Source organism: Diabrotica undecimpunctata, chromosome 3 (genome assembly GCF_040954645.1).
Source record: "Diabrotica undecimpunctata isolate CICGRU chromosome 3, icDiaUnde3, whole genome shotgun sequence".
NCBI lineage: Eukaryota > Metazoa > Arthropoda > Insecta > Coleoptera > Chrysomelidae > Diabrotica > Diabrotica undecimpunctata.
This window is the reverse complement of record NC_092805.1, coordinates 2,630,023-2,695,953: the sequence shown is the minus strand read 5'-3', so window position 1 is coordinate 2,695,953 and position 65,931 is coordinate 2,630,023. Positions and strand designations below refer to the sequence as shown.

The 65,931-nt window shown below is 32.3% G+C and overlaps 2 protein-coding genes across 2 annotated transcripts; one reads left to right on the top strand and one right to left on the bottom strand.

Moving 5' to 3' along the window:
* Nucleotides 1-28,685: 28,685 nt before the first annotated feature.
* Nucleotides 28,686-44,178, bottom strand: LOC140435450 (odorant receptor 49b-like). The gene is made up of 6 exons (XM_072524182.1): nt 44,000-44,178; nt 38,598-39,091; nt 37,230-37,331; nt 34,476-34,578; nt 29,149-29,307; nt 28,686-28,980 (listed from the first exon to the last, which is right to left on the bottom strand). The coding sequence occupies exons 1-6, from the start codon at nt 44,111-44,113 to the stop codon at nt 28,921-28,923; spliced, it is 1,032 nt and encodes a 343-aa protein (XP_072380283.1). The 5' UTR covers nt 44,114-44,178; the 3' UTR covers nt 28,686-28,920.
* Nucleotides 44,179-46,614: 2,436 nt separating this feature from the next.
* Nucleotides 46,615-56,528, top strand: LOC140436352 (tetratricopeptide repeat protein 39B-like). Its single transcript, XM_072525081.1, has one exon. It carries the CDS (start codon nt 46,907-46,909, stop codon nt 48,647-48,649), a length of 1,743 nt encoding a protein of 580 aa, XP_072381182.1. The 5' UTR covers nt 46,615-46,906; the 3' UTR covers nt 48,650-56,528.
* The last annotated feature ends 9,403 nt before the right edge of the window (nt 56,529-65,931 follow it).

Sequence of the window (65,931 nt, the reverse complement as noted above, 5' to 3'; positions counted from 1 at the left end):
ATCTCAATTTCTTCGGTTAACTCATTATCAACTTTGATTTTTGCTGTTTGTCCCCAGTACAACCTGGATATGATGTTAATGTCGCGACTGTCGATGTTTTTGCTTCTTAGGATTTCATACAGCTTTTGGTGTCTGACTTTATCAAAGGCCTTCTCAAAATCTATGAAACCTACGTAGAGGTCTTGGTTTACATCCAAACATCTTTGTATTAACACACTCAGACCAAACAAAGCTTCCCGTGTTCCCAGTCCACCTCTGAATCCAAACTGTGTGGCGCTTATGTCCTCTTCTAATTTATTAAATATTCTTTTGTGAATTATTTTTAAAATACTTTTAGTGTGTGGCTCATCAATGCTATAGTTCTGTGGTCTGAACACTCTCTGGCGTTTTTCGTCTTCGGGATTGTGACAAAAGTAGAGGAGAGCCATTTCTTTGGTATGATGCCTGTTCTATAAATTGTGTTAAAGAGGTTCACCATTATTTCAAGGGCGTCGTCGTCTATTAGTTTCAACAATTCTACAGGAATTTCATCTGGTCCTGCAGCTTTAACCCCTTTTGTGTTCCTTATAGCATATTCTACCTCGCTTTTTAGGATTTCAGGCCCTGTTGTATCGTCTGTAGGTTCTGCCACTGCTATTTCTGGTCTTTCGTCTGCAAAAAGTTCTTCAATGTATTCTGTCCATCTTGCCAGTTTTTCATTTAAATCTGTAATTATTTTACCTTTTTTGTCCTTTACTATGGATGCTTGTTTCACTTTTTTACCTGTTATTTCCTTGATCCTTTTATGCACGTTAAAGCTATCGTACTTTCTATCATATTCTTCTATTTCCTTGCAGTTGTCCAGAACCAAGTTCTCTTTGGCTTCTCTAATTTTTCTCTTAATTTCACGGTTCACTTCTTTGTATTTTGTCTTGTTAGTTTTATTTCTTCGCCTTTCCTCCATGAGATGCAAAATTTCGTTTATCATCCATTCCTTTTTCTTAAATTTGCTTGGAGCTAAGGAGCCTTCACCAGCTGTCATAAGGGTCTTTTCTATCTCCATCCATTTATTCTCTACATTGCCTGTGTTCCTATTTTTTGCAGCGATGTTTCTAAGATTGTTGTTTCCCTCCGTCGTCTTAATGCCACCAAAAATTTTCCGCAACACCTTCCTTTCCCAGATCTCAATTTTTATTTCATCTTTCTTATTCATCGTCCAGGTCTCACAGGCATACACGGCCACTGGCCGAATGACTGTTTCATATATTCGAATTTTCGCTGCCCTACATACATTTTTTGCTTTTAGAAGATTGTTTAATGAGCCCATTGCTCTACTTCCTTTTAATAATCTCTTCTCTATTTCTTTTTCTTCTTCCCCTTTATTTGTTATTGTTACACCCCCATATTTGAACTGGCTGACATCTTCAATTTTGTGATCCTTTCATCTCGTTTTAAGTTTGACGAATTTATTGTGTTCTGTTAACTAACCACGCATTTCCATATACTATGTTTTCGCTTCATTTATATACAATCCAAATTTTCTTGCTTCATCTTCAAAGTTCTTAAACATGTGTTCAAGTTATTTTTTTATACTTGTTAAAAGGACTACATCATCTGCGTACGCTATACATTGCTGTTTATAGCAGAAAATGGTACCCGTAGTTTGGATTTTACTTTCTCTCATTATTGCCTCCAATACAAAGTTAAACAGATCAGTAGAAAGGGGATCCCCTTGTTTTAATCCTCTTGTAAGCGAAAACAGATTTGACATACTTCCTTCTATGACCACTCTTATGTTTGTACTCGTTAGCGGCATTTTCAATAATTTTATCAACTTTTTTGATATTTCTAAATTTTGAGCTTTATACAACTTTTCCCGATCGATAGAGTCATACGCCTGTTTAAAATCAATGAAGGGAATGTGGAGTACAAGGTTTTGTTCGTAACTGTTATTTTGTATCAATTTTAAGGTAAATATTTGATCCACTGTCGATCTTCCTGCTCTAAACCCTCCTTGGTATTCACCTACTATACCATTCTTGTATTTTTTCAATCCATTACGTATGATCTTTGCTAATATTTTGTACAAAACATCCAGTAGCGCAAATGGGCTACTGGACAAATTACGACATTACTCCATCTTTCTGGCATTTTCTTCTCTCTCCACACTCTTAGTATCAAATTACATAGCTTTCTTTGCAGTGTGACCCCTCCCTCCTTTAAAATTTTTGCTGGGATTCCATTCTCCCCTGCGTTTTTACCGTTTTTAAGCCATTTTATTGTTTCCTTTATTTCCTGTTCTGCTGGTTCCTCTACGTACTCCTCATCATTATCCACTGATTGGCCCATTGCCGAATCTGTTTGCATCTGTTCACGCGTGACGTACTAGTATCTTGTTCTCCAGAAATATGAGAACCGTCAAACGGCACTGAGGTCTCAATCTGTCTACTTCTCAGTGTCGAGTGACGTCAGTGACGACCGGTCTTACCCTGTGTAGTTGGTTTTATATCATCAGTATGCGCGGGAACGGTATGCGCGGAAATGGTCAGCGCGGGATCGGTTGGCCAGAGAGTCGCTGAAGCAGCTGTTAGGATCATCGCTTCGTGTTTAAGCTGCTAGGGCGTTTTTCAATTTCGATGACTTCACGAATAATTCTCAATTTTAAGGAGCAGATAGGAGCGATGGTTTTTGCTTTTTCGAAATCTATTTTGTGACCTGTCTGAATATGATGTTGGGATAGGCCTGAAGTAGTATCGGAATGTTTTACAGATATAGAATGTTCGAAAAAAAGGTTATGGATTCTTTGGTTTGTCTGTCCTATGTATGGTCGTGGCTAACTGGAACAAGGTATCTCGTAGACACCATGGTATTCATTGGGATTCAGTCTTTTACCTGACGACGTACAACTGTACGTCTTCACGGATTTTTCATCAGCTTCCCTTCATTTACCTTTTAGAACTTTCAAATATCTGTATAAGATTTTTACGTGAAATCAATGATTTTTCCTAGATAGACTGGTGTAACACCCACACAAGGATAGCAACGATATATTCAACAAAAACACAATACAAGAATCAGTTGATCTGATTTTAGTAAGGTTAGTAAATAACAAAAAATTTAAGCAATTTTTATATTAATTTTCAATAATTTTATAACAATTTTCTCTACAAACATTACATTTTAAAACTTATTATTTGTTATTAACAAACATGTTATTAACCAACAGTCAATATTTTAGACAGTATTCCACATACTTTGAAAGGTCCTACGATGATGTATATCTCCGTCCCATTATAGACCAGGTCCAAAAAATTGTTGTTAGATCTACTATTTTCTAATATTGTTCTGAAGCTATTTTCTTGTGGCATGTTAAAGTAATTACTATTTAAATGTGAATAAGCCACAATTAAAGGTTAAAGCACGTTTATTGACGTTTCAAAATCGTCGATTTCCGAAGTGGAAATTGAAACGTCAATAAACGTACTTTAACCTTTAATTGTGGCTTATTCCCATTTAAATAGTAATTACTATTTTCTACTTTTTGTACTCTTTGTGCTGATGATGTTTAAAAACGTGAGTTTCGTGTCCACACTTTCAAACGTGTCCGATTTTCGTATTACGAAGTTTATGTTTCTTCATTCATTGTATTCAAAAACATATAGTAGGAAAATATCTTTTTATATATCTAAAAAATTAGACAATATAAAATATATTAAATAAATTCAATAAATAAATAAATTAACTTCTTAGTAATACGAAAGTTTAATTTTAATAAACATGTATTCAAATAAATAACAAAAATTAAATTTACTTCTATACCGTATGTACAATTAAACTAAAAAGACTAATCGATGTAAATAAAATAAACAAGATGTGATTGACGTTGATGCTGATGAAAAATAAATATTTGCGGTGTTCGGATAGGTGAGACAAAGGATAATTTTTGGTGAATGCCCAAAATCTGTGGGCTCGGCTGATCAATACTCAGCCTAGGCGAAAGGTGGGACTTAACTTAGACGAAGAACGAAAACGATCAATTAATGCTCGATTGCGATCTATGGGAAAGGTTCTAATCAGTACTCAGAATTCCAGAATAGAAACTATCACCAGATCAGTACTATGGATTGGACTCGGTTCTCCGTCGTGGTTCGCAAATTATTCGCAATTCACACACAAAAGAAAAAATAATTAAATGAATGGAGAACAATATTAATAAATTTTACTTAATGTTAAATAGTTCTTATATCTATCTATCTATACAGCCCTTGCTGTCAAATTTTGGACATAGGACTCCTCTTCCTTCTTCCACGGCTCTCTATTGTAGGCAGTTTATATCCACTTCGGGCCTGCGTGTTTCTTCAAGTCATCTGACCCTCTCATTTGTGGCCTTCCTCTTTTTCGTTTGTAACTATATGGTCTCCAGTGTATCATCTTATCATCTTATTCCATCTGTCGTCTTTCTGTCTTATGGTATATCCAGCGAACTTCCACTTAAGTTCTCCACTTAAGGATCCAAGTAATTCTTTTCTTGTCTGATAGCCTGATGTTCAGCATTTGCCTTTCCATGGCTCTTTGGGTCTTTGCTATTTTTTCCATGTTTTCATTTGTAAAAAACGTTTGTTCTTAAACGTCCAAGTTTGAGAATCGTAGGTGAGAACAGGAAGTATACATTGGTTGAAGACTCTTGTTTTTAAATATTGTGGGTATTTTCTATTTTTTTAAATAAAAGTGAAACTGGAACAAACCATGAAGTGGAAATATCCAGGAGTGGCTAGTATACCTGTTGAATACAAAGCACGTGGCGTTCGTGTGTATTAAGGTATAAAAAATGCTTATTAAAAGCTTAAAATTTTTATTGTAAAGAAGATCTTTTCGGAATTAAATCATTCCATCATCAGTTTACTAAAAGAGAGAGTAAAAATACCAATATTAAAAAACAAGTAAGTTAAAATTAACAAATATATTTTAATTTTAACTTACTTGTTTTTTAATATTGGTATTTTTACTCTCTCTTTTAGTGAACTGATGATGGAATGATTTAATTCCGAAAAGATTTTATTTACAATAAAAATTTTAAGCTTTTAATAAGCATTTTTTATATCTTAATACACACTAACACCACGTGCTTTCTATTTTTTAGTATATAGGAAAGTTTTCCGAAGGATACCCAAGCCAACCGTATTTTTCTCTTTATTTCTCCGGTCTGATTTTCTTTATTTAATTTAACTAGTTGTCCCAAATATACATATTCTTTTACTTGTTCTATAGTTGTTTGTGCTAATGACTTAAAAAAATATGTGTAATACTTACTTCATGGGCAGTTTTAAAATTGAAATCAAGAAAATTGCCAGCGTTTAAAGTTACTGGTCTGTTACTGATGCAGGTGACCATATTTATGAATGGTTTTTTGATATCAACGGAATGTTCATACCAGTTGCTCATATATGCAGAATCTTTCATCTTCTCTGCCTAAAATTTAAAATATTACTACTATAAGACAGAGAAAATTGGAAAAAAAAGGTCGTGTAACCTTCTGGCTAAGGCCTAGTGTTAGGGTTTTCTTAACTTAACTAACATGACTTAACTTTCGTAGCCGGGACTGACGGCTTTACGTGCCCTCCGAAGAACGGTGGCAGCTCAGTTAAATTAGATATTGAAAATTTTGTCGGTGCCGGGATACGAACCTGGGCCCTCCAGCTTGTTAAGCCAGTAACATAGCCACTGAGCTACGGCTGCCACTGGTAACAAAAGAAATGTTACCGGTGGTTAAAAGAAAAATACAGTACGATAAAGCGAGAAGTGGCTTGTGACCTGTGCATAGATAAAAAAGTTTCATGAGAGAGATTAAATAGGCTTGTATTCTTGTATTTACTTATGATCTCCTTATTCCGAGGCTCTGGAGAGGACAAGAACAAGAATCAGTAAAATTCCTCTACAAACTTAGACTAGCTTCAAAACTAGCTCACTTAACTCGAAGAGAAACAACCGAAAAAGAATATCAAGATATAAAAAATTGCATTCACCAGGCGGCCAAAGAGGCATTGGGGTATGAAGAAGCTGACAAAAGAAAAAATCCTGAGTGGTGGAACGAAGAAGTAGGAAAATTAATTAAAGACAAAAAAAAAGCTTATCAAACATGGCTATCCACGAAAGACTCAGAAGACCGCAGAATTTACAGCAGACTCAACAGGGAAGCAAAGAAGGAAGTCACTAAAAGAAAAAACGAAATGTGGGAAGAGAAATGCGAAGAGATGGACCGATGCTTAGGAGGAATCAAAGTGACACAAGCTTGGAAATTCATAAAAAGTATTAGAAAAGAAAGAAAAGATGAGGGAAATATAAACCTGATTCAAAATAAAAAGTGGGAAAAATATTACGAAACGCTATTAACAGAAAGTAGGCACGAATTTATGGAAAGACCTGACCATATCTTAATGACAGAAAACTCAGAGGTGCATAAGATAAACAAAGAAGAAATGAAAAAAGAATTGAAACAAATGAAAAATGGAAAAACACCCGGGCCTGGAGACATTCCCATCGAGTTGGTGAAACATGGACCGGATGCTCTTTTGGAAAGCTTAGTGAATATTTTTAATAAATGCTTAATTGAAGGCCAAACGATTCCAGACGATTGGAATTTGGCCCACATTAGTCCCATTTATAAAAAGGGAGACAGAAAAGAATGCGGAAATTATAGAGGCATTAGCGTAACTAGCTCGCTGGGAAGGTTATATGGTATATTGAAAAGAAGAATAGAAGAGGAGTATAAAGAAATTGAAGAACAAAGCGGCTTCAGAGCAGGAAGATCGTGCGTGGACAACACATTTACCCTTCAACAAGTAATTGAAAAACGAACAGCTCGAAACCTCCCTACGCATCTGGTATTTATAGATCTGGAGAAGGCTTATGATACAGTTCCTTTGAAACCCTTATTTAGTGTCTTGACGAAAACGGACCTTAGTAAAACATATCTAAAAGCAATACTGAACATCTATAAATGTCCTCAAAGCACTGTAAAAACAGGAAATACTTTCTCAAGGGTATTTACAGTAACGAAAGGCTTGAGACAAGGATGTTGTCTTTCCCCCACCCTATTTAAAATATATATCCAAGAAGCACTGCACCAGTGGAGACAAAAATGTGCGGGAATGGGATTGAAGCTTAACAACCATTATCTGACAACGCAGTTCTTTGCAGATGATCAAGTACTAATTGCAAGCTGTGAAGAAGATGCAGATTATATGCTTAGAAAGCTCAAAGATGAATACGAAAAATGGGGGATGAGTATGAATATGTCTAAAACAGAATATATGCGAATAGGCAGTGAAGACGAAGACCCGGATTTGGAAATTAGACAAATGAAAAGGTGCTACGAATACAAATATTTGGGAAGTATTATCTGCAGTAAAGGAACAACGGAACGAGATATAGACTATAGAGTGCAACAAGGCAGGAAGAGTGTTCAAATTCTGAATTCGATACTTTGGTCCAACAAAGCTACTATGAGAACTAAAATGACTATCTACAAAGTAATTGTAGAGCCCATTCTTACATATGGAGCAGAATGTTAGCAAATGACAGTAAAAGGAAAGAAAAAAGTTGACACGGTTAAAATGGACTACCTAAGAAGAGCTTGCCGTATATCAAGAGTAGAACGTATACCTAATTCTGAAATTAGAAGAAAAACAGATAGAGTACATACAACTTCTGAAAGAATAGAAACTAGACAGTTAATATGGTATGGACACGTACAGAGGATGGACGACAACAGATGGCCAAAAAGAGCTATGGAATACAATTCAAGTAATAGAAGGAAACGAGTAAGACCAGCCAAGTCTTGGATACAAGGTGTTATGGAAACCATGAAAGACAGAGCCATTGATGAAGACACCTGGAGTGATAGAACAAGATGGCGATCGAAATGCGGGAAGCGGCAGAAGCTGTAGGATCCCCGCTTATATATATATATATATATATATATATATATATATATATACTTATGATCTAAATATTACGAACATCGAACACAAAAACCGTAAGGGTCAACTTATTCCTGCTAGACAGATGAAGAATCCATGCAACGAAGCCTGTAGGAATAAATGTCGAGAGAAGATAAGTGAGAAAAATAGGAAGGTATTGTGTAAAGAATTTTGGAAAATTGGTGATCACAATAGACAATGGGATTACATAGCAAGATACGTTAAGAAAGAGGATAAAAAGCAAGTGAGAAAAACAGACGGCAAATCAAGACGAAATTTCTCTAGAAAATATTTGCTCGCTCTTAACAACAACGACATATCGGTTTATAAAGCTATGTTCCTCAATACCTATGGAATATCTGAACAGTGGATAACAACCGCTTTAAGTAAAATTGCAAACAGTGGATCTCTTGTGGCAGGTAGAAGAGGGAAACACGCTACAAGACCAAATAAAATTGATGAAAGCATCTTAAACTCGATACGACATCACATTCAACTTTTTCCTGTGGTGTCTTCCCACTACACCAGACAAAAGTCAACAAAAATGTACTTAGAGTAGGGTCATAACGTTGGAATAATGCATCGATTGTACTTAGGATACATGCAAGAGAGAAATGTTGTAGAAGTAGGTACTTTAAGACAATACAGGGAAATTATTAATGCCGAGTTCAATCTTGCATTTTTTAAACCAAAAAAGGACCAATGCAGCCTCTGTACAACCTATCCACTAGCAAGTCCAGAAAATAAACTTAAAATAAAAGATAGGTTTGATAAACACATTTCTAATAAAATGGCTGCCAGAGATTTAAAGGATGCAGATAAGGAGGCGGCGATCAATGATAAGTCAGTTTGTGCCGCTTGAGTAAAGAGTAAACTCGCCACATATAATTTTACAATTTATGATATGGGAAATAACAAAGGCTATTGTTATGTGTGGCATGAGGTTCTTGAAAAAAAGAGGGCCAAACGAAATAAGCAGTTGCATTTTGCATTTTTAAAATCATCAAAAAGAAACTGGAGTAAAAAAGGTTATTCTTTACTCTGATAACTGTGGCGGACTACACCACAACCGTTTTATTTTCTCAGTTTTCTTATGCTTTTATCAATCTCAAATATTCAAATAGTTCATCGATTCCTAGAAGCAGGGCGTACATAGAACGAAAGAGACAGCATGCATGCTGTTATTGAAAATGCCAAAAAACGGCAATCAGCAATATACACCCCTGATCAATGGGTTATATTGATTCACATGGCAAAAGTGTCTAGAAAGCCATACATTGTAAAAAAAATGGCACAAAGCGACATTTTTAGTTTAAAACAAAAGGTGAAATTAGAAAATTGGGATAAAGGTAATGATGGAGAAAAGCTAAAGATAAGCAAGATTAAAGAAGTGCACTTTTTATCAGATATGCCTCATAAAATGAAGTTCAAATATGACTATGCTAATGAGCTGAAAATAATAACTTTAAAAAAGACTAAAAGAAATATAATAAAAAACGATAATTCTAAAGAATTCATCATCCAGCCACAAGAGTCCACTGCTGAACATAGGCCTCTTCCTCATGTTTCCAACCCCGTCTATCTTGCGCCGCTCTCATCCAGTTTTTATTGAGTCTTCTTAAATCGTCAGTCCATCTTGTAGGTGGTCGACCGACGCTTCTCTTGTCTTCCCTTGGCCTCCATTCCAATAATCTCTTTATCCATCGCCCATCTGTCATTCTGGCTATGTGTCCTGCCCATCTCCATTTTAGTCTGGCTATCTTCTCGATGATGTCAGTCACTCCGGTTCTTCTCCTGATGTCTTCGTTGGTTATTCTGTCTCGCAGAGTTATTCCTAACATGGACCACTCCATACTTCTCTGCGTGACTCTCAGTTTGGTAGCTGCTGCTTTTGTTAAGGTAAGTGTTTCTGCTCCGTACGTCAAGACTGGGAGGACGCACTGATCAAATACCTTTCTCTTTAGGCATGTGGGCAGCTCACTTTTAAAAGTTTCTCTCAGTTTTCCAAATGCTGCCCACCCAAGGCCGATTCTTCTCTTCAGTTCATGAGTCTGGTTATCCCTGCCAATCATAATTTCATGTCCCAGGTATTTATATCTATCTACGAGTTCTATTTCTTTTCCACCAATACTGATGTTCTGGTTGGGTACCAAATTGGTCATGATTTTTGTTTTCGAGATATTTATATTTAAACCTACACTTTCTGTAGCCACAACGAGTTCCTGTACCATCTCTCTTGCCATACCTAGATCTTCTTGCTATAATAAGTATATCATCGGCGAAACGTAAGTTGTTTAGATATTCTCCATCTATTTTTATTCCCTTTGTCATCCAATCCAAATTCTTAAAAGCATGTTCTAGCACCGTATTAAAAAGTTTAGGTGACATTGGGTCTCCTTGTCTAACCCCCCGTTCTATTTTTATGCGATTACTGTTAGTATGTAATCTGACAGTGGTTGTTGCCTGCAGGTATATTTTGTATAATAATTTAGTATATCTATAATCTAGCCTGCATTCTTTAAGCGCCTGTAATATTTTGCTTAGCTCAACTGTGTCAAAGGCTTTGTGAAAATCGATATATATATATATATATATATATATATATATATATATATATATATATATATATATATATATATATATATATATATATATAATCGTATACAAGCTTGCTTCCAATAAATGAGAAAAAATTGAATGGTTTACTTGATTTATGTAAACCCAGATAAAACAGTCTTCCTAGCATTCCTGAGGTTTACCATGAGTTTTATTTTTCCCTTAAAGCCGAGAATAGGACGAAAATACAAAAGGGACAGAATATTAAAACTAGTGAAAATATGGAAGCAGAAAGTGACAACAATGAAGAATTTGAACAAGATTCTAATTTTAGTTATTTCGATTAGTTCTAGGTTCTCTTATTAAAACTATAGTAAGTCTTCAAAATTTAGCAGAAAAACAAGTTTTTTTGTGATGTTTAATTTGTGAAATCCCCTAAAACCCTGCATATAATAATATATCAGAAATTTAGGTGTGTAAGACTCATTTCTTCCAAAAATAACGCCATTTCTTAGAGCGAAATCTTTGCGAAAATTTTTCAAACGCGATTATCTCAGTTCAACCAAAAGTGAGTTACAATAGTTGTCGTTGCATGGGTCGATTGTTAATACATAATCTTATTTTCTGTCTAGGATAATAAAGTTACCTCTTTTCCATAACTATTTTTTTTTTGATTCTCAAATAAAAAACTTGTTAAAATCTCTTACTTGACAAACGACTTAAAGATGCAAAGTTCAATCATTAAAAACTAAATAATTATCCCTACTTCGTGCCAAATCTACACAGGTTGGTTACATTGAATTTACGTCTAACAAATGAGAAAAATAGAGCATGTTCTATTTCGCGAATTTCTTTACGAATTTCTTCATGAATTTATTCACGGCAAAATTGGATGTCAAATTATGCTTTGCACACGTCAAATTTGACCTTGAGGCGACATCATAAATTTCTTCGTGAATTTATTGTTGCCGTAAAGCGGCTATTAGATTTCATTGTCTAACCTATTAACATAATCCATTAACCCTTACGAATTCTTGCCTACCTCGCCTTCGATACTGTTATTTTTTTATATACTCACCTCGTTTGTCAATAATTGACCCGGTATAATATAAAACAAAAAAAATTCATATGTAGCTTCCAATAAATACATAAGTCTTGTCATAAAATCGCCTTCAGTAGGACTAAAAAATAAATAGTAGTTATATATTTGTTTTGGTAAATTAAACAAATGATCTAGATAAAGCTGTTAAGCTTCAAAAATCGTAAAACTAAGAACTTTAAAGATCAGAACTTTGTTGAAGGATAATTCATTTGGTTAAATGAAATTAACTTTAACCATTTACACACGCATCTAATGGATTCCTTATTTTGTTATAACATATCTTATAAATGCTTCCTTTGACTGAGATACGAACCAGAGATATGTAAGGTGACAGAAATCATAATAATACTAACATTAGGAAATCTCCAGAATACACTTCTTCATTCAGGCCTCTTTCACTATTGCCTGACGAAATAATATAAAAAAAATCTCTCGAAGGTATTAAAATCGATTATACAGGAACAAAATTTTTGATTATAAGTTTGGGATTAGAGAAAGCCACTCAACGATAGATCAAGTGAATAAATTAACAAATATAGCAGGAAAAGATCTAGACGGGGCTAGACCGTCTCATCCGTCTGTGTTATAGTAGTCCCGTGTCTATCCAGAAGTGCATCAGTGAGATTTTGTTTTCTTAGTCCTGCCAGTTATTTAACTTTCTTGTGTAGATTAAACAGATCATATTTATTATGAAGGTCTTCGATATCTTTGCATTTCTCTTTAAAGTATTTTTCGTTGTCTTTGTTTTTAAATTGTCTCCATTGTTCCATCATATTGAATATCTCGTCAATCATCCATTCTTCTTTTCTCCTTGCGGAAATTTTTAGTATTTCTTTACAGGGTTTCAGTAGACAATGTTTTAGTCGATCCCAGTACTCATCAATATCATTGGTATTTGTGTTCAATTTGCTACAGTTCATGTTGGAGGCATTGTTTTACGTTAGGTTCTTTAAGTTTTCTTGTGTCTATTGTAGGAATTCTTTGATGTCTTTTAATATTCTTGAGGGTGAGTGTAGTCTTGGCGATAAGTGGATTGTGATCTGAGGCCACGTCTGATCCAGGATATGCTTTCACGACTTTAACAGCATTACGGCATCTTTCATTGATCATATCTGGTTCGTGACTACTTTCTCCGATGTATCTATGGGCGATCGACATGTATATAGTCGTCTGTTTGGTAACTTGAAAAATGTGTTTGTAATAATCAAGTTCTGCTCTGAACAGAATTGTAACAAGCGGTCTCCTCTCTGGTTTCGATTTCCCAGACCATAGTTTCCTATACACTTTCCGCTTTGTCCCTTTCCAATCTTTGCATTGAGATTACCTAGGACTATCGTGATTTCTCTTGTTTTCGTTATTCTCAGTGCCTCTTCGATATCTCGGTAAAATCATTCCGAGACGAATAATTTCCGATTATGAAATAGCATTCCACCGCTCTATTAAACTTTTTATTAACTATTACTGCCACGCAGTGTCTGTGTTGGTTATTCCCGCTACCGAAATAATATACTGTGGCTTCGTATTATGTTGAAAAACAACCTGAGTAAGGCCACCTGGCTTCACTGATACCCAGTACATCAATATTCTACCTGTTCATTTCTTGAATAACATTGTGCATTTTACCAGACTAAAACATGCTCTGAACGTTCCAAGTTCCTATTATAGGGTTGGACAGTGTTATTTTCTCATCTACGTTCTTTTGACAAGGAATTCGTTGATTAGCGATCTGAGAATCCTTGTCTTCTTCTCTTCTGCCGGATCTTGGCTTCCGAGGGCCATGATCAGAGACTGAATACCAGACAGAATAAAAAGCAAGAGAACACAACATACCAATGCTGTTTTGTGTCGTAGATTACACAAAGGCTATGGAAAATATGGGAGTATCTAACCATCTAGTTAACGTAATAAGAAATCTGTATGATAAAAACTCAGCCAAAGTTAGAAATATATTCAGATGTGTTGAGAAATATGTAATGAGAAAAGTACTAGACGAATAGGATGGAGGAATCACTATAAGAGGCAGAAAAATCAGCAACCTTAGATATGCCATTAGATTCAAAGCTACGCTGGAAAGCACATATTGGGAAAAACAGGAAAAATTAGGAATTAAATTTAGAAAAATGTACTGGGTTATGGAAAAAAATGTTCAACTTTCTCTAATTAGAACATTCAAATTATAAAACTTTATCAGTGTAAAGTAACATCGTCAAGTCTCCTTGGAAATTCAGAAACTGTGATCGTCATCAAGACCTACAAATAGTTTATCCAGACAATAAGTAAGGTTTTTAAGAGCCATAAAAAACGGCTCCTCAACTATCTGATCATCGAGACCATTAAATGTCTAGACAATGCATAACATATGAGAAGATTTAAGAATATTAAGTGTTCGAGTTCAGAGCCACAGAACATTCATGAAAATTGAGGTAAATAGACAAAGAGATGGAAGGTTTAGATCGAAGTATTGTGTAAATAATATATGCAATCTAAATAATACACGTTACTTACCGATTTACTATTACAAATATTTCAACACAGAGTGCTGTAACACTCAAAAACACTATTAATATGTTTGGATACCAAACTGTTTCATTAAGACGTTTTATATAGCTGCAAAATAATATTTATTACTTTTTGAAATAGATAAAAAAGTTTCAAGTTTTTTAAAATTATTTACTATCTTTAATAATGAAGCACAACGTGGGTCCCCAATATGTAACAAAATAGCTTTATTGTTACAACGTACTTTAACCTGAAATTGTAGTAAACGTAGATCAGTCTATTACATGAATAACATTTATATTAATTAAAATTCTTAACGGGTCTTTACAAAATAGCTATTTGAAGTAGTGCTTAATCCCAAGAGGATTTAGCTACTATTACTAAAACAAACAAAGAAGAAAAAGAATATTTTTAGTTCGAAGTTCACTCACTTTATAATATTTGAATATTTAATTCAACGCTCTTTTGCTTAAAATTTGTTACAAAGATGTAAACACGTCTCTAATCGCTATTAACCCTTAACTATGCTGGTGAAATAATGTTGCACATAAACTACATTCATTTTGCATATTCCCAACTGTCAACAAACGCACGTGAAAGCCAAATAGGGTCGTACTGAGGTCTATCATATGATTTTTAAAAATATTTACTTTTGAAACTATTAGTGTAAGAATTTTTTGAAATTTAATCATTGTGAGCAAAATTTAATGTTCCATTAAAGAAAAATGTGCTAAAATAAAATATTCATTAACTGAGAGATACATAACAAAGTGAACATTTTGAATAAAGTAGCATTGTCATAAATTTATCAAAGCATAAAAACATACCATTTAAATTACTCAGAGTCTGAGGAGCTACATGTGCTGCTGACTTCTACTACGTAGTTGAACTAATATTATTTATTGCATCATAAAAGATATTTTTCATTTTTGCAAATTTAAAAGTAGTGTTTTTGGCTGCTACATAATTTTTTACTTCTGCCCAGATGAGCTCAATCGGATTGAGCTCACAATGGTTTGGAGGCAGCCTTAACACTACTTTGTTTTACACAAAGCAGTTACACTTTTCACATGGAGTCCTCAATCCCAATATTTTTTTATTTCAGCCATGCTTTGATGTCAGCTTTTTTAGAAGCAGAGTTGGAATTTTTTCCAATTTTCTGGAATGATAAGACGCGTTGTCTAATACGATGATCGAGTTGTCATCTAATCGGGGCAGTATATTTTTGAACCAATTTTCGAAAGATTTCTCGTCCGTCTCTTTATGGTAGTCTCCACTTTTTTTTATTCAAACACCAACAGCCCTTCTGGAACAAACCCATATTCACTGCCAATGTGACAGATTATTAGTCTTTTTCTTTTTCCTAAAAATGTTATTATTTTAAAAATTACTTGAAGCGAAAAAGCACATAAACATTTACCTGCAGGATTTTTTTAACCCTGTAGAAAGTCCATCTAAAAACGCTTGTTTATAAGACGTTACCGAATTGTCGACCCATACTGTAGATTTGGTGTGTCCAGCGTTTAGCCAAGTCTCCTCTAAGTAGTAAATTTTGTGCATTTCATTTCTCATCATCATCATCATTTGGCTCTACAACTCTATGTGAGTCTTGACCGCGTTTACTATTTCGCTCCATTGTTGTCAGTCCTGAGCAGCTGTTTCCATCTCTTTCTTGCGCGACCAACTGACCTTCTACCATCGGGCCTTTCCCAGAATGTGGCGTTCAGGAGTCTTTCGTCACTCTATCTTAGTACGTGGTCCGGCAATCTGTTACGTGAGTTTCGTGATCGTCGAATAGTTTCATTATGTATTCTTGCTAAAATCTTAGTTTATCTATGATATCTGCAATAAGTTTGCCATTGTCATCTTTGTGTATCCCATAGTATGCTCGCTTTTTGGCGTTTGTTAGTTCTTTTATTTTTTGTGCACATTGAAGCTGTCGTATTTTCTGTCATACTCTTCTATTTCTATGCATTGACCTGTTAACCACTTTTCCTTGGCCTTTTTTATCTCTACTTTAATTCGACTTTGTAGTTCTTGATATTTTGGCTTATTCCTCAATTTGGCTTTTCTCCTCTCATAGATTAATTCTAGAATTTCTGAAGTCATCCACTTCTGTTTTTATTTGTCTTTTCAGGTTTTTCAGGCTTTCCATTCCATTATTATGGTCAAATAATGATGATCCTACTTTCGGTTGTTTATTTGGTTTAAATTCAAGAGGTAATCGCAGCTGATTATTTCTCATAGTTCCAAGAAGAGTAAATCTTTGTTCCGTCAGGAATTAGAAATGTTTGGAAAGTTTTGTGAGCGTGAACCCCACAAACGTAGTTAAGGGTTAACATTCAGATTGGAAAATATCGAAAGTAACCAGCTACATAAATATGTGAAACCTACGATGAGGGTGGAAAGATTAAAAATGAAAGACATTACCAAATCCTGAATCCTGAAATCTTGAATTTAATAAGAAATTAAGTACTTACTTAATTAGAAAGTTGTGATAATTTACACACTTCCCAACATCGTTTTTTAATAGATATCGTTCCTCCTCTTTTTCTGCTGCTCTTCCCAGTATTGAACTTACTTCTCTATTTAACATTTTCCATTGAATAACGACCATAATTACTATTGTAAACAGCCACACATCGTAAAAAACAAGCACAACAAAGCTGATAATAAACGAATAAACTTCGACCAAATATAAAAACCAATATGGTGGATATGGTGGTACATAGGTAGAGAGAGGCAGCACATTTTCACCGCTTAATATCGGACCAAATATTACCAAAAATGCTGTGATGAGACCTATCCCCGGAGAACAAATGGCAACGAATTTTGCACTTTTGAGAATAAATTTCCCGGCTTTTTTTTCCTTTTGGAATGGACAACTTTGTAAGTTCCAAAATTTAAACGTATCCGTTATTAAATTGGTTAATTGTTTGTGGTTGAAAAACAAAGTTGATATTGTGACTATTCCCTAAAAATTATAAGAATAAGATATACACTTTAAAATTAAAAAAAAAATATTAACTTCTCTTTGTATTTTGCATATATATATATATATATATATATATATATATATATATATATATATATATATATATATATATAGACCAAGAATAACAATATTTCGAATTAAACTAAGGCTTTAGCATTCTATTCCATTTCCAGTTTCTACAATTGTTTATTTAAATTCAACCTCAATATTTGAGTATATATTGTCTAAAATTTTGTTACCCCTTGAGTAGGTACTAAACGTGCAAAAGATTTGATTAAACTTACATCAATATATATAAATAAAGAATCTAGCCTTAATAAAATGGTTTCCAAATCCGAATTGTCTTCATAAACAAATGGAAGCAAACACAGATACATAGAACAGCCCATAGTCAACATATTAAAATAATAGAGCAGTTTCTGAATAATCGACGAATGTAATAAAGGATTCACCCCAATAAATCTGAAAGCTGTGATACATAGTTTTATATTAAAAAACATTTTAAAAGTGCTCCAAAATTGATTTTGCTCGATATTTTATACACTTCTGATGCAGCGGCGTAGCGGGTTTTAAAAAAAGTAGATATAAGAATAATTTGGGAAGCGACAAAACGAAGTAATAATAAAAACCGGTGATCTCAGTAGCAAAGTTGGCAAAGGACAAAGTGGAACTTTTGTAAGACCCTTGGGTTAGGTGAACGTAACGAAGAAGTGTAGAGTTATGTTATAGAGGTAACACCTTTTATCCGAACGAGCGTCATAAACGGGAGATGATTCTTGATAACTGGTCCTCAAGACAATTAACTCTCACTTATGGCTCCACGTACCACACCCCAGGCAACTGCATTGGTGTGCAGGCTAAACTAAGTGAGGGTAGACAGATATGGCGAAAATTTCACCGAGCGATTGCCGGTATAAGCAATCCCCCGTTTAGTGGCCAACAGATTCGGGTGGAGGAGCTAGTTAATGATAGGGCACCCTTTTGTCCTGGAGTTAGGAAACTGGCTTCAAAGGTGGAAGAACCGTGGAAGCGGTCAACGGCATAGAGATGAGGAAGAAAGATTGGGATAAGACACCTCATTAAAGATCTGGATTGGATAAGTCCTAGTAGCATCAAATGGCTACGCTTGCAGCAAAATTCAATTCAGGAGTAAGCTCCTCAATCGGATCTCCGGAAGGAGCAGTTACAAGTATAGCAAAAAGATTAAGATGCAAAGAAGACATCAGAATAGGCATATGAGACGTGAAAACCATGGTACAGGAAGGTAAAATCCATAATACAATACAAGAAATGGCACACATGAAATTAAATATTATGGGAATAAGCAAAATGCGTTGGCCAGGTTCAAGAACCGCAAATGTCGAGACACCCGCGTCTACTATTCTAGAATAGATAACGGAAAACATGAATTGGGTATCGGCATTATATTGACAAAAGAAGTGACAAAATCTGTTGACAACTTCATCCCAATCTCAGCAAAAGTGATGCTCATACAACTAAAAGTAAGACCAATCAATACAATTCAAATGTATGCACCTACAACAGAAGGAACAGAAGAGATAGAAGAACTATATCATAGCATTAATTGTGAAAAGGTTAAAAAAGCAAGACCTAATAATTGTCATGGGTGACTTCAACATCAAAGTTGGCACCAGCAAAATATCATCTGCAGTTGGACCATTTGGTGTAGAAAACGAGAACGATCGGGGAGATACATTGGGAATTTTTGCGAAAGAAAATCAAAAAGTTATAATGAACACCTGGTTTAAGTTACACTCAAAGAAGCTATACACTTGGAAATCTCCACAGGACTCTGTGGGAAGGATTGTAAGAAATCAGATTGATTACATGCTAGTAAATAAGAGATATAGGAACAGCTGTACATCTGCCAAAACACACCCGGGGTAGACATAAATACTGATCATATATCAGTTGTAGGTAATTTCAAAGTCAGAATGAAGAAGGTTACAAGTAAGTCGATGAAGAAGTATGATGTTAGAAAACTAAAAGATTCCAATGTTCGACTGAAGGTGAGTGAAAACCTCAATACAAAGGTGCTAAAATGCAAAAATGCAGGAACTTTAAAGGAAAGTCTGACCATCATACAAGAAACAGTGAGAGAAATAAAAGAACAACACCTGAATAAAGATACAGATAAAGGGAAATCGTGGATGACCGATGAAATACTTGAACATATGCATCAGAGAAAGAAAAAACAAAGAAAATCTCCAAGAATATAAGAGAAATACATACCATCGTCAGAAGAAAAATAAGAGAAGCCAAAGAGAAACGAAAAACAGAACAATGTCAAGAAATAGGAGAGTATCAGAGTCGATATAATACCTTCAATGTTCATCGAAAGGTGAAGGAAATAGCTGGAAAATGCTTCTTCTTCTTCTCGTGCCACTCCTAGCGGAGATTGGAAATCATCATGGCCACTGCGACTTTGTTAGCAGCGCGCCTAAAAAGTTCAATCGAACTACACCCGAACCATTCACGTAGATTACGAAGCCACGATATTTTTCTTCTTCCCACACTTCTTTTGCCCTTAATTTTGCCCTGCATGATATTTCTTAAAAGTTCGTACTTTTCACCTCTCACAATGTGCCCCATTGTATTAGTGTGAAGTATTCTATCTTTCTAGTTTTTATCTCATTTAGAATTTCGCATCTTTTGTCTAAAGTTTGGAGTACTTGCGTGTTAGTGACGCGGTCCATCCATGATATTCTGAGAATGCACCTATAGCACCACATCTCGAAAGCTTCGATGTTTTTTGTGGTCAACTGTTTTAGTGTCCAAGCCTCTACTCCATACAACAGGGTAGAAAAGACATAACACCGCAGCATTCGTATTCGTAACTTTATATTGATATCACGATTGCAAAAGAGTTTGCGCATTCTATTAAAGACTGATCTAGCGATTTCTATTCTACATCTAATCTCTTTTGTTTGATCAGTATCGTCTGTGATCCAAGCACCTAGATATTTCTAACAGGACACACGCTCAATCGTTGTATTGTCTATTACAAGATTAGCTCTGATGTTCTTTGATTTCGTGATTACCATAAATTTAGTTTTTTTCAAATTAATTTTCAAGCCGTAACTGTTACAGTATATATTGAGACTTTGAACGAGATGTTGTAGTTCTACTAGCGTTCCCGTTAGGAGAACCGTATCGTCAGCATACCTTATATTGTTGATCGTCTCACCATTTATTATCAGACCAAGATCTTCTTCCTCGAGTGCTTGTTCACAAATAGCTTCACTATACAGATTAAATAAAAGTGGCGACAAGATGCATCCCTGCCGGACTCCTTGACGGATTTGAATTTCTTCTGTTAGCCTACCCTCAACCTTCACATTTGCTGTTTGATTCCAATATAGGTTGCATATAATTCGAATATCTCGGCTGTCTATATTTTTCTTTATTAGAATTTGTCTTAGTGGTTCATGTTGTACTTTGTCAAAGGCCTTTTCGAAATCAATAAAGCAGGTGTAAATTTCTTGGTTCATGTCTAAGGATCTCTGTGAGAGAACGTTCATTGCAAACAGAGCCTCCCTTGTACCCAGCCCTTTTCTGAATCCCATCTGAGTGTTACTGATGTCTACGTCTAATTTCCTATAGATCCTATTATGGATTATTTTCAGGAACAGTTTTAGAGCATGACTCATCAAAGCTATCGTACGATATTGGCTGCATTCCCTTGTATTTGCCTTTTTTGGCAGTAGTATAAAGGTCGAACGGAGCCATTCCCTAGGTATTATTCCAGTTCTATATATTGTGTTAAATAGATCTAGGAGTATTTTAATAGATTCATCGTCCATAAGTTTGAGCAGTTCTACGGGAATTTCATCAAGACCGGGGGCCTTACCACTTTTCGCTTGTTTGATTGCATAATCTATTTCTTCTCTGATTATATCAGGCCCTGTATCATCTGTATATTCGTTTGAGATTTCTTGTCTATCTTTGTCATCAAAAAGTTGTGATATGTATTCTGTCCATCGATTTATTTTTTGTTGTAAATCTGTTATGAGTAAACCATATGTATCTTTGATCTGTCCTGTCTGTGTTGTTCTTCTCCTTCCTGTCATTTCTTTAATCTTTTTGTGTACATTAAAAAAGTCATATTTTCGCTCCAGTTGTTCCAACTCCTGGCATTGCTCACTTAGCCATCTTTCTCTAGCTTCTCTTATTTTCTTTTTTATCAGTTTATCTGTTTCTTTGTATCTTATCGGATTATTTGTTTTGTGTACCCTTCTTTCACACATCAACTGTAGTATTTCCTCATTCATCCATTCTTTATGTATCCTTTCTTTCGGTGTTAAATTTTCTCTCCCTGCCAGCATTACGGCATGTTTAATATTCTCCCATTTTTGGTCTATGTTATCAGTATTTCTATTCAGTTTCTCTATATTTTGTAAATTTTCTTTGATGTTCACTATTGTTTTCTCTTTTATATGTTGTTCACTCAATCTTCTCACGTCAATTTGTTTCTGTATGTGTTTTTGAATGATCTTTAGTTTTATTCTTAATGTGACTACTACAGGATTGTGATCCGAGCCTATATCTACTCCTGGGTAGGTTTGACAGCTAGTTTTATAGCTGGAAAATTACAAAAACGCAACAACGGAAAAATAACAGATGGAAGTGGAAATAGCTGGAAAGTTCCGAAAACGCAACAACGAAAAAATAACAGATGATGAAGGCAATCTTGCCATAACCAAAGGAGATAAAAAGAAAGTATGGGGAGAATACTTGGAGAAACTTTTCCATGACCTTAGAACAATACAAGAGCCCACCATTGGAGAAAATTCAGGTCCCAAAATCCTACCAGAAGAAATAACGACAGCCGTCAGACAAATGAAGGATGGAAAGGCACCGGGACTTAATGAAATTCCTGCAGAACTGCTAAAGCTGTAATATGCAGAACAAATAAAAATAATAACTGAAATATTTAAAGAAATATACAAGGCAGGAAAAATACCAGTAGAGTGGCTCAAATCGGAGTTCGTTTCATTGCCCTAAAAATCAGGAGCAAAAGTTTGTGAAGATTATAGGACCATAAGCCTAAGGAGCCATCTGCTAAAGCTGTTATTGAAAGACATCCACAAAAGAATTTACCGGAAATGCGAGGAACAAATTGCGCCTAATCAGTTTGGATTTGTGAACGCCGTTGGTACGAGGAAAGCTTTATTTAGCGTGCAGGTATTGCTTCATAAATGTAGAGATGTCAGTTGTGATGTTTTTGCATGCCTTAGTGACTACAAGAAGGCTTTCGATAGAGTCAGGCATGAACAAATGATGGAAGTGCTGAAGAGGACAGGGATTAACGGAAAAGACTTAAAAATAATAGCTAACCTGTATTGGAATCAATCAGAGGTGCTTCAAATATATGGAGAATATAGAGATCAGGTCAAAATCTTAAGGAAAGTAAGACAGGGGTGCATAATTTCACCACTGATATTCAATCTGTACTCGGAGCACATTTTTGAAGAGGTTCTAAAAGATATTGATGAAGGCATCTCTATAAATGGAGTCAAGCTCAACCTGCGGTATGCAGATGATACGATAGTGTTTTCCAATACCATAGAAGGGCTGCATTACTTAATTAACAAAATAACGGAAACAAGTAGAATATATGGACTGGATATAAACACCAGCAAAACCAAGCTAATGATCATCAGCAAGGAAAACATAACTGGTGCAAATCTGTATATGAACCAAATGAGAATTGAACTTGTCTCACAATACAATTACTTGGAAACTATAACCAATGAGCCGTGGGACAACACCTAAGAGATTAAATGTCGCATCAGAAAGGCAAAACTGCATTCTTGACTATAAGATCTGTGTTCAAGAGCCATGACCTCACCCTAGAAACAAAAATAAGACTCCTTAAATGTTACGTGTACTCAGTGCTTCTGTACAGAGTAGAAACGTGGACATTGAAGGCGAAAACTTCAGGCTTTTGAGCTATGGTTAGACAAAAGGATCCTGAAGATACCATGGACAGACAAAGTCACTAATGAAGAAGTATTGCGGAGGATGAACACAACCGCGGATCTGGTAAACATCGTGAAGGTATGTAAACTGCAGTACTTGGGACATATAATGAGAAATCAAGGCAGATACGAGCTATTTCATTGCATTTTGCAAGGTATAATTGAGGAAAAAAGGGCCCCAGGACGAAGAAGAATATCCTGGCTGGCTAACCTGAGAGCATGGTATAGAAAAACCTCAACACAGCTATTCCGTATAGCAACCAATAAAGTCATCATGAACAGAATGATCGCCAACGATCGGAACGGACAGGCACCCTAAGAAGAAGAACGAAGAAGTCTGTTCAATTTAATTCGCAACTAAAAGCCAATTTCTAGTGAAAAATACGTTTTTGATATTCCTGCAAGACGATTTTATATACCTACTTGTTAATTACCTCTATGCTTTTCAGATTAGATAAAAAGAAACTAAATAGGTAAACCCCTACAAAGATTTAGGGGTTTGCTTCACTGATACTAATGACCAGAGAAGAGAAATCAAGAGGCGAATAGAGATAGCGAGACAATCGTTTGTCAAAATGAAAAAGTTCATATGCAGCCGGGACATAAATATAAACTTAAGAACGAGAATGTTAAGGTGTTATGTTTTCTCCGTTCTGCTGTACGGCATGGAAGCCTGGACACTGAAAAAGATAAACATCAACAACATTGAGGCATTCGAGATGTGGTGTTACAGGAGAATGTGGAAAATACCATGGACAGAAAGAGTAACAAATCAAAATGTTCTGCTGAGGATGGGGAAGGAATGCGAAGTCATAAAAACCATATAAACGAAAAAACTGGAATATCTGGGCCACATAATGAGAGGAGAAAAGTACTCTCTGCTTAGACTCATAATCCAAGAAAAAATCTCGGGAAAGAGAAATGTGGGACGTAGGAGGATTTCCTACGTCCTTTAAGGGAGAATTTAAGGGAGTGGTATGGATGCAGTTCAATACAGTTGTTCAGAGCTGCAGCCAACAAGGTAAGGATTGCTATGATGGTGGCCAACCTCCGATAGGAGACGGTACTGCAAGAAGAAGAAAACTAAATAGACTACATCCTCATCAACAGAAGATTTAAGAACTCGGTAACATTTGTTAAAGCGTGCCCAATATTACACATAAAATCAAACCACAATCTGTTTACCGGCTTAATTAAACTCAATTTAAAAATAATTAGTGATCCAAAAATCAAGATATATGATATTAAGTCATTGATTCGACCGTTACTTGATGGAAATACACATGGAAAACAATAAAACACTGAAAACTTTTATAAGTTAAATATTTTTAAGAATATTTAAAAGAAATTAAACAAAAGATAGAAGACCCACAAAAGGTTAAGGTTTAAATCAAAAGTTGTCCAGAGATATAACTACTAGAATGCTATGATTAATAATACTAAAAAAGGTAATATCAAGTCACCAATAGATCACTTGACTGGTAGAGTATTTACTACTCTCTGCACTACTGCTGCTTGTTCCTACTATTCAATGTTCCATTAAGTATTTAAGGAGTAGCAACATTATTAATAGCAGGGTTACAACGATTTTTGGTTACCTTCTTCAGAGATTGTACTTTTTGATTTTACTTTTGTTATGTAGAAAGTTCATCCTAGAAGTTTTAAGTTGACTGGATTTTCTGAGTTTGAGAAGAGAGAAGCTGACTGTTTAGCAAATTGTGCAAAAGGGTTGCTTTTGCACAATCTCCGTCATCTCTTTTATTGGGACAATTTGGCATCTTTTGACATGGACAAGAGATGAACGTTTTTGTTGGGGGTAAATATTGTCTTTATACCTCTTGATTTAAGAACGCAATTCCTCGTGAAAAGTCTTCCAGAACACCTCGAACACATGGCCTACCAAAAATTCACAAACCCGACATTCCTCTACGTCCCATTGTCAGTGCATACAACTGCTTATATTTTGTTGTTGAGTACAACACATCTGATTAGAATACGCCACTGTTCACTATTTGTCTAATAATATGTCCTGCAAAAAACTAAATCTCTTCCCTCTTTACATTGTTGTATTTTAAAATAAGGGAACAATGGATCGGCCTTTTTAGAAATTATTTATTTAGACAACTTAAATTTTTTATCGTATTATTGCGTCCTATATGTATATAGTTATTTATTTTAAAATTCTTACATTATAATAGTACTAAAATTCATAATACGTGGATAATACAGTAGTTTTAATGGCGTTATTACAGGGCGTCCTAGAATTTTTCTTCCTATATATATATATATATATATATATATATATATATATATATATATATATATATATACTGTTATGATGTATTATTTGTGAATGATGAGCAATGAGTGTTTTTAATAATATATATAGGGTTTTTATCGCGGTTCTCAAAGAATTAGTTGGTAAGCACTTTTTTAAATTATCTTTATTATATCTATTATCAAACACACATATATATCTAACATAACCTATGCAAAATTTAAAATGAACTATCTTTAAATTGAAATTCTTATGAAACTAATTAAATTATATAGACAATGTAAAATTTAAACAAACTATCTTTAAAATTGAAATAATTATAACACTAACTAAATTATATTAACAAAATTTTGTACCTTTCTGTCACTGAATGCCTAAATGAATTGTTTTCCACTATATAGATTTTAATCACCACTCAATGTCTTCGTTCTCAGCCTCGATTATCCTTGTTTTTGTAAAATTCCTTTTTCCTATTATCAGCTTCCACCAATTTAAAATATTTTTCTTCTTAACAGCATATATACTTATTCTTCTTTTTAATACACCAATATCCAATCACCAAATATTATATAATTTTAATTTTCAATTGATACTTTCTTTCATTATCCAATTACCATTTTTACATAACATAATTTTTAATCTTCAATAATATTATCTTTATACTGTTTCTTAATCTTCATTGAACTTATTATATTGAACATCTGGACCTTCTGACTGACTTACTGAACAATGGACTTCACTAACTAAATGTGTCTGTCTTCTAACTAACTTTCTTACTAACTGACTGGCTTCATAGTAACTGTAACTGAACTGGTAACTGATAACTCATGCCTTGAATCCAAATCACCGGGTATTTATATCTTTTTCCATGTTCCAGAATTATCTGGCAAGAAATCATGTTCGATTTGTTCCATCTCCTACATGTCTGAATTTTCTGGAACAGTCCATTTCGCAAACAAAGCCATCTCCGGTGATCTAGAGAATTCCTTACTTTTCTATCGAGAATTTTATCGACATTTAGGCTTTTCAGATTAGAATATAAACTTAAATCATTAACTTAAACACTCCAATTTAAAAAACTACACATTTTAAACTAACATATTATTATAACCCCACTTTATATTCCTAAATTCTTATTCAAATGTCATTTAAATGTATAGTTGGTTGTCTATGCACATAGCTCACTTAAATATATTTACAATATTATAATTATAAAAAAAATACTTTTTACACTTATTATATGCTAATTTCTTAAAAATGCCCTCACATAAATAATTTTTATAAAATTCTCTAGTATATAACTTATAAATTAATTTTTTAAACACTATTTTTCCTCCTCCTACGTTCAATATCATTTCAATACATATATGTATATATATACATATATATATATATATATATATATATATATATATATATATATATATATATATATATATATATATATATATATATATATATATAATGTTCCGAAAGGATTCCGCTGTTGAACCGCGTTCATTTTCATTGCGCCGAGCTTTCGACATCATCTTCGATGTCTTCTTCAGGGCTTCCGAGGTCTTAATCTCCCTAGCCCCCAGACACTACTACACTGATAACTAACCAACGCATTACTGGTGCTAGTGTGTCAACAGCAATAATTGAGCAGCAATCAGAATGTAGTTCAGATAAAGAAAGCCACATATCACAGTCAGATGAATCCGAGTCCGAAAATGAATCAGACTTGTTAGAAAATGAAGAAAACTACGAAGTGCAGTCTGAAGTAGATAAGGTTCAAGCAGGTAGATATATTTTAGCAAAATTCTTATCTCAGAGAGGAAAAAAAACTTATATCTATGTCTGTAAAATTTTGGAGGTAGAGCCGGAAGTAATAGTCATAGGCTATAAATCCATAAAACCCAGCAAGACAGAATTTAAGATGATTGATGCCGACATATCCCAAATTAGTAAGGAGGATATAGTTGAATTTTTACCAAATCCCCCATCTATAGAGTGTTTAGATGGAAGCACCAAATGCATTTTTAAAAAAGACATTAAAGTAGTTGAAGTTTAGTTTAATGTGAAACACGTTAACATACATTATTTTTCTGTAAAATTCGTAGTTTTTAAGTTGTTGAAGTGCAGTTTCATTTCATTATCATCAAATACATTATTTTCTGTAAGTTTCATAATTTTTTTTACCCTAAAAAGTCATAATAAAATAAGATTTGTCAAAATATGTTTTCAAAGTGAATAACATTGGGGATACTTTCATATTAAACTAAAATTACATGTGTGATCAAAATATCCCCATCTACAGTATATCTTTAATCAGATCCTTTAAATTTTTTTTCTTGAAAAGTATCAAACATTTAGTGTTAATATTTATTGTGTATCTTGATAAATGAAATCCGATTATTACTGATTTTTTTAGTCGATTTTAACTCTTAGATAAAAGTTTTGTTTAACATTAAAATTTAAAAATGATCAATGTATCCCCATTCTACGGTACAAGGATGTAGATGTGAAGACACATTACTAAATAAGCAATAAAATTAAAAGACCAATTATCTTCCAATTATTTTATTACAGTTTTCACTATAAATAATACAATTTTATACTCTAATAAAAACCAATTTTTTAGCAATTTAAGCTGTTATATTTCATACACAATTTTTAAAAGATGCTTTGATAAATTTCTTGTAATCCACAAGGAAACTAAGTTCCTGTAGCTGGCTGTATACCATGTATCACAAAAAAATTATTAAAATCCTTTATAAAAGGTATATAATTAAAAACCCAATCGGGCTATATCATAAAGACAAAACCTTTTCGGAATCCCTATTCCATCATCAGTGTCTAGGTGTAGATGTTTTGAGCCACTAAATATCTGGGTAAAAACCCGTTAAAAGTTATAGGTTAAAATTTAGTTTACATTATTCGATCTTATATATAAGATGTTAAAGTTACTAGTAGATTTGATAACATGGCAACATACGACTCTACATGAAGTTGCTGGTCTTGCGACAAAATATCTACGAGAACTTAAAGTTGCTATCATCAAGTCCTCGTAGAGACTGGTGATGAAGTTGCTGGTCCTGAGACAAAGTGTCTACGAGGACTTGAAGTTGCTATCATCAAGTCCTCGTAGACACTTTGTCTCAGGACCAGCAACTTCATGTAGAGTCGTACGTTGCCATGTTATTAAATCCACTGGTAACTTTAACATCTTAATATAGAAGATCGAATAATGTAAACTAAATTTTAACCTATAATTTTTAACGGGTTTTTACCCAGATATTTAGTGGCTCAAAACATGTACACCTAGACACCGATGATGGAATATGGATTCCGAAACGTTTTGTCTTTATGATTTTGGTTTTTAATTATATACCTTTTATAAAGAATTTTAATTTTTTTTTAAATTTCTTGTAGTCTTTTAGTAAGGGAATAACGGCATCTCAAGATGAGACGAAACATTATCGTTACAAGCTGTGCAAGATAAAAGCAATTGTTCTCATTTAACAGGAGTGTGGATTTTAGCTGGTCATTTATGTTCGTTTGTTCATGGTATTTAGAAACATATAGTAAGAAAATGCCGTCTTATACACCTAAAAATGATACGAATTAGCATTTAATAAGAACACTAAGTTAAGACAAATGAATATTAACAAATTTCGGACGATTAGATTTTCAAAAAACAAAATTTTACTTTACTTGAAAATACTACTACTAATATGGAAGACGAAAAACTAGGAAAAAAGCTACAGATAACTTACCGTTTGTGCACATCTAAAATTAAAATCAATCAAATTACCAGCGTGTATAGATACTGGTCTACGACTGATATATGTAACCATCTTTATGAAATGCTCTTTGATATCAACGGAATGTTCATACCAATTGCTAGAGTACGCAAATTCTTCTGTCTGTTCTGCCTAAAAATTTAAAGTATTTACTATCTAATATATATATATATATATATATATATATATATATAAAGTAGTCCAAAGTTTTTTGACTAGTTTGGAAAAAATATATGTAAATACTTTTTTCTTTTTGGGTGTGGTAGTCAATAAAAAATAGAGCTTTGCTAAGGCGTACTATTTATTCTGAATCCAAGCTTTCGGTGGTTTTTTGCCACCTTTATCAAGGTCTACAAAGAAAATTACTATGTTGTAACAATTTGAATGGTGCCAAAAAAGGCTATAAAAAACTTACCCGAATGTAAGATTCGTGGCATAAACAACAACGTTAAATAACATGATAATACTGAAGTTGCAACTAAACTTAAAAATGTTACTGTTAAAAAAACACTTTAAAAATTAATAAATACGTTAAAAGTTAAAAACAAAATGAAGGACGACATGTTAAAACAGTCGTCGTTGCAAGCTTGATTTCAGTCACATTTCACGAGCAAAAAGAGAAAGTGGGTGGACAATTATTGTTTAAATAGTTTGGAGAAAATACAAAAAACAACTTTGAAACTAACGTCTCACAAAATACTGTTTATGAATTTTGAGTACTACCAACTGTATTACCAACTTAAAATTAAGCGGGAAATTAAAAATGTTATTTGTAACATAAGCAATCGAAAGAAAATAGTATTTAGTAAATAGGTTTAGAAAAAATAATAACTCAAACAAAACAAAACTGAATTAGTAACTGAAGTTTGATCAAAAATATTCAATTATTCAGCTGTATAGCAAACGAAAACAACCCCTAACCACCCTAGAGGCCACAGATGTTGTTTATTGCATTCAATGTACTGAATGTCCATCCACGTACATTGGTGAAACTGGAAAGAATCTGTCTAGCCGTATCATTTCTCATAAGAGTGATTGTAGATTAAACAAACCTACTTGTGCTTTGGCACAGCATACTATCGATCTAGACCATAAGATAGATTTCAACAATGTAAAAATATTAGCCAGAGAGAAAAATAAATTTAAGAGAACTTTCTTAGACATGGTACATATCAGCAAGAGTGATAATAACAATCTGAATAAGAGATCTGAGATCCAGAATCTTAGCAAAATTTACAATTTTATATTGACTTTTGACTGAGCTATTTTGCATCTCAGAGTTTTCTTTTTTTCTTTTTTTCTTTTCTTTTTTTAAAATTTCATTATTAATTGAATATTTTTGATCAAACTTCAGTTACTAATTCAGTTTTGTTTTGTTTGAGTTATTATTTTTTCTAAACCTATTTACTAAATACTATTTTCTTTCGATTGTTTATGTTATAAATAACATTTTTAATTTCCCGCTTAATTTCAAGTTGGTAATACAGTTGGTAGTACTCAAAATTCATAAACAGTATTTTGTGAGACGTTAGTTTCAAAGTTGTTTTTTGTATTTTCTCCAAACTATTTAAACAATAATTCCACCCACTTTCTCTTTCTACTCGTGAAATGTGACTGAAATCAAGCTTGCAACGACGACTGTTTTAATATGTCGTCCTTCATTTTGTTTTTAACTTTTAACGTATTTATTTATTTTTAAAGTGTTTTTTTAACAGCAACATTTTTAAGTTTAGTTGCAACTTCAGTATTATCATGTTATTTAACGTTGTTATTTATGCCACGAATCTTACATTCGGGTAAGTTTTTTATAGTTTTTTATAGCCTTTTTTTGGCACCATTCAAATTGTTACAACATAGTAATTTTCTTTGTAGACCTTGATAAAGGTGGCAAAAAACCACCGAAAGCTTAGATTCAGAATAAATAGTACGCCTTAGCAAAGCTCTATTTTTTATTGACTACCACACCCAAAAAAAAAAAGTATTTACATTATATATATATATATATATATATATATATATATATATATATATATATATATATATATATATATTTTTGGTTTCAGTTGTTTTCCGGGTTTGACTCCGCGTTAAATATTTTTGGTTTTTAGAAAAACCATTGTTTTGACGACGTTTCGGCAAGGTCACACTTGCCATTGTCAAGTCAGATTCTGCTTCGTCTTGATGTTACAGGCGAACTGATTTCTTGATACAGGTTAGACGCGAAGAACATCGAAACGCCATCGAAAGAAAAGAAAAAACTTCATCCCTAGCACAACATGTCATAAACACAGGACATAAAATAGACTTAAATGGAACAACAATGCTAGCCAACATCGAAAATAAGGCCAAACGTGTAATCAGAGAAGCCATAGAGATCGAAAAACATCCGAAAAATTTAAACACCAGAGATGATGCCCAAAGACTCCCAAATACGTGGAAAACAATTCTGCAGAAAAACGTAAAAATTAAAATAGCGAAGAAGACCACGCCCACTCTGCGCACAGGACCAATGACAAGAAGCGCAACAAGATATTTAAACTCAGCGTGCAGCGACCGAGAAATCAGTTCGCCTGTAACATCAAGACGAAGCAGAATCTGACTTGACAATGGCAAGTGTGACCTTGCCGAAACGTCGTCAAAACAATGGTTTTTCTAAAAACCAAAAATATTTAACGCGGAGTCAAACCCGGAAAACAACTGAAACCACATATAGCTCCCGCGGAAATTTCAAATTCAATATATATATTTTTATATATATATACAGTAAAATTTCTCCATAACGGACACCATTCTCTCGAACTCTCGGGAGAACATATACATGAAAGAAACATGCCAAATTCACCATTTTTGGGAAGGAGTATTATGACTGAACAAGGATTATAAAAAAAATTGTTTTGGATAATGTCACACATGTGTGACACTGGTTTATAGTAATAAAAATTTTGAACATAACCCAAGTGTCACAAATTATGTGACAAAAAAATTTTTGGCTACTAGTTATTAAAAATCATTTATTTCTTTAACATTGCCAAAAATAAAAATTACTTCCAATAAAAATGAAACATAAGTTTAATTGTCTTTTCTGTGCCACTCAGCAAAACAATGTGTAGCACATAACCCAATGGGCTGTCCATCACTCCCCTTGCATTCCTGACATGTGAACCAGGTGACAACCCTTTTTTTTTCTTGTACTGTACTGTCGACATCTTTCCGCTTATTTTCTTTTTTCAAGTTGTGCTTTTTTTCTGCTTGGCCGTTCTGTTTATCGCAATAAATGTTTGATCACTTCCTCTCTAAACTGAAGGTACGACATTCTTATTTTCTTTGACTTGTTTTTATTTTTATTCAACAACCAGTTACTATCTACTATATCTACTAAGCGAAAGAAAACTTTCATGTACCATCTTAAAGTTTTTCATGGTGTGCCAGAATATGAAGTCATCTGGTCAATTCTGTCAATTCCTGACTTAAAGGAATTGTAGTCACGTATCATTATTGGGTTCAATTTTTTCTGGCCTCTACGATTTTGAACTTCAACTATTTCGGAACCATGCTTGGATGAAATCATTATTACATTTCTCTTATCTTTCCATTTTAATACTCTGATTGGACCTCTTCTTTGCCATACGACTTCTCCTTTCTTTAATTTTTTGTAATAACATATTTGGGTTACTTTTTCTTTTTATTTTTTAATGTTCCACAAACGTAGGTCTTCTTTTCATGTAAAAACCTGGTAACCTCATAACTATTATAATAATTGTCCATGTATATAGTGTGCCCCTTCTCTAAATATTCCGTAACAAGCCTGTTAACTACTTCAAACGCATGCCCATTTTCATTTACTACTGTCCCCTTGCCGCCTACTATTTTTATTAAAAGCTCTTCATCAAATAGTAATGAAAAATATTCTATAGGTGTTGCGTCAACAGGAATTTCTACTTTTATATTTTCTTGTTCGGTAGACCGATGTATCTCAATATCTTCCTCTACATCAAGCTAGTCCGCCTCATCATTTTCTTGTACGACATTTTCATTGGCATCGTTCGCTTCGCCCTCATCATTACTCGAGTCACCGCCATCAATGTTCGACTCACCCACATCATAGCTAGTATCCTTAGTCTCTCTTCCAGAATGAGAAAGAGAATATTCACTTCCACTAGAATAAAATATTTCTCATCATGGCCCTCCTCGAAATCATATTCAATATTTTTGGTATCTCTGTACTCACTAACTTCACTACTAGCCATATCGGCCTCTAATTGAAAATCTCGTATACTTATATGTCGTTTTGACATTGTTAATACGTCTGAAACAAACAATAAGGGGTTACACCGTGTATAAATAAGTTACATAGTTATATTACCTGTCTAAATTATACACAATAACGACACTTTTCGTATTCGACGTTTGCATACGTGCTATAAATTTATAGGTTATTTCTTCTTTTTTTAAACGTCGAGATCACAACCGAGCAATAGCGTGTAAAACAAGGATTGTTCAGGTGGACTGTGGCCAAATTTAGACCCACTGTGATAAACCGTAGTAAAATTATTTTACATTTCATCACGTAAGTTCGGTGTCACACATGTGTGCCAGCAGTTCTTACGAAAACTTCATTGTAGAGAGCATTGCAGAGATTGATGCAGCCCTGTTGACGGAAAATCCTGAAGTAAACTTAGCTGGCTATGTTATTAAGTGTTAGTCCAATGTTTCCGACAATGAGAGTGACGATGAACTAGAACTTATTACAACTGTAAGTAATTTAAATGATGTTTACCTTAAATTAAGAGACTTTTCATATATAAAGGTGACGCAAGAGTAAGTCAAAAAATATCTGATGTAATTCTAAATGTTTGGTCAGAAATTGTGAAAAATAATGTTCAAAACAAAAAACAAACTAAAATTGATGATGTAAAAGTAATATCTACCTTTTTTACCTTAGTATTTTATTCTAATTTGTGGGCCCCAATTATAAATTTGGTTCAGTAATCTTTCGTGTGCGCGATTCGATAAAGTCAATTGTTTTGAGCCTTTCGACTCTCGGATCTCCAAGAGATATTGTTGCCAACATTGACTGGGAAGGATAAATAAGAGGCTGGCTTAATTGACATTATTACCCACTGTAGTTAGTAAGTGCGTCAACCAAATGTTCAAGCCTGCGGTTCCTCTCGTACTGAGCAGGATTACTATCACAACCATTCTTAAAACTCATTAAAAAAGAATCCTTTTCGTGAAAATTTCGTATAGTACTCTTCTCAAACTTACCTTAAATAAAATTGTTATTCTAAATATATACGTACCTCATTGGTCATCAATTGACCAGGTGTAACATAAAACAAAATAAATTCATTGGTATATTGTATTAGTAAAGTCAATCTTGTAGAAAAATCTCCTCCGATGGGACTAAAAAAGAAATTTTTTTAGAAAAATTACTTTTATGGAATAAACTTTCAAATGATGTATACAAGATTTGACGAATTTACGAATATTGTGGATAAGGGATAAAAGCTTTAACTGAACACGCCTCCAACATTCTTCTATTAACTTTTCATATTTCCTCACACTTTTTTCCCAAATTGTAGGAGTAGCAGTGTTCAAAGTTTCTTGTCATGCTTCCAAAACTGCTGCGTAACTGTAACCTTTTACGTTCAATATAGTTATCGTTCTAATACAGAGAAAAGAAGTTATGAAAAATGACCTCAAATATCAAAATCAGAAATTGAGTCGGCAATTAAAAAGCTAAAATTCAGAAAAGCAGAAGGAGAAGATGGAATAACAGCTGAAACACTCCAAGGAATGGGAGAAATAGGGACGGAATTAATGTTTAGAATTTGCAATGAGATCTGTAATACTGAAAAGTGGCCCAATGACTGGGGTAAACTCACGTTTATTCCCATGTAAAACAGGTTTACCGACAGATTGCAGTAATTATCGAACAGTTGCATTGATATCACACGCGAGCAAAGTACGTCTAACCATCATCAATGAAAGACTAAAATCAATTCTCTCACCACAAAACCCCCAAGAACAATGCGGATTCATCTCAGGTAAACGAACAAGAGAACATATTCTTAATATTCGCCAAATTATCGAAAAATTTCGAGAGTTTAATATACAAACATATTCATGCTTTTTAGACTATGCCAAGGCCTTCGATGTCGTAAAATCGGATAAAATGTGGCATATACTTGAGAAATGGGTACGCCCGAACATCTAATTTATTACAAAAACTATATGTAAATAATACTGCTAATGTAAGAGTTACTAATGTGGTTTTGAAAAATTTCAAATTAAAATCTGGAGTTCGACAGGGATGCATAATATCTCCTATTGTATTCAATATAGTGAACATATTATGCGTCAAGTTTTTGAGGAATGGCAAGGTGGAGCAACGATAAGAGGAAGAAAAATCAAAAACCTACATTATGCTGATGACAGTGTTATATTGGCATCATCACCAGAAGAACTGGAACAAATTATGAATAGGCTAGACACGGTGAGTACGGAATATGCTTTGAAAATAAATATGCAGAAAACCAAAGTGATGACAACGCATCACAATGGCCAGATCGGCAACAGCCAAACCAGCTCTAAGAAAACATTAAATTTTGAAAACAAAGAACGTGTATTAAAATGAGCTAATTTTAGCTTTTTGATAGACATACTGAATTCTAGTTTTAAGTTGCTCAATTTTACCTCTTAAATAACCACAAAGTGAACTGTTTGCAACATGAACTGTATCTAAATTAAGTTTGTATCTTAAGTTTAACGTTATTACAACAACAATTATTACAACACATAGTCTGACTGGTACAATCTTTCATTTTATGAGATTCAGAACATTTCGGATATATTAAATTACTAAGACAATCTTTTTTCTGGTGACCAGCTTTGCAACATTTAAAACATTTTACAATATTAATGTGTTCACTAACATAACATTTGAGCCAGCCTATATACAGAAAACCTCTTTATGTTACCACTTTGTATAAAGCTGGTGAAACCTCCAACATGACGTTGAAACGCTGCTTAAACCTAACTTTTGTTACCATTTTTATATCATCTTCATTTACGTTGAGATGATTTAAAGTAATAAGGTCTTGCAAAAAACTTATTTTTTCCAGGGAGGCAGCTTTTATGCCACAAATCAATAATCTCGGATTTAATTTCTTTGGTTTAGTAACAGAATAAGTATTTCCTAATTGTTTGGTAAGGAACTCTTATAATTTTCCTAAAGACGTTGCGTTGCTACAGTTAATCAAAACTCCCTTTTTTACCAACTTAGTATTATCGACAGTAGCTTTTGGAGAAGAAAGATTAATTTTCGATTTAATATCGCTATCTACCTGCACGTTAGAATTATTTTGGTTCATTGACCTTACAAGCAGAACAGAACCACAGCCAGTGTTATTTACTTTCAAGGCACCCAAGTAACTTTTTGCTGGCCTATCACTAATTGGCAAAAATGAGCTGGTAGAATTAGAAGATTGTGCTTGAAAATTGCCACTTACCGTCGTTTTTGATTTAAGCAGTTTATTTGTGTATTCCAATTCAGAAACGTACTTATTTAAAACTTCCTTTTCTCGTGACAGACATTAAATCTCCTTCTCCAACACAACTTTTTCACATGATAACTTATCACATATTGGAGCAGAACAATGTCCTTTAGTAATAGACCAGGTACGACAATAGAACGAGTTTTTATCGACAAGTACAACTTTCCAAATTGCATCAAAACACTTGAGGTGCAGAACAACATCACAGGTATTACCCATGTCATGTGTTGAAGTAAATTTAGCACAATATTTACATTTGTCATAAGGTTCACTGCCCGAACCGCCTGCCATCGTGGTCGACGAAGGCAACGGGAAACCACCTCAGTATTTATCCCCAGGTAAACCTGTAGCTTGATTGGAAAACAAAATGACATGATCCTAAGTAAATGATTCCGGAAGCGATTCTGAAATAGGCAACAAATGCATATTCGCTGGCATGAAGATGAAGAAGAAAAAGTTTTACAAAACTACTGTAGGAGTATGGAGGTTTCTACTTACCGTGTTACTAATACAAAAATTTCGACGCAGTAGGTTATGTTAACTAAGAACATGAATATAATGTTTGAATACCACAAGGTTTCATTAAGACGCTCAACGTAGCTGCAAAATAATATTTATTTATTGTAAAAATTGTAAAAAATTAATCTGTTCAATTTCTTTCATACAAAATCACTATGTGATTATAGGAGTGACTTAAATGACTCGGATTCACAAGGCATGGTCTCATTATGCCAAACAAGAAGTAAAAGCTTATGCAGTGTTTGTAGTAGGGCATCGCCACCATTCTTGTAGAGCTCACTGCAAATTTGATCAATTCCTGGTGATTTATTATTTTTAAGCTTTTTAATGGCTTGGGCAACGTTTCCGATGGTAGGTGGTCTTTCGTTTGGGTTTAAAGGATTCCAATCATTTCGATTTGCTAGGGTGTTATCTGCTTCTTCGATATGATGGCCATTAAATTTTGTATCGAAAAATTCAACCCATCTATTTAGGATTGAGGCCGTATCATTTAGGATGTTTCCTTCTACATCCTTACAGCTCCTTATTCTTGGCTTAAACTCGCATTTTGTTTAGATTTCTGTTGAACTTTCGAGTTTCATTTCGATTTCTTAGCCATTCTGTGCAATTGTCTTTTTTTTCTTCTATGTAATCGTTTTTCTTCTCTTCTTAAGGTCCGGTATTCTTTCTTTGCTCTTCTTGCGCATCCAGCAACCCTTACTCCAACCTCCCCCCAAACCACGTCACCATCGACGATATAAATAAACCGTCCTCTATTCACAGCACCAGTAATGCATTGGTTAGTGATCAGTCTAGTAGTGTCTAGGGGCTCGGGAGACTGACTGATTCGATATGGCGAAATAGCTAAAACAACGAGGGTATGGGTGAAACTGATAAGTATACATATCTCGAATACGGCAATCGCGGAAAATTGACCATAAGCAGTTGTAAACATGATGACGGCCAACTTCTGAATACAGACACGACACCTAAAGAAGAAGATGAAGACTACCAGCATAGCAACTCACCTAGGGGTCGAGCTCAATCCTTTTGATACCGTAGGTATCTGGAATGAGTGAATTTTCTCCCTTAGAGGGAGTGTGAGCCGTGTGGCTAAATCTGGAATATTAATAATAATAACTAGATTTTCGGTAATTCTAGCCCGGCTATTACGAATTTCTAGATTCGCGCATGAGTGAAGAGAATTGGTATGATCCAAAATAAAAACTTATTCATCGGGGAAACCGATTTCACATAGAGATCAACTCAGAAAAAATAATAATTGCAAATATTTTAATAATATCAGAAAGATTGATGGTTGTGTCAAATATAATAAATTATATAAATATTCACCTTATATGCACTTACTCAATCAGAAAGATATGATAATTAACACACTTCTTAATATCCTTTTTTAATTGACGTCGGTCTTCGTCTGTTTCTGCTGGACTTCCCAGTATTCTCTTTACTTCTCTGTTTAACATCTTCCATTGAACGACAACCATAAGTACTAATGTACCCACTAACACATCAAAACCTCCAATACCAATTAAGATGATAACGAACGTATAGTCTTCAACCAAATATAACAACCAATATGGTGGGTATGCCGGAACATATGTTGTCAAAGGTAGCACGTGTTCACCGCTTAACAGTGGGCCCAAGAATACCGAAAATGATAACAAAACGCCTATTCCTGGATACCAAACGGCGATAAACTTTGCAGCTTTGAGGATAAATGCACCTACTTTTCTTTCCTTCTCGAATGGATAATCTTGTAGGTTCCAAAATGTAAGCGTATCTCTTATCAGGTTGACTGCTTGTTTGTGATTGAAAAACAAAGTTGATATTTTACTTGTAGTCTAAAAATTAAACGTAATGCTGATGTTACAAACTTCAGATACACAATACAACAAATATTTTTGGTATATGTACTGCAAGATAATTTCTGAAATAATTCTTTTCCGGAATTTTAATTTTTATGTTTTATATAATAAAAAATTATAGGTATAGATGATAAAAATTTACAGAACAGGTACAAAATAAATAAAAATAATGTAGCAAATTCATCTAAGATGACAACAACTTCTACTGCTCAATTTCGATAAAGGTTCACAAGAAACCTCATCTGTAATAGACAATTACCAGTTATTAATAATCCTAGAATGGTACCGTCCACTATACAGATGTTAATTTCTTATTTAGATATATATCAATCTGTTGTCGACCAGCCGTTTCACGATCCCTCAAACTCCTCCATGGATACGTAAACTACCAAATTTCAATATCAAATTATCCATATATAATAAGAATAAAATATTACCTTCCATTATCAAACAAAGATTCTATGAAATACTACATCAACACAACTTCGATAAGATCCTTTACTCAGACGCATCTAAAACTGAAGAAGGTGTTGGCTGTGCTGTTACAACGACTATAACCACCGTCAACTTGTTTCCGCTCTCCAGCAATTGCAGTATTTTAAACTGCTGAACTATATGAAATACTACAAACGGTGAAAGCTCCACTTAACGATGATAAAACTATGGCAATCTGTACGAGAATAGAGCACAAACGCCTTACACATGGACACCTAATGAATTCTATTAATCAGATTTTGTGCCAGTACTGCAACACCACGACTTCCGTAACACATGTACTTCTTGACTGTCAACAATACCTAGCGGCCAGAAGAAAATACAATCTTGTTAACAACCTAAAGGACATATAGACCAGTCTGGTTAAAAAAAAGGTGGAAAAATGTTTCGCAGATATCTGAAGCTTTTAAGACATAGGTAGGGGATACTAGATGATGAATAGATGAAAAGATACTCCTAGTTTTACCTTGCGTTTTTTTAAGCAATAATTTATGGTCACAATTTGATTTTTTGTCTATAAATTTTTTCCCTTATATTTTAAATAAACAATATTTATGTCATTTTTTTATGTCAAGAATATCTTTATTCTCCCGTTTTTTTAATTAAAATTGATAAATAATTTACAGATATATTTGCAAAAAAGCAGTTTTTTGCACTAATTTATAAATATTATTAATTTATTTATTAACAAAATAAAATGGTACTAATACATTTAAACATCAAGGAATTACCATCTTTTAGATTTGTGCGAAATTTCCCCCCGATCAGTGAAATACTTTATAAGTTATTTAATTTGTTTATCCCTGAGGCTAATTATTTAAACTATTGAGCTTGCCCTATGCATGATGCTAGACACATTCAGCAAATTTCATAGGATTCTTTAAGACTTACACTATCTGAGAAGTTAAATGCATATTGAGTTTTCATCGAAATTATTTACAAAATAAACGTTTGAAAAGGGGTATGTTTTTTGTTTATAAACAATTGTAATAACTTCTATATTTTTCAAGCTACAGACTTGTACGTACAACCATTGGATAACTGGTAAAATAGCTAACATTAAAAAATAAAAAACCTTCTATGACCAATAGGAACGAAGTTAGTGCCTTTTTTGAAAAAAATCATATCTCCATTGTTTATAAACATTAAGAAGTAAAATTTGCACAAATTTTGAATGAAAATCTAAACTTTATATTGAAACTTATAGCTATAAAATTTATCTAATTTTTCGAAACGACGGTACTTTCGAAAGATCGACATAGGAAAGTGGAGAGGATATCTGTTTCAGCTCCGTTTTTTTTTCGGCATCGGAACTTCAAATTGCAACACGTAGGAAAAATTTACATTATCTTGGCTTTCTTTGCAGCTGCAAGCCTCTTTTTATTTATTCTGGGGTAGCTCGTCGAAATATGAATAACTACATAGTTTTCACTGGCCGGAAAATATGGGAAAACTCGGAAAAATTGAGTACATTTGAAATTCACCCTAAATACTTATTTTATTTTTTTGCTCGAATAGTCTGTCGCAGTATTAACAATGATGACATAATTTTCACTCCCCATAAATTTCGGAAAATCCCGAAAAATTAACATATGTTTTTTCATTTTATATCAATGATGTAATAATACTTATATATTTTATAAATTAAATTTCAGGTAATTTTTTACACATGATATTATTATATTCCTTATATTAATTATAATTGTTTGTATTTTTATAATTAACAATATTGATTTTTATTTTTCTTACAAATATGATATACAATATTAATCTAATCTGCCTTACTGCTTTGATAAAATAAGTCGATTTTTTCATCACTTGCCTTATTAAATTTTGCAATGTTTATTGAACTTTACTTTTTTTTATTTTCTTTACATACATTGGTTTAAAAGTTAAAATTTGGTTCATTTATTCGACTTCACTGTCAGGTCTGAACCTTTTTGTTGCAGGTTGTTTGTCTTCACTTATTAAGTCAGTCTTTCCATACATTAACATATTAATGTGCGATCTTAATGCCAAGGTGGGTCAAGGTAAGGTAGGAGAACAAGTAGGAAAATATGGGCTTGGAAACAGAAATAACAGAGGAGATCGATTGATTCAATTTTGTCAAAGTGAAGACTTCGTAATAACAAATACCTTTTTCAAATTACCTCCTCGACGGTTATATACATGGACATCTCCACAACATACCAAAGAAAAAATACTGAGAAATCAAATAGACTACATTATGATAGCCAGGAGGTATCATAATGCTGTTAAATGTACTAAGACGTACCCAGGAGCTGATATAGGCTCAGATCATAACCCGGTAGTTACTGTGATAGAGGCGAGACCAAAAAGGATTAGAAGACCACACAGAAAGGCACTAGATTTAAATAAACTTAGCAACAAAAATATACGACAAGAAACAGGAGAAGAAATAAATGAAAACCTCCGTTCAGTGCAGCAACAAATTAATGATACAAACAACGTTAACCAAAAATTAAAGTACATAAATACAGCTATACAAACAGCAGGAAAGAAACATCTTACATAAACAACAACAAATAATAAGGGGTGGATGACACAAGATATACAAGACTTAATGGAACAAAGAAGAAAGATGAAGAATTACCCAGACAAATACAAAGAAATAAATAAACACATAAAAAAGAGAATAAAAGAAGCCAAAGAGGAGTGGATTAAAGAACAATGTGAAGAAATGGAAACCTATGAGAAAAAGTACGATGCGTTCAATATGCACAAAAAATTAAAAGAGATAACAGGAAGCATAAAGACATGCCAAATAGGTAAACCTAAAGACAAAGATGGAAATCTTATTGTAGATCTAGAGAATAAAATAAAAAGATGGACAGAATACCTGAATGAATTATTTGAAGACGGTAGAAACAACTTAACTCAGATAATCAATGCAACTGGGCCAGACATATTGAAAGAAGAAGTAAATACGCAATAAGAAACGCTAAAAATGGAAAAGTAAATGAACCTGATGAAATTCCTACAGAACTGTTGAAGCTTTTGAATGATAAATCCGTAACCATAATATTAAATTTTGCAGCGAGGAGCTAAAACAGTTTCCCCTCCACTTTCCTATGTCGATCTTTCGAAAGTAACTTCGTTTCGAAAGTTTTTAAGTTTAGAAAAATTGGATGAATTTTATAGCTATAAAATTTAATATAAAGTTTAGATTTTCATTCAAAATTTGTGCAAATTTTACTTCTTAATGTTTATAAACAATGGAGATATAATTAACAAAAAAATTGTCGCTAACTTCGTTCCTACTATTCATGGAAGGTTTATTTTTTTTGTTAAATGTGAGTTTTTTTTACCAGCTATCGAATGGTTGTACGTATAAGTCTATAGCTTGAAAAATATAGAAGTTATTACAATTGTTTATAAGTAAAAAACATACCCCTTTTTCAAACGTTTATTTTGTAAATAATTTCAATGAAAACTCAATATTCATTTAACTTCTGAGATAGTATAAATCTTAAAGAATCCTATGAAATTTGTTAAATGTGTCTAGCGTCATTTATAGGGCAAGTTCAATGGTTTAAATAATGAGTCCCAGGGATAAACAAATTGAATAACTTTTAAACTATTTGACCTATCGGGGGGAAATTTCGCACAAATTTAAAGGACGGTAGTTCCTTAATGTTGAAATATATTAATAACATTTTGTTTTGTTAATAAATAAATTAATTAAATTTATAAATTAGTGCAAAAAAACTGCTTTTTTGCAAAAATCTCCGTAAATTATTTATCAATTTTAATTGAAAAAACGGGAAAATAAAGATATTCTTGATATAAAAAAATGGTTTAAATATTGTTTATTTAAATTACAAGGGAAAAAACTTATAGATAAAAAACCAAATTCTGACCATAAATTATTGTTTAAAAAAAAACGCAAGGTAAAAATAGGAGTATCTTTTTATCTATTCATTCATTTTGCCGTGAAATCGATGATTTTTGTATAACCAGACTGGGCTAATACTTATCTCAAAGAGCAGCAACTATGAAAATGTATTAAACTTTTTAAAAAACACAAAGTTATTTATTTATTTTAAAACAAAATGTATTATAAAAAATGTATTGTAACTAACTTGTACCCAATGTAAAGTATTAACCATGTAAACATGAATGTAAATTGTACCTGTGTCAATGACCATTAGCTTTTCACTAATTTTATTTCACTATAATTGTTGATCATAAATGATTCCTAGATATATTAAACTTAATTTTAATCAAATTAAGTTACAATTAGTAACAATCAAAGTTCAAATTAATTAACAATCACTACCAAATTTTACTTCAAGTTAAAGAAAATGACGATTCTAAAAAGATAAAAGTTTAGATAACTTCTATGCATTCAAGAAGTTTTTAACTTACATTAGCTAATAAAAATAAAGACTCCATTCTTGGTAAAATAATATCCAAACTAGAATTGTCTTCATAAACAAATTGAAGAATGGACAAATACACAGAGCAACCTAAAATGAACATATTAAAGCGATAAAGCGATTTCTGTATAATCGAAGAATGTATTAAAGGATTGACACCAATCAAGCTCAAAGCTGTGACACATATTTTTATATTAAAGAACATTTTTAAACTGTACAACAAAAAGCTTTTTTCCGCTATTTTATAACTAATTACTAGCCTCGGCTTCTAAACCAGTGGCGTAGCCGGTTTAAAAAAATAAAGAAGGTGGAAATAATAAGTTTCAAAAGTTATTGTGCATTTCTAGAATTTGTCCCGGAAAAATATTAATTTTTGATGGTTTATTGGAGATGTTGCGAATTCGTATTAATTACTTTATTAGTTAATCTTTTCATGATTTGTTAGATTTTGTTTCATTATTGGTAAACAAATAAATTTTAATTTGGTAAGTTAAAGAAAATATTATCTTCTACGACACTACAGGCCATTTTGAGCCTTGGCTTCCTTTGTTTTTTGCCTCCATCCTTGCTTGTCTGTGGCTGATCTTAAACGCATAAGCCCTAAAAGGGCTTATGCGTTTCTGTTTACTGTGTCTTCCCAGCGCTTTCTTGGCTTTCCAACCGGTCTCTTATCCTACATTCTAGCATTCAGTGCTCTTTTTGATAGCCTATCCTCTCCCATTCTTATCACATGTCCGGCTTACTGCAATCTTTGTGTTCTAATGAAGTCTGACAGTGGTGCTTGCTTATAAAGTTGATAAAGCTCGTTGTTGTATCGATTTCTGAAGATTCCGTTTTCTCTCACAGGTCCTAGTATTAATTCTCCTCAGTACTTTTCTTTTGAAGGAGTTTGCTTTTGGATGTTTCTTTCAGGATGCTTCACTGCCATAGCATGCTATTGGTCGAATTAAGTTTTTATAGTAAATAATATTTCTTCTTCTTCCTACTTTATAAATAGACAAAATGCCTGTTTTACTTCGGTTTTTAGCCTCAATTGACGTTGTCTGACCATCTTTTCCTCGGTCGTCCCAATGATCTTCTTCCATTTGGCGATTTGTCTCTTGGTATTCATACTATTCTATTTTCTGTCATTCTTTCGATGTGTTGATTCCATTCCACTTTTCTTCTTTTGGTCCACGCTTTTATTTCCTCTCTACCACATTTCGCTCGTATTTCCTCACTTCTTACTCTGTCCCTTAGAGTTTGGTTTGTTATTTTTCATAAGACTTTCATTTCTGTTGTTTCCAGTAGTCTTTGTGTTTTCGCCGTATCTGCTCTTGTTTCCGCTGTGTACGTCATTATCGGTCTTATTGTTGATTTATATATCCTGGTTTTCGTTTCCGTTGTGAGGTATTTGTTTCTCCAGATTGTGTTGTTGAGACATCCTGCTGCTCTATTTGCCATGTTCACTTGTTTTTGCACTTCTTCAACCACTTTTCCGTAGCTTGACAGTTTTATTCCCAAGTATTCAGTTTCCATCACTTGTTCTATTATTTTGTTATTTACGACTAGTTTACATTTTCTCGGTTCCGCTGATATCACTATCGCTTTAGTTTTCTCTGTTGAGACCTCCATGTTGTATATGAGCGCCGTATCTTCGAATTATTTAATTAATCTTTGTAGGTCATCTTCATTTTCGGCTGTTATTATGGCGTCGTCGGCGTAGCATATTATCCTTATTATTATTATTATTATTAGTATTAATCAAGTATATAATTTTGTATCAACAAATCAATAATTTTTATGAATTTTGACAATCATTTAAAAATTATGCCTACAACAGGTAGTTGCTTTTGTACCCCTTTTTAATCGTACAGGGCATTGAAATTTATTTAAAACTTTATAAATACCCTGTATAACACAAAATAACTGTCTATTCTTGTAACAAGGAAGTGAAGCGATGTTTAAAGTTAAAATAAAAACTACAGAGTTTCATTTAAAAAACATATCTTTTATGCACCCTGTGTTATGGACGACCCTGTATATTTTTAAATAATTATAAAATATGCAGCCTACAGCTACCGCTTATTTTTGTAACTAACTTTTTTGGTATCTTCTATAATAACAAATATAACTGAGTTTGCCAAAACAGTTGATCGCCGTGTATAAAAATCGAGATCTTAATCGTTATCTAATTTATACTGGGAACTCGATTTTAGTTTGGTTTCAAATTTGATAAGAACATAATAATCGAAAATTTACTATAACTCATAAGTTTGTAATCGATTAAAAGCATTCGATTCGGCGCTGCTCGGATAGGAGCACGTGTCTCGTCTCGCCGTCGATAACCAACCACTGCGTTTATTTTTGGCATTTACATCGAAATATTTTGCGCAAGATCAAGACATTTAACAGAAACAATGCACTATTTAACAACTCTTCCAATGTAACATTATAATCATCTGAAAAACTGAACAGTGAAAGTAACACTATAGAAAGTAGTGAAAGTACCGAATTCATTGACCCTAAACTACCAACGCGTTGGTTAATTGTTTAATTTTTATTAAATTAAATCAGTAATTTATCTGATATGGATTATCTCTGGCCTTGCCTCGTTTAGCCGTGAATAAATATTTGTCAGGGACTTCATTGTGATGTTACACGCAATCTTATTGCTCGGAAAACTCGTAGTATATTGATTATAGCGTCGCGCTTCCTTCGACGTAAAATCAGCGAGTGCGAGATAGAAGGGGTCGCGACGTTGCGTTGCTGTTGCTACTAAAAATATTGTTGACTGACGATCCGATCATAGTGTGTGTGTGAGTTCGAGCGCCAGTCACATGTGCTATATCCTTTTATGAGGTTGTTTGTGTTCGTATCATCTATAAAAGTGTTAGTGAATAAATAGGTTCGCAAAATGAGTGACGGCGATATTATCGAATACCAATCCGACAGCGACGAACAAGATGAGTTTCAGGATGCCGAAGACTTGCCCGTTACAGAAAACATGTCCTTATTTCAAGCCTTAGAGGAAGCTAGCAGGGCTATTGATTTTTTCTTTAACAATCAGTTTGTGGAAGCTCGAAGCCTTATGACACCTTACGCTAACATTAGTATGTATCATTCCCTGGGACATTCGATGTTTTTATACATGGAAGCTATGTTTACCTTCGAGCAACAAGCTATTAGAGCAGCTTCCAAGTCCTTAAAACAAACCATGACAGTGTGCAATCGTTATAGAAAGAAAAACACAATAAGTGAATCCTTAGGAAAAATGGTAAGAAAACCAAACTATGATTTATATACACAGGTAGAAGCACACGCTGAGCTATGTCACGCTGAAAGTATGCTACTTAAATCAATGCTTACTTTTATCGAAGATGAAACACTTGCCAGCTTTATTAAAGCAGGAATTAAAATACGATCTTGCTTTAATTCTTACAAAGACTGCAACCAAATACTGCTTAAGAAAAACTGGGAAAAGGACCCCACTAAAGATCATTTTGAAGGAGGTGTGAGAGTAGGAATAGGCGTTTTTAATTTAATGGTCTCAATGTTACCAGGCAGAGTTATAAAACTGCTAGAATTTATAGGCTTTTCTGGTAACAAGCAAAGAGGACTGCAAGAACTCGCAATGGGCTGTGAAACTGACGGTATTAGGCAAGTGTTAAGCATTATGGCCATCCTAGGCTACAATCTCATCGCTGTCCACGTGTTAAGTCATCGTGAAGCTGATATGAAACAGTGCAAAGAAATAATTGATAAAAGACTTGAGAAATATCCTAACAGTGTGTGGTTTTTATTTTTCAAAGCAAGATTGGAATTTTTGAATGGTAATCTCACCGAAAGCAAAGACTGGTACATAAAATCCTGGAAGTCGCAGAATATGTGGCCGCAGTTCCATCACATATGTTTCTGGGAGCTTCTATGGGTTCACTGCCTCAACCTGGAGTGGAAACAAGCTCTTCACTACAGTTCCGAACTGGTAAGACACAGTAAGTGGTCCCGTACTATGTATAGTTATCAAAAAGCTGCGATTTTACTAATGATGAAGGAAAATTTGTCTTCTTCCGAATTAGACGAAATAGATAAATTGATGAAAGATGTTCCTAAATATAAACAAAGAATAGCCGGTAAGTCTCTGCCTATGGAAAAGTTCGCTCTCAAAAAGGCCGAGAGGTATTTTTCTCAGAATGGCCACCTAGTGCTTCCTGTGGTAGAATTAATGTTTTTGTGGAATTTGTTAAAAATATTTAAAAATAACTTTAATTTAGCTAGTAATGTTTTAAAATTGATCGAAAAAGAATTATCTGCTTTAGAAAATAATATCGTTCAGACCAAATATGATGCTGATAATAAAGCTTTAGTGTTACTCTTGCACGGGGCTTGTCTAAGGCACATGGGAAGCCCCCTGCAAGCTCTCAATTCCTTAGAAACCGTTATTTCAATGAATAAATTGTTAGTTGAAGACACTTACATCATTCCTTATGCCATAGTCGAGCTAGCTCTTATAGAGTGGGACACCGGCAATAGGGAGAAGGCTATTTTAGCTTTAGAAGATGCTAAGAAAAACTATACTGGCTATTCTTTGGAGTCTAGGTTACATTTTAGGATACACACGGCTTTGAGTGAATTCAAAGCCGAGATAAAGCGTTGTTAGTCAAACTAGTCAATTTATTTTTATAACCAAATGTAAAGGGTACAGAAAAAACATTCTACTATTTTAATTATCTTTTATATAAATATCTATTTATTTATATAAATTTATATCACATTAAAAACGAGCAGAGTCTAATCATTAAACTATAAACTATAAAATATATAACAATGATGAAACAAGTTTTATCTGCTTTTTGTTACTACAAATTCAAGGTTCCGTTTATTGTTTTTTATTTCAAATAGGGCACTTATTTCTTTTTATCTGTAACTCGATTGATTATTTTATATAAATAAACATCCTGAAGTCATTGTACCAATTTAACAATATTAGAACTAAAGTGATTGTATACAGGGTGCGACAAGAGTTCATAAGTGATATTCGTTATTATAGAAGACATTAAAAACATTATTTACACGAATTTCATAGGCAATTTTTTGCTTTACTAAATTATATATATATATATATATATATATATATATATATATATATATATATATATATATATATATATAATATATATATACAGGGTGTTTTTAGTTATTCTGATATTATGATAATTCCATTATGGGATAGAATATCCAAAAAACTTATTTAGAAAAAATGTAGGCAATGATATTCTTCATACTTGGAAAATATGTGGGATTCTACAGGGTGATTAATAACTACGTGGTATACCAAACATACTATTTTTTAAATGAGACACCTTATATATTTTTTCACAATTATATTTCTCCCATAATTCTTTTTCTTATAATATTAGGCTTTCCTTACTATACAGAGTATTTTATCACTTAATGCTCAATACTTATTTCTACTTACAAAAATGGAATGTACTTACGAAATTTGAAGAAAACTAAAAATATCTCGGAAAATAATGAGTTTAGGTATAGGAAATGCTATATAAAAATGGAAGTGGGGTTAAAAAAAATTGAACGTATTTAACTAGCGCTGAAAGACATATGTGGCGCCCTCTGGGTAGTACATAATTTTTCGTAGAGAATTTATGTTTCTTTTCCCAAAAAATCCCCATTTAATAAATTTGGTGTTGTTATCTCATGTCAGGAAATATTCAAAAATAAATCAAATAAAAGTTCTCTGTATTTCGGTTATTATCAACTTTCGTACTAAAGTAAGTTAGCTTAAATCAATCTAGGTGCCATAAATCATTAACAATTGAAGTAAGGATATTATTAAACATAGAAAACTTGAATGAAAAGATAAAAAATTTCGAAAAAGAAAATTCAGAATTAAAAGAGAAAGGAAAGTACATTGATACAAAATTGAATATTTAGAAAGAGACCAAATTTAAAAAAATGTAGTTGTATTAGATTTTGTTTGATTTGAATCGAGACATTTTAATCTTCGTTTTTAACTTTTGCCTCGTTTCTAATAAATTAGGATGCAATTAAAAATTTCTCCTATTATTAGTGGCAAATACAATAAGCCTGTTTATATGCAGTTTTTACATATAATAACTATACTTTCCAATACGAAACTGTGTCAGTGATACAAAAAATATTGCTTTTGAAATTAAAACTTAGCAATAAACCGCGAATTTTACGGTTTAATGACGACTTCTTTATTGCAGCACTACTTAGATATTAAAAATGCATTAGTTAAATTTTATTTTGTTTGACGTCCACTAATTTGCTGTTGTACTGAAGACGAAAACTTAAGATACGATGATAATACATTCTGAAGAACAATAAAATTTGGAATACACTAGTATTTTTTTTGTGGCCAAAATTGACGGATTTTATTATTAATTTTAACATTTTTTTTTGTTTTACTCGTTATTCCATTACTGAATGTGTCACTATTTAGCAATGAAATGTATATTGTTTTATCCCACTCTATTATAATGCTGTGAGTAGATATCAATAATAATAGTACCAATTTAATACGAACCAAAATGTTGCCCAAGTAAATTTATTATGTTCCACAATAAATAATTTTAAAAACATTAAATAAGTACGATTTTGTTCTGAAGCTATTTTCTTGTGGCATTTTAAATTAATTACTATTTAAATGGGAATAAGCCACAATTAAAGGTTAAAATACGTTTATTGACGTTTCAATTTCCACTTCGGAAATTTTCTGACGGATATTCTCAAGTTAAAGTTGATTTCATGTAATCGAATGAACTATCTTATAAGTAAAGTCGTCCCAGGAACGCAACTCAACAATATTGGCAATATCATTTTAAAGTCGTCTACTTTAAAATGTATAATGTATGTCTGAATTGTCAATACAAATGAGTCAGATAAAATGAAATTATTAGAAGAATTTTTCACTAAGTAACAAAAAATAAAATTTGTTTAATTTACTAATGTTTGTATTTTGAGAACGATTTCCGAAGTGGAAATTGGAACGTCAATAAACGTATTTTAACCTTTAATTGTGGCTTATTCCCATTTAAATAGTAATTAAGTACAGTTTTATGATATTTATTGCATTTTTAATTCAAGAATCATGTCAGCTATTGTCTTACGTGTTTGATTGGACTTCTTAGTAAGTTTTAGCTTTTATAAGTGGTATATTATAGCTCCATTGCTTCAAGACCTAACTTAAAGAACCAAATGATTTTTCCTTAAGTTTTCCTTACTCTAGACTAACTGTAATCCAATACTATAGAACTCAGTTTACCCTTAAGCTTTTAAGTATGTTCTTCAGTTCTTTTAACCTTTGAACGGTAGTAATTTTCTTCGTCTGACTATTGGACCATGTTTTTGTGAACAAATGAAGACAATTTTAGATAACAGTGAGTTGAAAACAAAAGTTTTCATTGTTTTATTTCTTGATTCAAAGAGATTCAATTAATACATGTTTTGTTTTTTGATGACTGTAACCTTATATTTCATTGGGCATGCTAATAATCAGAATTGGTCTAGGGAAAATCCTCACTGGATGAAAGAAAATATGCAGAATATCCTGAAAGGGTTATTGTACAGGCAGGAATTTTTGGAGATCATACCATAGCTCTTTTTTTCATTGATGGCAATTGATTTTGACAAATTTATATCCTGATCCAGCAAACCCACAAGTTCCAGCAAATATGAGCATATAATACTTTCAACAAGATGGAACATCACTTCATTACGAAAATAATGTTCAGCAATGCCTTTACCGTATTTTTAAATCGGTGGAGAGCGAGGCGAGGATCGATGGAATGGCCATCACCATCTCCTGATCTGACGACATTAGACTTCTTAAGATTAGGATGTTATCAAGACGTTCGCGGCGAGCATTTTGAACATCTCATATATTCACGCTTTGTGGGATCGTCATTTAACAGCGGTGCTAACAAGAAATCAGCTTCAAGAGGTTCGAGGCAATAATATAAGTGTATTTATAGTTCGTCGAAGATAATGTTATGAATTTATTAATTGTTCCTCCATATAAAATGTTTCATTTATATACATAAACTGCCGTTATCTCGAAAAGTCGACAATCCTCTCGACCAGACTGAGCGGCGAAAATGATAACGGCAAACTGGTTTTCACATCGACTGGCCTCCAGAAGTTTCGAACTGTTGTTTTTATAACAAAGAGTGTTGTCAGGTAGGCATTACCTAGAAAATACTCGAATGAATAAGCATATTAGTGATAAACATGTTTACCGTTCTGAGTCATACGACACGTCACCATCTATCGTAAAAATAACATGAATTTTATTTTTAAAGTTGCAGACCAGCAACTGGCCCCAAATTACTTCCACGGCACAGAGTGGCTAGACTACAATTTTCGAGGGAACATTTACATTGGAATTTAGGACAATGGAGTAATGTTCTTTTTACGGATGAGTCGAGATATTGTATTCACTCATCAGGTTCGGTGGTGGTAAAGGCAGGAATATCCCGAGAGGCGCACACTGAATTGGTATTTATTGAGGGTTCGTTGACTGCACACCGGTATATTGAGAAAATTTTAGCAAATCACGTAGTACCCTTTTCTCAATATATCGGCGATGATTTTGTACTAATGCAAGATAATGCTCGACACCATTCTGCAATGTGTGTTACGCAATATTTACAGGAAGTTGGTATTAAAAGAATGAACTGGCCATTTCTAAAGTATATTTTAATAGCCCAGACAATATTGCTGATTTAAAACTTAGAATAACGGAAGAAACTAACAAAATATCATACAAAATGTTGTACGAGATTTCCAAAGTCGCCTCGGTTATTATCAAGAAGTGAATACTGGTGGTCAAGTTGAACATTTAATTTAATTGTAAAAATCAATTTTCTCAAAGTTATGATTGCACAAACTCAAAAACTTTATATTGCTGAACAGAGGACTAAAATCCCATTCTTACAAGGTGCCACACGACCAATTTTGGTATTTAAAATTTTCGAGGGAGTGCTTATAATTCAAAGGGGGTGCTAGAGGGGGATAATATTTTTATACTGTAAATTGTCAATTTAAGAATCAAAATCGACCTGTTTCAGGTTTTTTTCAGATACTATATAATAAAGCTAAAAATGAATTTATTCCATACATATGGACTGCATGGTATATTCAGTTAAATACAAAATTTTATTAAAATACTTACGATACTAAATTAAAATATATAAATTTATACACAGTGTGCTAAAAAAAATCATCAAAATAGGGCTAAAAATAAAAAAAACTGACATACTTTGAATTTGACCAAAATTTTCTCCTTACGTTTTTTTTTATCTGAGTGTATATCGATTAAAAACGTTCCAATACATTATTTTTTACGGGAATCTGGTTATTTCTGGCTTTCATCTGTAATGGAGTGAACTTACTTCGAGCTGCATGCATTTAAATGGCTTTAAGTCTTTTTTAAAATCGTCTGTTGATACAGGTTGTTTATTGACGTGACAACGTCTTAAATTAGGTTGTGGCTCGGAGTCACTCATGAAAAAGTGTAACGCCCGCTCACGTATGTTACGATGAGTCACCGAACGAGAGAGAGGCCCGCCGGACCGGCGAATGCCTTGCGTCTCTCTCCCACTCAAACATGATCGGTCCGCTGCGCGCGCAGCACTAGAGAATTAGGCGCGTTGGAAATTAGTTAAGTTTAAGTTTACATGTACAATGTTGTAGTAAACAAAATATATTTCTATAGTTAAAATTTCTGCAATTCTTATTTTCATTCAATTCCTTGTTCCTATTGTGCAATTTAATAATATTCATATCAATAAATATTCTACCGAGAAAAAGACGTTGTCACGTAAAATCTTCGCCCGTAAAACCGACTTTACAGGCAACCGATTTTTTTTTTAACTACAAAAATATGCTTTGAAAATTTATCACCCTGTATCAATTAAAAAACACTTTAGAAAACATGTGAAAACTATTTGATAAGACATAACTTATTTAACTTATTTTCATATCTATATTTTTTTAACGGTATAGTTTAATTGTTTGATGGAATTGTTTTTTCTGTACCTTAATAGCCTGTGACAAATTTGTTAACTACTTTAAACCATTTAACAATTAGTGTTTTTGAAAATAAACTAGCGTTTTTGACTGATGATACATAAAGGAAATTTTTTCGTATTTACAATTTTCACGTGAATACACGTTAATATGTTAACCAAATAGATATTTTTTAATGGTTATTACAACTACATTCAAGGACAGGAATATTTTATTATTAGATCTAGTTTTCGAGCTTCAAGTTTTTATATTTTCATTTCTTCTAGTCAAAATAAAAAAAATGTATTGTGTTTTAAATTAAGACCTTTTCCAAATCAAACTTTAGATAAAAGAAATGATTCGTTCATGAGAGTATCAGTTTAATTGTACAAGATCATTGTACGGGATTAATTAATAAACATGTCAAAATTTCAAAAAAATGAGTTTTTTAGTTTTTTAAAAAAATTTTAGACTTTCCAACTAAAGTTTTATATTAATAATTTGTTTATATAATTTCAAAAACAATTGCAATTACAATTAGCATTATAATAAACAAACATTGATAAATAATTTCATAACTTGTCTCACTTGTTGGCTTTGACCTTGACAAGGTCAAAAGTTGTGGAATTATTTATGCATTTTGTTTATGCTAATGCCAATTCCAATTTCAATGAGTTTTTCCAATTATTTAAACAAATTATGTATAAACAATTATATATTAAAAAGTCTAGAAAAGAAAACTTTAAAAATTTGCAAAAAAAAGTAAAACCTAGTGACTACTTTTTTGAGTGATCTAAAAACTGATTTTTTGGTAATTTCTAAGAGTTTTCCTATAGATTCTCATTGCCAGAGTTAATTTTTTTGATCGCTTACGATTACCACCCTAATAAAGTACACTGAATGAAATGGAAATTTGAGAGTCCGGATATAATTTCTACCAGGTTATTAATTCACTAACTTCCCTAATCTTTTTATTTATGGATATTCTTTATATATATATATATATATATATATATATATATATATTAATGTGATATTAAAAGTTTAGCTACTTAATTAATTAATTAAACTTTTTTAAATGGTGCAATTATGATTTTATCACACTATTTAATTCTCTTATCTCAGGGTTATATTCGTGATTCAATATCTATGCTTTACATATGATAGGTAAGGTCTAAGGAATACCGGAATAATAAACATATATGATACAAAATTATATATTGAAATAAAATTCACACTCAAATATCTTTTCATCTTATCAAAAAAATATCTCATATAATGATTATCAAAATTTTATTCTACGTACGTGAACATCCAAAAATAATGTTATATACTATATAAATTAAAATTTCAAATAAAAATTGTTGTTCTATATCTCCTGATAAATATTTCTATCTTTTCTGAAGCAATTAAAAAAAAAACTTTGTTGATAAAGAAAAACTGACGAATGGTAAAAAAAAACTATCTCTCTGATGATGAGTTGTCCAAATCCTTGTTCCGTGTAGCCTACACTATCTATTCTTAGCAGTTCCCTAGGTAATCAGCAATCTTACAACAAATTATTGCGAGCCTCTCGTGTTCAATGATCTCCTTCAGATGCACGTATCGTTCAAAAAGATGCTAGCCTCTTCTCCTCTCGATAAACTGAATCTCTCGTTCCGGCCTGAACAGTGACTCTTGGAATATATAAGTAGAAAAGTATAACTTACAATATTTTTCTGGATCAGCTTCCGTCAAATACACTAACTCCAAGAAAACTCACAAACATTCAATTCTAATGCTTACTATCACTTGGGAACCACCAAAGAACAACGACTGTTCGCCTTGCACCTTTGGAAAACAACTGATTATCTTTTCTCCCTCAAAAATCTAGCTAAACTCTCATTCCTACATACCTATCCCACTTTTTTTCAATCTCCTCAAATCAGAGTTCGTCACACTTATCCCCATCTACCATTTAGATAACAAACAACAATTTTACCTACAATTATAAATTTCCTAAAATCTATTAACATGCTAATCGGTTTCTACAAATTCTTAAGAACTAACGGAGAAATATAATTTCTAAATATTCTATCCTATTGTCTTATTCACTGTACAAGTCCATTTGGAAAACCCGGTCGCATTGTTCATTTCATCACTCACGTCACTCGAATATATTTTACAAAGAAAATAATTTATGCATATCTTAAATTTTGTTTACTACAGATCATCCAGGATAATCGACTTTCATTTCTTCGAAATATCTTTTATAGTTTATTAGGTGAATTATTTGACTTATATTTTGTACTTTGAAATATTTTAAAAGCAAACCAATATTATTTTCAATTTTACATAGCATAACAACGCTCCAGGATATCTTGAAAATTTATTTAAATGGTCTATTTAGTAATTTTAATTTTATCTTTGGCTGATAAAATGAATCATAACAATATATATATATATATATATATATATATATATATATATATATATATATATATATATATATATATATATATATATATATATATATAACAACACAGTTTATTGGGGCTGCAGTGAGATAGTTTGGCCAGGATGTTACAGAAACACTCTTTTGACTTTTGGTCTAGCTTTCGGAATTGTTTTATTCCTTCTTCAAGACACTGTAATTAGAAGAATGTGTAAATATTTACAATATATCACAAATAATCAGTGCAACTTACTAGTCGTTGAGATTATTTATATAAAGCTATGACACTCAACATTAATAACACACATATAAAATAATGAACAAAATACATTTCAAAATTTAGTTAATGATAGTAAAACTTCGTTTGTGACATTGGTGTTTTTTAACTGATCCATAGAGAACAGAAAGAAAAAACAAAAATAGTATGATTAAATTGTAATTAGCTGTTCTTCATGTTTTATTAATAAAAGTAGTATATTAAACCTGTCTTGATGGTATGCAACATGTATGCAACATGCAATGGGAGAATGTCCAGCAGTGGACAGAAGAGGTTGCATGATGATGCATCTGTATTGATGTTGGTGTTTTAATAACAGTTTTCCTATTTTCTCCATTTCTCTTTAATCCGTTGTTGCTTCTTTTTTATACTGTTTTTTAGTTATTTAAGTTTTATTAATCAGTTATTATAATTGGAGTTTCTGGTAACACCTGTTCGCATTTTTTTTACCATTTATTGTCTGTTGTGATACCAATCGCTCCATTTCTATCTATTTCGACACAATAAGTAATTAGCTTGATGTTTAATTTACTCTCTAAATGGGAATCTAATTATAAAAATATGCAATAAATTCAAAAGATAGTGGTGTGGTTGTTTTTATTATTTAATAACTTGTCTCAATTGATATTTTATTTTTAGCAACGAATTCTTGTAGTTTGGGAACTAAACTGGACCTAAGGTTTTTTTTGTGTGGTTTCAAAATTATTCACAAATCCAGATAAAATATTCGCTCGACTTTCACTTCGACCAGTGAATTATCCGTTAGTGCGGAGAAAATCATCGGTCCGGTGTAAATGTTTTTTGGCTCTATATAATTTCCAATATTGACTTATTATAAGATATTTATGTTTGTGAATGTAGATTAGTTATCATATTTGTAAAAGTTGTGCAACTCAACTAATATTTAATTACGTACAGCTGTGATTTAACAGTGTGATGAAATTCAAACTACCTAAGGTATGTCAAAAACTGTATATATATATAAAAAAAAAGAAGTACTTGTGACTCGTTTGGAAAAAATATATAAATCTTTTGGATGGGTTGGAGTCAATAAAAGGGACTATTGGTTAATTATTTATTATCTTGAGCTTTCAATGTGTTTACAATTATTATCAAGAGCTGCTAAAAAAGACAAAATATCTTACAAAGTTGAACTAGAAAAAAAATTGTTTTAAATCACCAAATAAAATTAGTTTGGTAAATAAAATTGCGGCTAATACATCTCAAAAATAAATAATACAAAAATGTCTTAATCTAATAAATGCTTCTCTGAAAGTTTAATATAATTTTGAAAACATTTTCTTAACTAACAAAAAAAAAATTAACTTTATAAATAAGTTAAAATAGCGACCAATTACAAATAAGCCTCAATGTCATAAATGCCAATTTAAATTTTTTATTTTTGACAATTATATTGCCAAAAATAAAATTTTGTCTAAACATTCTTTTTTGTTTAGTAACAAAAAAGAAGAAGATTTATTCACCATTGATAGATGTCTGAAAAAATGTAACAGATATATGGAAAATTAAATCAAAATGTGATATTTTACAAGTTTTATACATAAATTATAAAGAAATAATATAATTATAAATTTTGCTTAGATTTTGAATTTCTGATCTTTTGTTTAAATTATTATCGCTTTTGCTAATACAAACCATTTCCAAAAAAGTCCTTTTGAATTTATTACTTTCACTACATAAAATTTTAATGTTATCCAAATCCATAATATGGTCTTTATCGATTACATACTCTGCCAAAGTACAAGATGGTTTTTTAATTCTGCAATCACTTTTGTGAGAAATAATGCGATTTGAAAGATTTCTTCCGGTCTCACCAACATATTCAGCTTCACACTGAGTACAACTAATGCTGTATACTACATTCGTTTTTTCGAATATAAAGATGAAATAGTTTTGATGTTCTTTGTTGCTATTTTTATATTGTTAATAACCTTTAGTATTTGTATTAATTTAGGTGTTAATGATGGTATAAAAGGTAGTGAATGATAATAGATGTTCTGATTGTTAGATACAAAGTTTTGAGATTTAGCAAAAAATGGTGTTAAGTTATTTATATTAACAATATTAGAAAAAAAGCATCCTATGTAGCATATCTGGAGGATAAGAGTTTTCAATTAAAATATTTTTTAACAATTGAAGATCTTCTTGTAGATAATCTGGATGAGAAAGCTTTAAAACGCGTTCTTTTAATCCTGTTATAAGGTTCATTTTCATCTTATTTGGACGATGAGAGTAATAGCTTATAAATCTATTACTACATATGGGTTTTCTGAACCATCTGGTTTTCAACATATTGTCTGTATTTCTTACAATTCTCATGTCAAGGAATGGTAGAGAATTATCTACCTCTTCCTCAACTGTAAATTGTATATGTTGATTATGACTGTTGAAAATGACTGTTTCATGAATTTTGTGTTTAGGAAGTGCCAAAACTAAATCATCTACATATCTTTTAATAAAAGGAATGAAAAAAGTGCAATTGCTGATACAATCACTGATAACAGCATCCATGACATAGCTACTTAGAATGGGTGAAAGACTAGATCCCATAAAACTACCAAAAATATGTTTATCAAAGACACCATTAAATATAAAAATATTAGAATCAAAAACAAAGTTGACAAGTGTTTTGAAATGTAATAAGTCAATATTAGTGTGTTGCGAAATCTCATTCCAATGTTTTTCAACATTACTTATGATTAAATCTAAAGGCAAATTGGTAAAAAGAGATGTTACATCAAAACTAACTAAAACATAATTTTGTGGTAATTGGAAATTATTAATGAAAGAACTAAAATCAAATGAATCTTTAATGTAAAAATTGTTGTTTAAATTATAAGCATTAGTTAAGATGTCAGTGAGGAGCTTTGCTATTGGTCCATTAGGAGGGCATAAAGATGAAACAATTGGCCTCATAGATAAAATTGGTTTATGAATTAAGGTAGAGCATAAAACCGTGGAGCAATAGAATTATAAATTTTGAGCTCTTTTGCTTTTTTATTATCAATAAATTTCTTTCTGTTTAATTTAGATACTAGACAATTTGCTTTTTGTTGCAAAGTACAAACAGGACTCCTTCTAAGTGTAGTGTAATACTTAGTATCATTTAAGAGTTCTCCAGTCTTTGAGATGTATTAGCAGCAATTTTATTTACCAAACTAATTTTATTTGGTGAGTTAAAAAAAAATTGTTTCTTTCTAGTTCAACTTTGTAAGATATTTTGTCTTTTTTAGCAGCTCTTGATAATAATTGTAAACACAATTGAAAGCTCGAGATAATAAATAGTTAACCAATTGCCCCTTTTATTGACTCCAACCCATCCAAAACATATATATATATATATATATATATATATATATATATATATATATATATATATATATATATATATATATATATATATATATATATATGTATATGTATATATAAATATACACCTACATGTATGTATATATATTGAGTTATAAAAAATATAAATTACAAAAATATATAAAAAACCTATAGTATGATAATAGTTACTTTAAACTCATAAAAAATTGTTGAAATTATATTTCTCTACTATGCTCTTTTTAATTTTTTTCTTATACTGAGAATAATTTACTGACGTTTATAAAAATGCAAACATCCAACAAAAATTAGACGAAAAAAAGGAGGTATAGTAGGCAGTACAGTAGACTAGCACGAAGCTTCATATTATTTATATTTTAATCAAATTATATTACATAAAATAATTTAATAAATTAATATATTTGCTCCTAACGCCACCTGATAACATATTAACAAAGCATACGTTGTTTACTTCTGACAGACCTGTCAAATTCAGACGAAATACTAAATTAATTTAAAAATATCAATAAATATCATTTAATAGTAAATTTAATTAATATATAAACTAAATAAGATGTTTAAAACTAACACAGGCCAACAAAAAAATAATTATAAAACTTTTCTTGCAAATTAATGTGGATCCTATGTATTTTTTTCGCTAAAAAGGAGTCGTAAGTTTGTCTTAATAAAAAACTACTTTTGACATACCAACAGTGCCCTTTCTTTTGAATTGTTAAACTGCGCTGAGACATAATTTAAAACAAAGACAATAAAATGCTTAGTAAATCCATAAAACACGTAAAAAGGGTGGTATAGAAAATTTAATTACTATTAGACGAGTTTATCTGGATGTTTGCGTATTTTTGAAAGTCAGTATAGTCTCCCCTTCGTATATAAAGTTTAAATGTGATATTTTATATGTATTTAAAAAATATGTAAAGGATTAATTAAAATTAATATTCAAATAGAACGTTGGTATGCCAGTTTCCTTACATTAATATAAATAATTACATTATTAGTCATACAAAAGTTTTATTTCGTACTGTCCTCAACTGTCCTACTCTTTTCGCTGTATACTTTTTTCCTTCTCAAATCTTAGTGTACAAAAAGCACTGTTTTAGACCAGTGTTAACCAAGTTCAACCACGATTTTATCTCATGCCTTTGGTGTATTGAAAATATCATATGGAATACGCAAAAAAGGAAATTTAGAGTTGAACCGCATTTAATTTTCTAAAAGTTGTGCCTTCTTTTGCAGGTTCCTTATCGTAAAAACTGACAAACTTTCGGTCATAATTAACACCCTTATAACCAGTAACAATTGTGCCAAAATGTTTAAAAATGGAATCAATACTCCTCTATCGACTCGTAAACTGGCAAAAGGAAGAAAATTTTTTTACAAAAGAAGATTTTCTTTACAAAAGAAAATTCAATTTTCACGCAGATTTCCTTAGGAAATCCCACAATTTTTACATAGTTTACTCTGCTTGATTGTATTTTTCAGTACTTTCAGAGGTAAAAAGGATAAAATAGTGGTTGAACTTCGTCGGAAATCCGGAGGTCTAGTTTACTCCACGGCATCTTTGGGAGCTACTGGCAGTGTGTTAAAAAAAAGGTGTAAAAAGATGTTTCGTTTATTTTTTTACAATAAGATAGATGGTAAGCAAGTGTATGAAATAAAAAAGTATTTGAATCGTTTAGTGAGGTCTAGCAAGAAAATTTATCAAGAAGAAGAATTTATCAAAGTCAAGATAATGATGAGATTGCGATAGCTACAATTGGTAGATCAAGATAGGCAAAATCACAGGAAAGAAAATAATTAAATAAATAAATAAAGACGCTCTTACATCTAATTTCCAATCTCATTGCTTTCTCTGTGGTGAGGTTTTTCGGTAATATTTTAAGACCCCTTAAAGCAACAAGCATTTAATAGATTTTTTTGGTTTTTGAGTGACAAAGTATGCATCGGGTTCGTTTTTCTTGGGTAGAAATAAGATGGCCGATGTTGTCGAATCCGACATCTTGTGTAATGTTATTTACGAAGATTAAGATGGACCAGTTTTTCTTGGAGGAGTTGAACAAAACTGCAGCAAATCCCTTTCGGGTTGTTCAGGGATAATGTGGCTCATTCTACGGTAAATTAACCAAGCAATTTGTATGGATACATCAACACCCCAGTTAAATAAAGGCCATTACCATTTCTTGGATCTTATATTTGTTCTGTAGTAGGCAACATTTTGATTCATCCAATCAGTTCCTCCCATATTTTTGTTATAAGCCCGAATAACATGTGGTTGTGTTACTTTGATTTTTTTTTACTTTGGGCAAAAGAGTATCTGTTCGCTTGATAAACTGGTCTCGTTTTATGTTAATTTGATGAAAAAGTAACTATGCTGTTGTCAATCCACCTAAATAAAAACAGCTTATTTTTCTCGTCGTACCAATTTGCGACCAATTCCCATTAAAACATTTATGGGAAACTATTGTGAAATAAATCTGAATTTTGACTGCTTGAATAAGTCATGTGATTTTCCAAAAGATGACACCATTGTGGGCGATGTCAACTGTTGCAAAAACGCAACGCTGGGCATTAACGGGATTTGAATTTTTCGCATAAACTTTAAGGTTATGTGAAAAAAGTGTAAATACATTTCACACTTTTTTTAAACAGTGTAGAGATGAGAAGGTAGAGATAAAATGGTATAAAGATGTGCATTTTGGTCACTAAAAAAATTATGAGAAAGACAGTATGAAACAAAATTTTGAAATTTACAGGTATTTTTACACACATATTAAGAATTGTATCAGTACTATATGATGTAGGTTTTGAATCCTTTGAATTCGGATCCTATATCGTCTCAAAAGGAAAGTACCGTCAAAATCTATTACTAAAATAGAAAAAATATTAGAATACTATATTTTGTACTTATACATTTTTATCGAATAGAATTACTCAGTTTAATGGCTGTATGAATTGGTTATTCTAAATAAAGTTTACCAGACAAGACAAATTTCGTATAATTTGACCAATGTAACTTTGGTACTTAAATTACGTAAGTTCGGTAACGAATTAAATACTCGTATATTGACTATCCATTTTACTTATATCTTAGGTACCAAGTCGAATTGGTCAAGTAATAATAGAATTATATGTCTTGTTAATATATAATGATTATTTTTCATTCCCCTTGTACGTAAAGCTTTTATAAAAATCAAATTTGGTAAATTGATATTATGGGATTTTTAATATTTATTTATATATATACTACATGTATATTTTGAGCGTATGTGGCTCAAAATAATAGAAGAAGAGCAATTTATACCAAAAAAAGTAAAAAAAAAACCTATTTTTTATCATTCCAAATATTTTAAAGTCTTGCTCTTATATGAAATCCTTTTTTATATTCGAAAACTGGCATTTTTCAAGAATTTAAACGAGTTAAAGAGTCCTGACAATGATTTACCAAACATATTAGAAAAGAAAAGTATTTACCAAACTTAACTACAAATAATATGAAACATGATTTCAAAAGTATAAAAATTATACAAAAAGGTTACTGGTGATCATCTGAAAAGCATAGACTAGAGAGGAGTCTGCGACGAAAGACGAATGAAGTGTAAATTTATTACAATCAGGGAAATCATTGTCAGGACTCATCCGCTAGTACTTTAACTTTTTTAAGTTCTTGTGAAAATGACAGTTTTCTAATATAAAAAAGGATTTAACATAAGAGCAATAATTTAAAAGATTTAGAATTAAAAAATAGGTTTTTTTACTTTTTTTGGTACAAATTGCAAACATTGTAGCTAGATTCAACAACTTGAATTACCCATTCAAATAAAATTTTAATACTCGTAAAGCAATTTTTAGGTTTCACATTGAGACCTTTTCCAAATAATCAAAGTCTAAGCGAAAAGAAATAATTTTTTTCATGAAAGTATCGGTTTAATTTTACAGAACTATTCTTTAAATATTGATTAAAATGTCAAAATTACCAAAAATTAAGTTTCTTTTATTGCTCAAACAAGTCGTCCTCATAAAAATTTTTACTTTTTTTGATAGTTTTTTTAAAAAAGACTTTTTATTAGACTTTCTAAATATAATTTTACATATGAATCGGTCATTTTAAAAACCACATATATCCAGTAGTAGTGCTTTTGAGAAAAACGAGAAAAACTGTTTTAACGCAATATATTGTTTGAGAGACCAATTGTTGTGGCTTGGTACTAATGTACATAATATATGCAATGCTTTCTATCATATATTGCAGATTTTGACATAATACTTTTTTCATAAAACACCATTAAAGTCGATGGATATGTGGTTTTTAAAATGTCTGCTTTTTTTCGACAAATTTCTAAAATAAAACTACGTTTTCGCAATGTCAACTTAATAATATATTTTACATAGTAAACTTTGAATAGAACAATAGAAATAAATTGTCGTAAACAGTAATGTATAAAAAAAATAATAATTTTACTAATCATCTTTGTACTCTACTGCTGTTGTAGGTCAGTCAAAAATTTCGGAATAAAACTCTTTACAGTCTTCTACTTCATTTTCGCTTAAAATTGCGTAGATTTATCATTTTCTTGCCTTTAATACAAATTGTTTGGTCAGGGTAAGCTTTCTCTACAGGAAAACCAGAAACAGTATCTGTTATTGAAAGTTTAAACGAATGTTGTGTAAAACCGTCTATGAAGTCACGTGCGATCACATATCCTTTTGTTGTATTATAGTAAAAAAAGTGAATGAACGATGCAATGGTGAATGCTTGCTTTTGATCTTTTGGTGCATCTCTGCTAGAAGTTTCCACGGATAAGCACGTTTTTTATAATATTTAGGCCACCATCGTTTAAAATCCTTTATGAGGCTGTTATTTTCAATCAAAAATAATAGACTCGATGACAATACTAATTCCACATACTGAAATGGTGTATAAATTCGGTCAAATTTCTTTAATTTTCGCTTAATAACAGCAAAATCGCGGTTGCATGGCATATATGAATGTCCACGAACAGGAAAGTATTGATAAACGGTGTGAAATATACCAAGTTGAACAAAAGCAGAACACATTCTTACCGTAGTGTGGTTTTTGTTTTGACCCGGATATCCATCCACGAAAATATGAAGATGTTTTACCTCTGTAGATAGAATTTTCTGTTTCATAATGAAATCAACAATAAAAGAACAAACCTTATTAGGACATTTCCTTCCTACCCCTTTATGATATAGGTACAAGAAAGATTTTCCAGTTTTCGTATTATCTATCATTTCCTGTACTGGAATGCACGGGAGCATCAGATTTTGCATATAATCTACACAAATACCTCCAACAGAACGATCATTTTGACATAGTTCTGTGATTTCTTTCATTTTATTATAAAATTTTTTTGCTCTACGCAAATGGACCATTTTTCTGCTATAGCTGCACGTTTTGCAGTATCATTGAGGGTTTTTGATTTGAGTTTTAAGTCTAACTCTTCACATTTACAGCATGTATCCACTTGTGGCCTCCCAAATGAAAAATTACAATTCTGCTTGAACACTTAAGTAAAATTTATATTTAACTGTCAAGTCAGGATGTAGCGCCACTAACATTTCATGCGTGATTTCACATTTAATTTTTCATTTAAATATTTATATTCTCCACTGGTATAATGCCCTTTTTTTCTGGGAAAAGACTCAATGTGTTCTCAAATTTTTGGAATAGTAGAAACAGGCTCGGCAATAGCTGGCGTTTTTTTTGCCACGTAAATCTTTTGGCGATTTACCAATAACTAATAAGTTACAAATACGACCTACTCTGTTGTCTGTTATCCCCTGTAATTTC

Bases quoted from the DNA above. Each gene is read 5' to 3' on its own strand.
- LOC140435450 (XM_072524182.1), bottom strand. From the start codon at position 44,113: ATGTTCATTTTAGGTTGCTCTGTGTATTTGTCCATTCTTCAATTTGTT. The intron at 37,332-38,597 runs GTAAGTGCATAT...ATTATTTTGCAG, and splicing joins TATCATATCTTTCTGATTGA to CTACGTTGAGCGTCTTAATG. The intron at 28,981-29,148 runs GTAAGTTATCTG...TATCATTTTTAG, and splicing joins ATTTTAGATGTGCACAAACG to GTGTATAAGACGGCATTTTC.
- LOC140436352 (XM_072525081.1), top strand. From the start codon at position 46,907: ATGAGTGACGGCGATATTATCGAATACCAATCCGACAGCGACGAACAA.